General features: G+C 49.0%; 1 protein-coding gene and 1 pseudogene across 1 annotated transcript; both read right to left on the reverse strand.

Annotated features, from left to right (window-relative positions):
• Positions 1 to 5,593: 5,593 nt before the first annotated feature.
• Positions 5,594 to 22,029, reverse strand: LOC138847549 (thyroid hormone receptor-associated protein 3 pseudogene; annotated as a pseudogene).
• Positions 22,030 to 24,624: 2,595 nt separating this feature from the next.
• Positions 24,625 to 26,409, reverse strand: SOWAHD (sosondowah ankyrin repeat domain family member D). The gene has a single exon (XM_017350015.3). It carries the CDS (start codon positions 26,106 to 26,108, stop codon positions 25,134 to 25,136), a length of 975 nt encoding a protein of 324 aa, XP_017205504.2. The 5' UTR covers positions 26,109 to 26,409; the 3' UTR covers positions 24,625 to 25,133.
• Positions 26,410 to 71,045: the final 44,636 nt, after the last annotated feature.

The raw sequence follows: 71,045 nt of genomic DNA on the forward strand, positions 1-71,045 counted from the left end.
AAATTAAAGAAGTCTAAGACAGTCCCAGTTTTACGTCTCCACCTAAACTGCCACTAACAAACCACATCTGCTTTTGGAACTTCAGTTTTCTTCCATTTAAAATGAAGAAATCGGATTTGATCTCTGAATCCTAAAAGCATGAGCCTCTAATGCCACATTTTTACGTCTATTAATGTACATCTAACGTGGTGTTCATTAGTTTCCACAAGATACTACAAAGTGGGAAGGACACTGGAAGGGAAGGCAAATGAGCTACAAAGAAACAACGGTGGTTGAATCCTAAAGCCTGCAGATATAAATTCAAAGTCGGCTGCCTCCAACTCCACTTGTTCATTCCACAAACACCGATTACAGACTATGAGGCACAAACCCAGTGCTGGCTGCTGGTGCAAGGTACTGGCTGCAGCAGTGAGCCACAGGGACAGGCCCACATGTTCCTGGGCTCAGTCTTTGGGGGCAGATGAAAGGGCAGACAGTCAGAGCCACCAGCGCCCAGGTGAGGAAGGCACTAGGTGTTTGGAAGTCTGTCCTGGACATGGGAGGAGCAAGCTGAGCCCAGCCCTGATGGCTGAGGCAGAGTGAGGTTTGGGGGCAGGGTGGCAGGGTGGACTGAGTGTGGAGTGTTCATGCCCTAAGCAGAGGAAACACTGTGAGAAGGCCCAGTCCAGACAAAGCTGGGGACTTTGGGGAACTGAAAGTCACTCAGTATGCAGGAGTGCAGAAAGGGGATGTACTGTGGATGCCACAAGGAAGTAGTGATAAATTGTGCGGCTGGAGAGGTAAGCAGGGGCCAGATCACGTGGAGCCGTTGTCTTAGGAGGGAGCTCGAATTCCATCCTGGAGCCAAGAAAAACATTCAAGGGTTCAGAACTGCACAGCAATATCAAGTTTGGGTTTAAGAAGTCCTTGAAGGGAGAGGTTGGATAAATGTTTGAGGTGATGGGTATACTAATTACTTGATTTGATCAGTACACGTAGCATACATGTGTTGAAGTAGTACACTCCATCCCATAAATATATGATTAATATGTGTCAGTTGAAATAAGCAGAGAGGGATAACAAATAAATCATATGGTTAGGATGTGGACTGCTATAAACAGACTGGGGATCATGGAGCAGGCTGGGAGTAAAGAGACTGCTAATGTGAGGAGTCAGGTGCGTTAATAGGCAGTCAGGTGGATACTGAGGGTGCAAAATGCATGCTTCCCCCAAAAATCATCTTTAGCAAGATCAAAGTGCTAAATCCCACTGCGTGTTTCTCCCCAAAAGCTGCCTTTAGCAAAACAAAAGTGCCTGCCCCCATCCTTGGGAGCTTCCAATCTTATCAGAAGAGCCAGGGTGTGGTGGTTTCCACCCTCCTGGATGGCCCTTTTATTTTATCAGGAACAAGCCCTACCGGGCAAATAAGATCACAAATCAGGTCTTTTTTTTTTTTTTTTTTTTTTGGCAGGCAGAGTGGATAGTGTGAGAGAGAGACAAAGAGAAAGGTCTTCCTTTTGCCGTTGGTTCACCCTCTAATGGCTGCCACGGCCGGCGCGCTGCGGCCGGCGCACCGAGCTGATCCGATGGCAGGAGCCAGGTGCTTCTCCTGGTCTCCCAGGAGGGAGACAGGGCCATCCTCCACTGCACTCCCTGGCCCCAGCAGAGGGCTGGCCTGGAAGAGGGGCTACCAGGACAGAATCCGGCGCCCTGACCGGGACTAGAACCCGATGTGCCAGTGCTGCAGGCGGAGGATTAGCCTATTGAGCCGAAGCGCTGGCCTGTTCTTTTTTTTTTTTTTTAATTAATTTATTTATTTATTATGTGAAAGAGTCACAGAGAGAGGTTGAGACAGAGAGAGAGGTCTTCCGTGGGTTCACTCCCCAGTTGGCTGCAACAGCCGGGGCTGCACTGATCTGAAGCCAGGAGCCAGGAGCTTCTTCCTGGTCTCCCACGTGGGTGCAGGGGCCCAAGGACTTGGGCCATCTTCTACTGCTTTCCCAGGCCATAGCAGAGAGCTGGATCAGAAATGGAGCAGCCAGAACTAGAACCGGTGCCCATATGTGATGCTGGTGCTTCAGGCCAGGGCCTTAACCCGCTGTACCACAGCGCCAGCCCCCGCCCCCCCGTAGGGTTTTTTGCCTCTCTTGGAGCCCCCCTCCAGGCCACTGTAGCTGGAGGTCTCTAACTTAAATACACCTTTTCTCTCTGCCTTGTTCGCTTGGAAACTTTTCCATGTGAGATAAAGAATCGAGGCAATCTTTTCTCTGCTGCTGCTTCACCCAGAACACTAAGAAACTGTAGTTCGTTGTGTAAATGGGACACATGATGGCAACCAGAACTAAGGCAGAGACAGTGGAGGTGGCGTGAGATGAACAGATAAGAGAGGTAGATCAAGAAGACTGGGGGGGCCGGCTCCGTGGCTCCCTTGGTTAATCCTCCGCCTGCAGCGCCAACATCCCATATGGGCGCTGGGTTCTAGTCCCGGTTGCGCCTCTTCCAGTCCAGCTCTCTGCTGTGGCCCGGGAGGGCGGTGGAGGATGGCCCAGGTGCTTGGGCCCTGCACCTGCATGGGAGACCAGGAGGAAGCACCTGGCTCCTGGCTTCAGATCGGCGTAGCTCCGGCTGTAGTGGCCATTTAAGGGATGAACCAACGGAAGGAAGACCTTTCTTTCTCTCTGTCTCTCTCTCTTACTGTCTAACTCTATCTGTCAAATAAATAAAAAAAAAAAAAGAAGAAGAAGAAGACTGTGATTGACTGGAGGGGAGGACAAGAGCGATGGCAAGGATGACATTCAGGGGGCCAGCATTGTGGCTAGGAGGTAAAGTCACTGCCTGCAATGCTGGCATCTCATATGGACACTGGTTTGTGTCCCAGCTGCTCCACTGCTGATCCAGCTCCCAGCTAATGAGCCTGGGAAGGCAGCAGAAGATGGCCCAAGTGCTTGGGCCCCTATACATATGTGGGAGACAAAAAAGGGCATTTTCTTAAAATGTAATTATTTTTATGCATTTTAAGGTAGAGAAACAAACTCATATACAGAGAGAGAGAGAGAGAGAGCACGTGCTAGCTCCCATCTGGTTCACTTTCCAAATGTCCACAAGTGCTGGAACTGGGCAGGCTGAAGCCAGGGGCCAGGAACACAATCTGGGTTTCCCATGTGGGTGGAAGGGACCCACTACTTCAGCCATAATCTGTTGCCTTTCAGAGTGTATATTAGCAGGAAGCTGGAATCAGGAGCCAGGACTTAAATCCAGGTATTCCAGCACGGGATTCCAGCATCCCAAATGGCATCCTTAACTGATGCACTGGACGCTTGCCTAAAAAATAGGGTTATATTTGGCAGATGGTCGAAGGGACTGAGACTTTAGTTTTGCATACATTTAGTTTGAGATTGGCCAAGGGACTGGCACTGTGGCATAGCGGGTTAAAACTGCCTGCAGTGCCAGAATCCCATATGGGCACCAGTTCGAGTCCTGGCTGCTCCACTTTCCATCCAGCTCTCTGCTATGGCCTGGGAAAGCAGTGGAAGATGTCCCAAGCCCTTGGGCCCCTGCTCCCACGTGGGAGACCCGGAGGAAACTCCTGGCTCCTGGCTTCAGATCAGCAGTGCTCCGTCCATTGTGGCTATCTGGGGAGTGAACCAACAGATGGAAGACCTCTCTCTCTCTCTCTTCCTCTCTCTGTAACTCTGCCTTTCAAATAAATAAATCTTTACAAAAAAAGAGAGAGAGAGAGAGAGAGAGAGAGACTGGCTGTAAGACAGCCTGATGAAGATATCTGGTGGACAGTGGGAGATGCAGATGTGGAACTCAAGGGAAAGCTAGAGGGGACTGTGAACTAGAGGAGGGGTTTTGTTTTGACTTGGGAGTGACAGCTTGTATGCCTAATGACATAAGAGACACAAAAGAGGACAAATAGGAAGACAGAAGGGTAAATCCAGTCGATGGATCGAAGCTCCTGCGTGCTGGGAAGGTATGAGTCAGAGCGAAGAACTAGAGATTTGTCTCACAGAGGAGGAAAGCCTAGGAGTTAAGAGCCCAGATTCTGGCTAAAGCCACCATCTGCAGCACTGGCATCCCACATGGGCGCTGGTCGAGTCCCAGCTGCTCTACTTCTCATCCAGTTTCCTGCTGATGGCCTGGGAAAGCAGCAGAGGATGGCCCAAGTGCTTGGGCTCCTGAACTCTTGTGGGAGACCTAGATGAAGCTCCTGGCTCCTGACTTCAGACTGGCCCAAGTCCAGCCATCGTGACTATTTGGGGAGTAAACTAACAGATGCAAGATCTCTCTCTCTCTCTCTACAACTCTTTCAAATAGATCTAAAAAAAAAAAAAAGACTATCTGGTTAGAATTTGGTTCTACCACCGTCTAGCTGTGAGACCTTGGGCAAGGGACTCACTCTCCCTGAGTCTCAGTTCAGTTTCCCAGGCTGTAAAATGGGAAAATTATTAGTAGCTACCTCATAAGTGTGCTCTGAAAATTAAAGGAGACAATAATATGCTCATAGTTTTACTTGGCACATAGTAACACTGCATACATTTTTTTTTAAAAAAAGATGTATCTATTTATCTGAAAGGCAGAGTTACAGAGAAAGAGGAGAGACGGAGAGCTTCCATCTGCTGGTTCACTCTCCAGGTGGCCACAATGGCCAGGGATGAGCCAAGAGGAAGCCAGGAGCTTCATCCGGGTCTCCCATGTGGATGCAGGGCCCCAAGGACTTGAGCCATCTTCTATTGCTTCCCAGGCACATTAGCAGGGAGCTGGAGCCAAAGCAGAGTAGCAGAGACTCAAATCCAGCACTTGGTATGGGGCATAGCCATCAAGCTTGACTTGCTATGCCACAACAGTCTGCCCCATAGATTTCCTTAGTTTTTTTTTTTTTTTTAACCTAATTTCCTTTTTCTATTCTAGGAATCCATCTACATTACATTCAGTTGTCGTGCCTCCTTAGGCTCCCCTTGGTTGTGTTAGTTTCTCAGACTTCCTTTGTTTTTGATGACCTTGTTTTGATGACTTTGAAAGTTTTGAGGAGCACTGGTCAAGTATTTTATAGGAGGCTTCTCTTCTGGAATGTCTGATAGTTTTCTAATGATTAGATGCGGGTCATGAGTTTGGGGGAGGGAGAGAAGATCACAGAAGTAAAGCGGCATTCTTATATCATGTCAAGGGTATATACTATCAGCATGATTTATCAGTGTTGATGTTGACCTTGATCAGCTGGCTGAGGTAGCACCTGTCAGGTTGCTGCATTGTAAAGTTACTCTTTTTTCCAACCCTTCTGACTGTACTGTTTGGAAATAAGTCACTTAAGGAGCAGGGCTTAAGGAATAGCTCCATAAATTATTTGGAATTTTTCTGCATGGGAGGTTTGTCTCTTCTTCCCCATTTATTTACCATTTCTTTCTATAAGTATAAAGTAGAATATGAATACAATCATTTCTTTATATCAGTGTAAATTAGAAACTCACTTCTGGGTGGTAGGTATGCTCCACCTCAATACTTTTTTAAAAAAATTAATTTATTTATTTGAAAGGCAGAGTTACAAAGAGGCAGAAGCAGAGAGAGAGAGAGAGAGAGAGAGAGAGAGAACTTGGGCCATCTTCTACTGCTTTCCCAGGCCACAGCAGAGACCTGGATCGGAAGTGAAGCAACCAGGACTCGAACCAGCACCTATATGGGATGCCGGCACTGCAGGCGGCGGCTTTACCCGCTGCACCACAGTGAGCTGGCTCCCCTCAATACATTTTTTAAAAAATATTTATTTATGAACATAGTGAATCACTATGTTCCTAAATTTGTATATATGAAATGCATTAAGTTTGTATACCTCAAATAAAAGGCTTCTGGGTAAAAATAAATAAATAAATGAAAAATTTAAAAAAATATTTATTTGAATGTCCGAGTTACAGACAGAGGGAGAGACAGAGAGAGGGAGGGAGGGAGAGAGAGGGAGAGAAATCTTCCATCTGCTGGCTCACTCCTCAAATGGTTGTAACTACCAGGCAGGGCTGGGCCAGGCAGAGGCCAGGAGACAGGAGCCTCTTCCGGGTCTCCCACGTGAGTGTAGGGGCCCAAGCACTTGACCCATCTTTTGCCGCATTCCCCGACCACCAGCAGGGAGCTGGACTGGAAGTGAAGCAGCCTGGACACGAACCGGCACCCATATGGGATGCCAGCTTTACCCACTACACCACAGTGCTGGCCCCAATACATGTACTGAAGTAAACATTTTGATGTTTATTCACATGCTTTGTTTTCTCTTTTAAGAATCAAAGTTGTCCAAATTAAGTCTTTCAGCTAATACTACCGAATATACTCAAAAGAAAAGAAGGGGCTTTTAAAATTAGAACAGGGGATAGCAGCAGTCTGGTGGCTGATGGCGTTAGGGCGGGATTTTTCAGGCTCTTTCTAAGGCTCCTGTCTAGCTCCTCACCAGCTGTCTTCCCACCAGGATCAGTTGTGGGCTGTACATTGTCTTTCTCTTCTCGGTCCTCTGTCCCACTCTTCTCATCTTCAGTCTCCCCTCCCTGCTCACTGAGCTTGTGGACGCATTCGGGGCTGGTCCTGGGCTTCTGGAACATGAACAGGCCTCCACCCCAGGGAAGTCTCCTCAGCACTGACCCTAGCTGCACCCATTTGTCATTGCCTTCGCTTTCACAGTCATCATCATGTTTTTGGGTGCATCCTCAGTTTCTCTTTCGGAAATCGCTGTTGGGGGTGGTGTTACTGCTACCAGATTGTTGCTTCTGCCCCAGCCTCTCCCTCTGGCACAAAAGCGCAAGGTTCCTGGAGCTCTGCTGCCTCCTCTTTCATCGGACACACACAGTCTTTTGTCCCCAGTCTGGATTTGTCAAAGCCGGAAGTATTCTCTTGTTTGGTATACTCTTCCTCTTGGTAGGAGTGAGAGAAGTGAGAGGAGGAGGAGGAGGGGCGGGGGAAGTAGAGGGGGCGGGGAGAGAAGGAAGGGGGGGAGGAGGAGGTTCAAGTTCTGTGTGGTCCTCTGCTTCTTGTGCTCTGTCATCCTCTGTGAGTGTTCTATTTTCTTGGTTGACTTTGCCTTTGAGTGGTTTGAGTCACAGAAATTCAGTTTCTCTTGAATTACCTCATTTAACATCTCTCTTCTTAGGTGTTTTTATGATGTTCAATATCAAGGCAGAGATCAACAGGATCAACTTCGTGTCTTTGTTCAGCTTCACAGTCAGGTGGAGTGTCTGCCCCCCACCATGCATATTTGGGTTTGGCTTGTTTTTAGATGCCTCCTGCTCAGTTTTTCTCTTTTTAAAAAATTATTTATTTAGAGGCCAGCACTGTGGTGCAGCGGGTTAAAGCCCCAGCCTGCAGCGCCGGCATTCCACATGGGTACCGGTTCAAGACCCGCCTGCTTCTCTTCCAATCCAGCTCTCTGCTATGGCCTGGGATAGCAGTAGAAGATTATCCAAGTCCTTGGGCCCCCGCACCCACGTGGGAGACCCAGAGGAAGCTCCTGACTTCTGGCTTCAGATCGGCACAGCTCTGGCCGTTGTGGCCATCTGGAGAGTGAATCAGCTCATGGAAGACCTCTCTCTGAAACTCTGTTTTTCAAATACATAAAATAAATCTTTTAAAAAATTATTTATTTAATGAATGGGTGGGAAGGAGGGTGGGAAGAATCACGATGTCCCTAAATTTGTATATATGAAATGCATGGGGTTTGTATACCTTAAATAAAATTTAAAAAAATAAAAGAAATTAAAAAATTATTTATTTGAAAAGCAGGGGGAGGGGAAGAGATCTCCCGCCCACTGGCTCATTCCTTTTTTTTTTTTTTTTGAAGATTTATATATTTATTTGAGAGGCAGAGTTGCAGACAGACAGAGAGAAAGGTCCTCCATCACTGGTTCCCTCCCCAAATGGCTGGAACAGCCAGAGTCAGCCAATCTGGCTAGCGCTCATATGGGATACAAGTGCTGCACACAGAAGCTTAACCTTACTAAGCCACAGCACCAGCCCCCTCACTCCTTTTAATACATACATTGAAAGGCAGAGTTACAAAGAGAGAGGAAAGGACAGAGAAAGAGGTCTTCCATCTGCTGATTCACTTCCCACATGGCTGCAATGGCCAGGGCTGATCAGGCTGAAGCCATGAGCTTCCTCCAGGTCTCCCACGTGGGTGCAGGGGCCCAAGCACTTGGGCCATCTTCCACTGCTTTCCCAGACTATTAGCAGAGAGCTGGATTGGAGGTGGAGCAGCCAGGATACAAACTTGCAGCCATATGGGTACTGGCACCGCAGGCAGAGACTTAACCTACTAAGCCACAGCGCTGGCCCCCTCACTCCTTCTATCCGATGGTTTACTCCTCAATTGGCCACAATGGCCAGAGCTGCGCTGATCCGAAGCCAGGAGCCAGCTTCTTCCAGGTGTCCCACGTGGGTGCAGGGGCCCAAGGACTTCTACTGCTATCCCAGGCCATAGCAGAGAGCTGGATTGGAAGCAGAGCAGCTGGGACTTGAACCGGCTTCCATATGGGATGCAGGCATTGTAGGCAGCGACTTCACCTGCTATGCCACAGCGCCAGCCTCCCCACCCCCACACTCCTTTTTTTTTTTTTAATTTTTATGGGGCCTGGTATTGTGGCTTAGTGGGTGAAGCTGCTGCCTGCAGTGCCGGCATCCCATATGGGTGCTGGTTCGAGTCCTGGTTGCTCCACTTCCCATCCAGCTCTCTGGTGTGGCCTGGGAAAGCAGCAGAAGATGGCTCAAGTCCTTGGGCTCCTGCACCCACATGGGAGGCCTGGAGGAGGCTCCTGGCTCCTGGCTTCAGATCATTGCAGCTCTGGCCATTGCGACCATCTGGGGAGTGAACCAGCAGATGGAAGACCTTTCTCTCTCTCTTCCAATCCTTCTCTCTCTGTGTAACTCTGACTTTCAAATAAATAAATAAATATTTTTGAAAAAAGTATAGAGAATATTTGAAAAAAAATTACTTTTTGAAAGGCAGAGTTACAAAGAGAGAGAGGGGAGAACAAAGAAAGAGGTCTTCCATCTGCTGGTTTACTCCCCACATGGCTGAAGTGGCCAGGGCTGATCAGGCCAAAGCCAGGAACTTTATCCAGGTCTCCCACATGGGTGGCAGGGGAGTAAGCACTTGGGCCATCTTCTGCTGCTTTCCCAGGCGCATTAGCGGGGAGCTGGATCCGAAGTGGAGCAGCTGGGACTCCTATGGAATGCCAGCGTTGCTTGCAGGGGCTTAATTCCCTGAGAGAAAATGCTGGCCCCTGGCTCACTCTTTAAATACCTGCAACAGCTGGCAGTGGGCCAGGCTGATGCCAGGAGCCAGGGAGTTCATCCAGATTCCCACACTTGTGGCAGGGACACAAGGACTTGGACCACCACGACTGCTTCCCAGGATGCACATTAGCCGGAAAATGGAAAAGGGAGCAGAGGCGGGACTTGAACCCAGGCCCTCTAATATGGAATACAAGTATCCCAATTGGCATCTTAACTATTTCAATAAATGCCTGCCCCTCAACGCCTCTCTAGATGTTTAAGGAAGCATTCACACACTGTCATTCCAGAGGACCCAAAGTGATGCTCTTGAGCATGGAGAACGATGTCACTGTATGCTGGGCACACAGGTCTGAGGGGCTGTGCTGAATCTGAGCTGCCTGTAAGGGCTGGTGAACGGAATGACATTCCTGTTCCTTTGTGTTGCTACACATTAGGTCCTGACAAAGTTTGCATTCCGGAGTCAGTAAGCCACCAGGTCATGCCAGGTCCTCATCAGCACATTCACCAGGGCCTCTCACATGTGCAAGAGGAAGACTGCCTTGAGGAAAAGTCTCCTTTGGCTCCCAGATTGTCCCAGCTCTCAGAAGTCTTTCTCAGGGAAGATAGTGAACTTTTCTCCTGCACGTTTTGTAAGTGGTCACTCGGAAGTTCTTTTCATGCACAAATTCCCTGTGCCCGTTTTCTGTTCTCTTGATTCCTCCCTGGGATTCCTTCCTTTTTGGATCTCTGTTTTCCCTTGCATTTCCTTCTCTGGAGGTCTGTGCACCATACCCTGCTATTTGCCTGATTTATCTTCTTGGTTTTTGTTTGCACCTGTTATGACTTTAGACATAAATGTGCGTTCATCATTACATTCAGATTTCCTCTGTCCCTTAGCTGTGTTCTTATTTTGATCATTTGTCTCCTCCTAATGGAAGTCAGCCATCTTCTTCTCAAAGTCATTGCAGAGCTTGTACCTTCTGGGAGACTGGCTGCCTTGGAAAGGGTTCTCAGTTATCAGTTTTGGGAGCAAATGGATCAGATTTAATTTTTCCATCACCCAAACCTGTGTCAGAGACGCTCCCTTTTCTCTTTCATTTTCTATTTATTTATTTATTTATTTTCATTTTATATGAAAGAGAGACAGAAGACAGAAGAGAGATCTTCTTTATGCTTGTTCACTTCTCAAATGCACAGGACAGCCAGGCTGGACCAGACACAAGCCAGGAACCATGAACTTCGTCCAGGTCTCCCATGTGGGTGGCAGGGAAACAATTACTTGGGCTATCACCTACTGCCTCCCAGGGTACACATAAGTAGGATGCTGCATCAGAAGTGGAGTATGGACTAGCACTGTGGCACAGCAGGTTAAAGCCCTGGCCTGAAGCACTGGCATCCCATGTGGGCACTGCTCCACTTCTGATCCAGCTCTCTGCTGTGGCCTGGGAAAGCAGTAGAAGATGGCCCAAGTGCTGGGGCCCCTGCACCCGCGTGGGAAACCCAGAAGAAGCTCCTGGCTCTTGGCTTCAGATTGGCTCAGCTCCAGCCATTGCAGCCATTTGAGGGGTGAACCAGCAGATGGAAGACCTCTTTCTCTGTCTCTACCTCTTTCTGTAACTCTGTCTTTCAAATAAATAAAATAAACCTTTAAAAAAAAAGTGGAGTAGCCAGGACTCAAACTCAGCACTCAGATATAGGATATGGGCATCCGATTGGTGACTTAACCACTGAACCAAATGTCTGCCCCCATTTTCTCTTAAAAATTTTTTTTTTAATGGGGCTGGTATTGTGATGCAGCAGGTTAAGTGGCTGACTGCAACACCAGCATCCCATTTGAGTGCCAGTTCCAGTTCCAACTGCTTCACTTCCCATGCTGTTCCCTGCTAATGCACTTGGGAAAGCAGCAGAGGGTGGCCCAAGTACTTGGGCCCCTGCCACCCACATGGGAGACCTGGATGGAGTTCCAGGCTCCTGGATTCAGGTTGGCCCAGCCCTGGTCATTGCAGACATTAGTGAACCAAAGAATGGAAGATCTCTCATGCTCTCTCTCTCTGGAACTCTGCCTTTCAAATAAAAATAAATCTATAAATCTTTAGGGCCTGGCGCTGAGGCAAAGTAGGCGAGGCCTCCGTCTGGAGCACCAGCATCCCATATGGGTGCTGGTTCGTGTTCCAGCTGCTCCTCTTGCAATCCAGCTCTCTCATGGTCTGGGAAACCAGTGCAAGATGACCCAAATTCTTGGGCCCCTGCACCCACATGGGAGACCCCAAAGAAGCTCCTGGTTCCTGGTCCAGCTATGGCCATTACAGCCATTTGGGGAGTGAGCCATCAGATGGAAGATTCTCTCTCTCTCTACCTTTTCTGTCATTCTACCTCTCAAATAAAATTTTAAAAAATCTTTAAAAAACAAATTTTAAATTAAAAAAAATTATTTAGGGGCCAGTGCTGTGGCATAGTGGGTAAAGCCTCTGCCTATGTTGCTGGTATCCCATGTGGGCACTGGTTCAAGTCCCGGCTGCTCTACTTCTGATCCAGCTCTCTGCTAATGTGCCTGGGAAAGCAGTAGAAGATGGCCCAAGTGCTTGGGCCCCTGAACCCATGTGGGAGACCCAGAAGAAGCTCTTGGCTCCTGGCTTCAGATGGGCCCAGCTCTGGCCATTGCAGCCATGTGGGGAGTGAACCAGTGATGGAAGACCTCTCTCTCTGCCTCTGCCTCTCTGTAACTCTGCCTTGCAAATAAATAAATAAATAATTGTATTTAAAAGAGATCAGGCAGAGAGCGCTCCTATCTGCTGATTTGCTCCCCAAATGCCCACAACAGCTGGTAGCTCAGGACCCAATCCAGGTCTCTCACATGTGTGTCAGGGACCCAAGTAACTGAGCCCTCACCATTGCTTCCTAGGACGCACATTAGTAGGAAGCTGGAAAACAGAACTGGGACTCAAAGCTATACACTCTGATATGTCCCAAGGGGCATCTTGACTGCTATGCAAAACATCCGCCCCTTTTATTTCCTCTTTATCGGTATCTGTTTCTGTTCCTTATCTTCTCCACTCCTCGTCTGCTCTTCTGGTGCCTCTTTGTAACAGCTGCTCAAGGAGGAGCAGCGTTCTTCCTGCTCCTTCTGAGATGGGTCACCTACAGCTGTGGCTTGTGGATTCTTACCCGCTGGGCTCTTTTTGGATGGATTCAAAGACCCGGAGCCAAGGTTGAATCGGCCAGCCTGGTATCAGACACCAGTCGGCAGAGTTCACCCGGTTGCATTTTACCCTGATCACAAACCTACTGTATAGGAATGTAACATGGGTGTTTTTCTCTTTCTCTCTCTCTCTCTCTCTCTCTCTCTCTCTCTCTCTCTGACAGGCAGAGTGGACAGTGAGAGAGAGAGACAGAGAGAAAGGTTTTCCTTTTGCCATTGGTTCACCCTCCAATGGCTGCCACAGCCGGCTCATCGCGCTGATCCGAAGGCAGGAGCCAGGTGCTTCTCCTGGTCTCCCATGCGGGTGCAGGGCCCAAGCACCTGGGACATCCTCCACTGCCTTCCCGGGCCACAGCAGAGAGCTGGCCTGGAAGAGGGGCAACCGGGACAGAATCTGGTGCCCCGACCGGGACTAGAACCCAGTGTGCCGGCGCCGCAAGGCGGAGGATTAGCCTAGTGAGCTGCAGCGCCGGCCTTCTCTTTTAAATCAGTTAGGGTTCAATCAGAGAAGCAGAAGCTATAGGAGATACACATGAAGAGTTACTGCAGGAAAGAGGATTCTATGGGGGTGCAAACTAGGTACATGGGAAACACAGAGAAGGCCTTTCGGAAGGGCAGATTGGGCCTCCCTTGAGTGGGCTGTGCATGGGAGGAGGTTTTTGTCCACCGGCAGAATTCCTTTTCTCAGGTAAGCCTCAATCCTGCTGTTAATGCTTTTCAAGTGATTAAATAACGCCCCCCAAGGTTATCCAGGATAATCTTCCATATTTAGAGTGAACTAGTTGTGGACTTTTATTACACCCACCAAATCCCTTGATCAGCACACCTAGATTAGTGTTTGCCTGAGTGCCTGTGACCCTGAGCCTGGCCGCGGTGACAGGAGAAAGCACATCACCGCTTTAAAGAGCTCTAATCTCAGGGCTTTTGGACTGTTCGTCTTTTTTTTTTTTTTTTTTTTTTTGGAGAAAAAAATACTTCTTTTTGATAGGGAAAGGGAAGAGAGCATCAGATAGCAAGAGATAGAGCCCCCATTTGCTGGTTCACATCTCAAATGCCCAAATACTCACAATGGCCAGGACTGGGCCAGGCCAATGCCGGGAACTGCCAGTGCAACCCAATCTCCCACATGAGTGGCAAGACCACAAATACTTGATCCATCACTACTGCCTCCTAGGGTCTGCAATTAGTCAGGAGCAGAGCCAGGAATCAAACCCAGGCATTCTAACGTGGGAGGTGGGTGTCTTAACCGCTAGGTGAAACAGCCTAGGACGAAAAACTCTACATAAACCACTACCCTGCCTTCTTCAACTGCAAGACTAAACACTTTGATCTGTTTCTAATAACTCAGGATCCCCAGTGTGAACATCATTTATTACACTCAACTACCAGGGATACTTCTGGGCCTCCAAGGCTTGGAAGGCTCCGTATCGTATCTCAATCAAGGGACATCACTGCTCCAGTCATTTTAGTGTCCTTATCAACTGTTTTCATGCTTCCTCCCTGTTCGCTTTCTGAAGGCTGCCACTCCTCAGTGCCATCAGCTGGACTCTCCTCCACACTACGTGCAATCAACTTTCTCGGGCAACAGGAACACTAAGAAGCGCTCATGGACACTGTGGGAAGAAGCTTTGGCCACCTAGGTCTCTTTCTGTCCTTGAGGCTGAGACAAGTGTCAGATACAGAGTAGAGTGACTGATATGAGCCTGCAGGATGAATGGTCATATTTCTGTGCTGGGTACCAGAGCTGCAATGCTAAATGAATTGATCCTTTCCTTTCATTAATTAACTCAATGACTGTATGTATACGTGTCCCCACTGCTTTGGAGTGTAAGAGGCATTTGTCCCTCTTTCTTTCTTTTTAAATAACAGCTTCATTAAGGTATAATTCATGGGGCCAGCGCTGTGGCGCCAGAGGGTAGGGCCTCCACCTACAGTGCCGGCATCCCAGCTGCTCTTCTTCTGATCCAGCTCTCTGCTATGGCCTGGGAAAGCAGTAGAAGATGGCCCAGGTCCTTGGGCCCCTTCACCCACATGGAAGACCCAGAGGAAGCTCCTGGCTCCTGGCTTCAGATCAGCGCAGCTCCAGCTGTTGCTGCCAATTGGGAGTGAACCAGTGGATGGAAGACCTCTCTCTCTCTCTGCCTCTCCTTCTCTCTGTGCGTAACTCTGACTTTCGAATAAATAAATAAATCTTCTAAAAAAAGACAATTCACATAACATACAATTCACTCACTTAAAGTGTGCAATTCAATGCTTTTTAGTGTGTTCACAGATAAACACAGCCATTAGCAGTTTTAGAACATGTTTCTCACCTCAAAATCCCAGAAATCTCCTGTCCTTCAGCTATCATCTTCTTAATTCCTCATTCTCCCCAGCCCTAGGAAACCATTCATCTCCCTTCTGCTCATACAGCTTTGCCTGCTGTGGACATTTCGTATAGACTGAATGCTATGACATGTGATCTTTGGTGACTGACTTCTTTTACTTGGTATAATGTTTTCAAGTTTCACCCATGTTGCAGCATGGATCAACACTTTGTTCTTTTTCAAGGCTGAGTAGTATGCCATTGGATGGCCGGATGATCTTCCTGTATAGCCATTCTTTCATTACTGGACACTTGAGTTGTTTACACATTTTGGCTATTGTTGCTAAAGCTGTCAGGATCACTCGTGTACAAGTTTGTGGGTGAACATACGTTTTCATTTCTCTGGAGTAGATACCTAAAAGTACAATTGCTGAGTCTATGGAAACCCTGTGTTTAACTTTTTGAGAAATGGTCAGACTGCTTTCCACAGTGGCTACACCATTCTACTTTCTACTAGAAATGAATGAGAGTTCTAAACTCTCCACATCCTTACCAACAGCTGTAATTACGTGACTTTTTTTTTAAAAAAAAGGTTATTTATTTATTTGAAAGGCAGAGCTTCATAGAGACAGGAGAGAGAGAGAGAGAGAGAGAGAGAGAGAGAGAGAGAGAATCTTCCATCCACTGGTTCACTCCCCAGATGGCTGCAATGGCCAGGGATGGGCCAGGCTGAAGCCAGGAGCCAGGAGCCTCCTCTGGATCTTCCCACGTGGGTGCAGGGGCCCAAGGACTTGGGCCATCTTCTGCTGCTTTCCCAGGCCACAGCAGAGAGCTGGATCAGAAGTGGAGCAGCCGGGACTTGGAACCGGCGCCCATATGGAATGCTGGCATTGCAGGCAGCAGCTTTACCAGCTACACCACAGCACCAGTTCCTGACTTTTTGATTATAGCTATCCCAGTGGGCATGAAGTAGTATCTCATTCTGGTTTTGATTTGCGCTTCCTTAATGATTATTGATGCTAAGCATATTTTTTTAACTTTTTTTTTAATAAATATAAATTTCCAAAGTACAGCTTTTGGATTACACTGGCTTTCCCCCCCTATAACTTTCCTCCCAACCGCAACCCTCCCATCTCCCACTCCCTCTCCCATTCCATTCACATCAAGATTCATTTTCAATTCTCTTTATATACAGAAGATCAACTTAGTATATATTAAGTAAAGATTTCAACAGTTTGCACCCACACAGAAACATAAAGTGTAAAGTACTGTTTGAGTACTAGTTATAGCATTAATTCACATTGTACAACACATTCAGGACAGAGATCCTACATGGGGAGTAAGTGCACATTGACTCCTGTTGTTGACTTAACAAATTGACACTCTTGTTTATGGCGTCAGTAATCACCCTAGGCTCTTGTCAGGAGTTGCCAAGGCTATGGAAGCCTTTTGAGTTTGCCAACTCTGATCTTATTTAGACAAGGTCATAGTCAAAGTGGAAGTTCTCTCCTCCTTTCAGAGAAAGGTACCTCCTTCTTTGATGGCCCATTCTTTCCACTGGGATCTCACTCACAGAGATCTTTCATTTAGGTGTTTTGTTTTGTTTTGTTTTGCTTTGCCAGAGTGTCTTGGCTTTCCATGCCTAAAATACTCTCATGGGCTCTTCAGCCAGATCCGAATGCCTTAAGGGCCAATTCTGAGGCCAGAGTGCTGTTTAGGACATCTGCCATTCTTTGAGTCTGCTGTGTATCCTGCTTCCCATGTTGGATTGTTCTCTCCTTTTTAATTCTATCGGTTAGTATTAGCAGACACTAGTCTTATTTATGTGATCCCTTTGACTCTTAATCCTATCATTATGATCAATTGTGAACTGAAGTTGATCGCTTGGACTAGTGAGATGGCATTGGTACATGCCACCTTGATGGGATTGAATTGGAATCCCCTGGCACGTTTCTAACTCTACCATTTGGGGCAAGTCAGCTTGAGCATGTCCCAAACTGTACATCTCCTCCCTCTCTTATTCCCACTCTTATATTTAACAGGGATCACTTTTCAGTTAAATTTAAACACCTAAGAATACTTGTGTGTTAATTAACGAGTTCAACCAATAGTATTAAGTAGATAAAAAAATACTAAAAGGGATAAAGTAGTAAGTTGTTCCTCGACAGTCAGAACAAGGGCTGATAAAGTCACTGTTTCTCATAGTGTCCATTTCACTTCAACAGTTTTCCTTTTTGGTGCTCGGTTAGTTGTCACTGATCAGGGAGAACATATGATATTTGTCCCTTTGGGACTGGCTTATTTCACTCAGCATGGTGTTTTCCAGATTCCTCCATTTTGTTGCAAATTTCATTGTTTTTGACTACTGCATAGTATTCTATAGAGTACATGTCCCATAATTTCTTTATCCAGTCTACTGTTGATGGGCATTTGGGTTGGTTCCAGGTCTTAGCTATTGTGAATTGAGCTGCAATAAACATTAAGGTGCAGACAGCTTTTTTGTTTGCCAATTTCATTTCCTTTGGGTAAATTCCAAGGAGTGAGATGGCTGGGTTGTATGGTAGGGTTATATTCAGGTTTCTGAGGAATCTCCAAACTGACTTCCATAGTGGCTTTACCAGTTTGCATTCCCACCAACCATGGGTTAATGTCCCTTTTTCCCCACATCCTCGCCAGCATCTATTGTTGGTAGATTTCTGTATGTGAGCCATTCTAACCAGGGTGAGGTGAAACCTCATTGTGGTTTTGATTTGCATTTCCCTGATTGCTAGTGATCCTGAACATTTTTTCATGTGCCTGTTGGCCATTTGGATTTCCTCTTTTGAAAAATGTCTATTGAGGTCCTTGGCCCATCTGCTAAGCATATTTTTAAGATTTATTTATTTATTTGAAAGTCAGAGTTACACAGAGAGAGGAGAGGCAGAGAGAGAGAGAGAGAGAGGTCTTCCATCCAATGGTTTACTCCCCAGTTGGCCGCAATGGCCGGAGTTAGGCCGATCCAAAGCCAGGAGCCAGGATCTTCTTTAGGGTATCCCACGCAGGTGCAGGGGCCCAAGGACTTGGGTCATCCTCTACTGCTTTCCCAGGCCATAGCAGAGAGCTGGATTGGAGGTGGAGCAGCAGGTCTTGAACCAGCGCCCATATGGGATGCCGGCACTTCAGGCCAGGGCATTAACCCGCTGCGCCACAGCACTGGCCCCAATGCTAAGCATATTTTCATATGCTGCTTAGTCATTTGTATATTTTTCTTGGAGAAATGTCCATTCAAGTCCTTTGTGCATTTTAAAATCAGATTGTGTTTTTCTTGTGGAGTTGTATGAGTTCCCAATACATTTTGGATACTAGACCCTTAACAGACATATATTTGCAAGTATTTTCTCTCATTCTATGTGTTGTCTTTTCAATTCTTGATAGTTTCCTCTGAGGCTCAAAAGTTGTTAATTTTTCCAAAATCCAATTTATCTACTTCCATGTTTGTTTCCTGTGCTTTTGGTGTCAAATTAAGATTCCATTGCCAATCACTGACTGCTATTTATTGAGCATGTTCCAAGTATCAGGAATGAGAGATTCCATGGCAAATAAAACAGACTTGGACCCTGTGTTCATGGAATTCAAGTCTAGTGAGGGTAGGAGAGATATAACCGAACAACGGCAAGAATGACTTATCAGTTGTGATTAGTACCACAAAGGAGAGGCACAGGGTCTTATGAATGCATAAAATGGTTGGGGCCAGGGCAGGCAAGGCTTCCCCAAGGAGATAACATTTAATGTGACATCTGAAGGATAAGTGGGAGTGGACCTGGTGAAGGATGAGAGGAAAGAGTATTCCTGGGGGCCAGTGCTGTGGTGTAGCAGATTAAGCTTCCACTTGCAGCACCGACATCCCACATGGGCACCGGTTCCAATCCAGCTCCACTTCCAATCCAGCTCTCTGCTAATGGCCTGTGGAAGCAGTGCAAGATGGTCCAAGTCGTTGGGCCCCTGCACCTGCATGAGAGACCTGGAGAAAGCTCCTGGCTTCAGCCTTGACCAGCACTGGCCATTGTGGCCCTATGGGGAGTGAAGCAGTGGATGGAAGACCTTGCTCTCTGTTTCTCCCTCTCTCTGTAACTGTGCCTCTCAAATAATTTTTTTCTTTAAAAAAAAAAAGTATTTCTGGAGAGGGAGAGCATGTAGGAATCCCAGGGTTCAGAAGAACATGGCTGGAGCAGAGCAAGTGAGGATGAGCAGGGAGAGGATGCAGCATGAAGAGAAAGGTTTCTGGGACCTCATCTTGGTGAGCACTGGCAATTAAAGCCAGAGGATGTCATGGGTGACTAAAGAGAATTTGAAGGAGGAGGAAGTAGCCAGCATTGTGCAGTGTGGCCAAGAAGTGAACTTTGGGTTTGGCAGATGGGAAGTGTTAAGGCTTGAATGCAAGTCTTCTTCCAAAATCCAAGTGTTGGCATTTAACCCCCAAGGTGATGGTATTAACAGAGGAGGTTGTTTGGGAAATGCTGTATCATGAGGGATGAGGCCTCGTGAATGGATCAGTGCCTTTATAAAGAAGCTTCAGAGAACTGCCTGGCCCTGCCATCTCTTCCACTTTGTGAGGACAGAGTGGCACCATAAATGAGCAAGACACTGAAATTGCTGGCACCTTCATCTTGAGCCTCCCAGCCTCCAAAACTGTAAACAATAAATTTATATTCTTCATAAATTCTCCAGTATAACATATTTTCTTCTAGCAGCAGGAATGGACTAAGACAGGAAGAGCATCATGGGGGCACTTCCTGGAAGCAATTGCTCTGGGCTGGTAGAAACAAAATCCAGAAAGTTGAGGAGTGAATAGACATAAGGAAATAGTCTGTGAGGAGAAGAGACCTCTCTTTAGAGAGGCTTGGCTATGATGAGAGAGAGAGAGAGAGAGAGAGAGAGAGAACCATAAACCTGGGGTAAGCGTGAGCCTGATTCTCAGCCAAAATGACACTCCTAGTAGCCACTTAATAAGGGTTATGTTGCATTGAACTAAACAAGGGTGGGCTTGAAGATATAGGAGAAGGACAAGCGATGGCAGTAGACTGTGGGAGGAGAGGGGTTGAGAGCATGAGTTAAATCTTGCAGGAGGACAGGCAGATGAACAGAACACTCAGTGAATGTAAAAATGAACAGAGGAGGAAGATGGGAACGCTGAGTGTGGAATAGATGACGTTTGCTGGAGCCGGGGAGGCACACTGTAGATAACAAATGGGCTCAGGAGAGAAAGGGCTTCCAACCTTTTATTCTCTTCAAAGCAGTTTGGAGTTAGCCCTGATTCTAGTTTATGACTTTATCTGGCAACAATGGCTACCATATTTAGTATTTCATAGGCACTTATTAAGTTATTGATTTTATTTCTTTTTTTTAATATTTATTTATTTGAAAGGCAGAGTTACAGAAAGAGGAAGAGGGAGAGAAACAGAGAGAGATCTTCCATCTGCTGGCTCACTCTGCAAATGGCTGAAACAGCCAGGGATGGGCCAGGCCGATATCAGGAGCCAGGAACTCCATCAGGGTCTCCCACCTGGGTGGGCAGGGGCCCAAGCACTTGGGCCTTCTTCCGCTGTTTTCCCAGGCACATCAGCAGGGAGCTGGATCAGAAGTGGAACAGCTAGAACTCGAACTGGTGCCCATATTAGATGCCAGTGTCACAGTAATTCACTGCACCACAACACTAGCTAGCTCCTATTGCTTTTACTTCCGTGGTGGAGAACAAGGTAAGTTAGTGACAATTATGTCTAAAGTGAAAGCATAAAACATTGAGAAGAATCAGCAGAGGTGGGACCAGCACTGTGGTGTAGCGGGTAAAGCCACCGCCTGCAGTGCGAGCATCACATATGGGTGCCGGTTTGAGTCCCGGCTGCTCCACTTCTGATCCAGCTCTCTGCTATGGCCTGGGAAAGCAGTAGAAGATGGCCCAAGTCCTTGGGCCCCTGCACCCATGAGGGAGACACAGAGGAAGCTCCTGGCTTCAGATCAGCTCAGCTCTGGCCATTGCAGTCATTTTGGGAGTGACCCAGCAGATGGAAGACCTCTCTCTCTACCTCTCCTTCTCTGTGTGTGTGTAACTCTAACTTTCAAATAAATAAATAAATCTTAAAAAAAAAAGAAGAAGAAGAATCAGCAGAGGAACCAATGTGTCATTTAGGGAATGAACACTGCTCTGGCTCAGATGGCAAATCACTGGCAATCCATGTGAGCCCGTTTGAAAGCTGGGATTATTGGGAGCCGGCATTGTGGTACAGTGGGTAAAGCAACGCCTGTGATGCCAGCATTCCATGTGGTCAACAGTTCTAGTCCTGGCTTTTCCACTTCTGATCCAGCTCCCTGATAATGGCCTGGGAAAAGCATCAGAAGATGACCCAAGTGCTTGGACCCCTGCACCCACATAGGAGACTCGGATGAAGCTCCTGGCTCCTGCCTTCAGTCTTGTCCAATAATGGCTGTTGCGGCCATCTGGGGAGTGAACCAGTGGATGGAAGGTCATTCTCTTTCTCTCGCCCGTTCTCTCTGTAACTCTGTCTTTCAAATAAACAAATAAATCTTTACAAAAATAAAAGCTGGGATTATGCAGGTAAACCACCAGATCCCTGGAGATGATATGAGTATGGGTTCACCACAAGAGCCTGCTGAGCCCCTTGGGGTTCTTTCGAAGTGCTGTCCCTTGCTATTTCCTACGCGTCGTGCAGTGTGCTGTTACACATCTGGACTCTCAAAGCCTCAGAATAGCCCTGCAAAGGAGATTGTATGAATAGCCCTGCAAAGGAGATTGTATGATCCCCATTTTACTGATGATGAAACTGAAGAGAAGCAGGTGATTTGTTTCAAAGTTACTAATCAGGAGTCAGGATTTGAACCCAGGGTAGGCTGCCCACTTTCCAATCCCAGTGGTTTTGAATTTTGCTCGGGGTGGGGGGCACTGCCTTTGATTGCCTGTGTCAGTCCAGAGTAGAGGGAGAAGGGTCGAGAGGGGAGATCCTAACCCAGCTCAACCTGGGAAGCTCCATACTTGTCCATTGTACCCCAGGGCTTCTGGGTAAGCTTCAATAGGGCAAAGGCTTTGGAGGAAGAAAAAAGGAAGAAAGTTTGCATCACAGGGTTTTTGAAACTGTCAGGCTGACGCGTGACTGTTCTTGGAGTGTTGCTCCAGAAACACTTGGTGTGTGGGACGCATTTGCCCCCAGTTTTCACCCCTGGTGCAGCCATCCTCCACGTGACTGTCAGCATGATTTTCTAAAATGCCATCATCATGTTGCTCCTCTGCTTGGAAACCTTCCATGACGCAAAAATCCTTTTTTAGCATGGCTTAGGAGACTCTCGTTGATCTGGACCCCCATCCACTTCTCCAGCCTTGCCATTAACCGCTCCCCACCCAGCAGCCTCCTGCCAACCGCTGACTTACAGTTCCTGGTACTGGCAACACCCATGGGCCAACTCCCACTCAGCCCTCCAGCCTCCCTGTCTGGGAAGGCTTTGCTGCACCTGGGGCCTGGGCTCCCTCTGCACCCTTCCCCCTAACCCCCATGCTTACCTGTCACAGCCCTGCCTCTGTCCACTTTTCTTGCCAGTATCCCCCGCTAGAATGCAATTTTGCATTATCTGCTTAGCTCTGCTTTGCTCCCCTGGAACGGTTTCTCAGGGAAGTTGCTCTTTTTCTTAGGATAAGCATACCAGTCTTGCCTGGAAAAGCATACCAGAAATGCCAATGGCTTGATGCTAGGCATGGGGAGTTTTCAGCATGGGAGTGTGGCCCCTGCAGCGCAGCCAAAGCTCAATTTTACATGGAGGAGGTAGGCTAGGCAATATCACATGATGAGAAAAATCTGTGGGGGAAGAACAGCTGACTACAGGAAAAACTACAGACAGCTGCTTGCTTTCGAATCTTCCAGCTGAGTCGGTTTTCATTCTGGACAGAGCAGGGTGGTGCATGCTTGTCTCAGGTCCCTAAATCCGCGAATAGTGAAGATGCTTAGGTTCAAACTTTCCCCGGAAAGAGGCTACTGAAGGCTCAGCACACGCCAATCTTCCCTCCAAGCCCTGAAGGCTCAGCACACGCCAATCTTCCCTCCAAGCCCTGAAGGCTCAGCACACACCAATCTTCCCTCCAAGCCGGACACCCGCACACTCAGCCAGGTGGCAGGAAGGTGCTGCCCTGACAGCTTTCACCACGCCCAACCCACCTTGGCAGCTGTCAAAGGGGAGGCTGTGGTGCAGGAACCGCAGTCCTGCATCAGTTAGCCAGTTTGTATCTATAAAATGGGCACACAGATGAAGGGGGCTTCACACCATATGCTGTTGCCAAGTGCCAGAATCTACAGACCAACTGCTCACCCTTCCCCCTGCAATCGCCCAAGCAAAGAAGTTCAGTTAGAAGAAAAAGGAAATGCTATATCACACTGTGTAAATATGCTTAAGGTGTAGTTCCTAGGGACAAGGGACTGGCTGAAAAGAGCAACAGCAAGGCTTTGGGTCATTTCATGGATGAGAAGAAACTAATGGATTATTCAGGGAAGGTAGGAGTCTCCAGCACAGAGGAAGCAAGCAAGGAGACCCCCGGGCAGAGATGGAAACAGTGCTGGCCCCATTTCTTCCTGGTATTCAAGGACTGAGGAACACAGCAGTCTGAGTGTTCAGGGCTATGAGGGTCATTAAAATGTTTGTGGCAAAATAGAATGAAAAGGTAAGCTTGTCTGGGTGGGAAAAGCTTTCAGCTCCATTGCCTAGTTTTTTCAAAACATGCATTTTTAGTGAACTTTTTGAACGCCCCTGCTATGCACGGATTCCAAAATGTTTTGCACCAACATAAGCTTCTCTTTTCATTCTATTTTGCCAGTTTTTCTTTCCAAAGTATCCTCTTACGGCGCTATTTAAAAAAAAAAAATGTTGTTCTCTAACGCAGCATGGATCCCTGGCCACCAACTGCTTTCTCTCCTTTCAGGCTGAGTCAAGCCTCCTGTATTTAATTCATGCCATTTCTGAATGGAAGCAATTTCCCAAACTACAACTTATGTGTTAAACTTAATTTAAAAAAAAAAATGCCTTTGGGAGCAGGCGTTGTGGTGCAGTGGGTAAAGCCACTGCCTGTGACACCGGCATCCGATAGTCCTGGCTGTTCCACTTCCAATCCAGCTCTCTGCTGTGGCCTGGGAAAGCAGTGGAGGATGGCCCAAGTCCTTGGGCCCCTGCAGCCACATGGGGGGACCTGGAGAAAGTTCCTGGTTCCTGGCTCCTGGCTCCGGATCAGCCTGGCTCAGCCCTTGTGGCTATGTGGATGAAGATCTCTATCTCTGCCTCTCTTTCTCTGTAACTCTATGTTTTAAATAAATAAATAAATCTTTTCAAAAAACACCTTTGGGGAAAGCCCTATCTTGGAGTGGAAAATAGGGTCAGTGGGGGTGTCTCCCTGGAGGGTACAACTCAAGATCAATTACATGACTCACCACAAAATGTCAGAAATATAACTGCGCCTTTTCCCTTTCACTGTCCCAGGCCCCTTACATGATAACTCTTCCACGATGAGGCTGGTGCCAGAAGCCAGACTTAGAATTCCAGAGACGGGCAAGCTGTGTGTCTAACTCAGAGCCAATGAAAAGTACTAGGGAACTTCAAAAACTTCCAGGTAAGTTTACCTCCATGGCTTGAAATGCATGCGAGGTTATCCCACAATGGGTATTTTCCTGAACTTTTTGAAGACACCCCCCCCCCAACATAGCTCCTCCCTGCGCAAAGCTCTGGCCATTTGCCTGCCCTGGGTCACTAGCTCGTGGTCATGGTTGGTGACCTCTTCCTACCTCTTCCTTGAAAACATATGTGGCCTTTCCCTCTGCGGCTAGTCAAAAAAAAAAAAAGGCACTCAAAGGACAGCTCTGTCATGTGACTGGAAAAAAACATTTCGCTTTAATATACTAGAGAAGTCATCCTTGATACATTAGGACAGGTAGCATGGTGTAAGGCCTGGTAGCCTCAGGGGGAGGTAGCCTGGGGCTGACTCTGCCCTCACAGGGGGACCCTTTAATGGCCTCCTTCCGCTGCATCCACGGTTTAGTCTTAACTCATTCTTGCTAATAAATCCAGCGCTTCTGCCTGCCCAGAAATGGCTGCTGGCAGCTTGACTTTCCCTCTCCCAAGAAGGACCCGCTCCCTCTCCTGACTCCTTAGTCCTGAAGCTTTGGGCCTGGCCCGGCCGGCTTGGCTCTTGGCTCTCTTTCGGTTAGGGAGTGCCCTACCTCCCGGGTCCTCCTGGCCGGTGGCCGCAGGAACCTGGGGCAGGTACCTGAGACGGACCCCGACGTGCTGTCTCCTAGGGTGCGACCCTGGAGAACCCAGGGCGGAGTCCTCGCCGCAGCTTCGTGTCACCTCTGAGCTCTCCAGTTTTCATTGCCCTCAACGGTCCTGGAAGAAGGGGAACAGATGGCGGAAAAGGCCATGAATTTGCGCCACCCGGCTGGCCACGGTGTTCTTCTCCCTGGTCCGCGTCGCCGCCGCTCTCCTGTTTGTCCCCACAGCCGTCACGCCCGCTGCGCTCGGGGTCCGTCTCAGCGTCCACGCAGCGGCGGCGCTGCTGTTATTGTTGGCGTTGCCCCACTGGTGGCCGCCTGTCGCCTCGCAGTCCTCGGCCCCCGACAGCTCCCGCAGCCTCTGTGGCGCGTCGGGCCGCAGGTAGTGGCACGCTCGGTGGCCGCTGTGGTCGCGGCGCGTGGGGTCGGCGCCCAGGGCACCCACCAGCACCTTGATGACCATGTCGTGGCCTTGCAGCGCGGCCAGATGGAGGGGCGTGAGGCCGCCGCTGCCCGGGACGCTCACGTCGAGCGGCAGTCCCCGGCGCAGGGCGAAGTCGTGCAACAGAATGAGCTCCTCGTGGCGTCCGTGTTTGGCCAGCCAGTGCAGCACCGTGTAGCCCGAGATCGGATCGCACCGCAGCAGCAGTCCCGGCTCAGCTTCCAGCAGCTCCTGCAGCACTTCAAAGCGGCCCTCGGCGGCCGCCAGGATCCACGCGTGTTCCCGCGGCTCCAGGCACAGTCCGCTGCCTCCCTGCCCATTGAGTCCGCCGGGCCCTCCCGAGGACGGCTCCTCCGCGCGCTCCTCGGACAGCTTCCCGGCGGGAACCGCCCCCTGCAGCCCCAATAGCTCCCGCAGGGCTCCCCGTCGGCGTCCTGAGCCCGCTCCCGAGAGCGTCAGCGAGCCTTGGGAGGGGCACTCCCGGGGGGCGGCGGCGACGGCGACATTGCCCCGGTACCTGCCCAGGCTACCTGTGTCCACTCTCGAGAGGCGGGGCTGTGGGGCGCCCCGCAGGCTCTGCGCGGTTGGCGCGCGAGAGGCCTTGGGCTCCGGATCTGCGGTCCCTCGGGGCTGGGCCATGGTCTCGCAGCTGCCGCCGCAGTTCTTCCAGTGTCTAGCGTTCGCTGCCCCGTTCCCGGGCCCCACCGGGAGGGGAACTGGCGCTGGCGTTGGGGAAGGAAGCGGCTTGAGCAACTGGGTTCTGAGGGAGGGAGGGAGGGAGGGAGGGAGTGAAAGGGAGGAGGAGGGAGGGGGGGAGCGAGCTAGGGAGGGCTCCGCAAGGCGGTGGGGGGCGTGGAGGGGTGAGAGCTGCCACCAAGTCCCCAGGGCGGGCCCAGCTCTAGTACCCAGGGTACCACCGCAACGGCAGCTCCCCAGGGTCACGGACGGCCCCGCCTCAAACGGCCAGGTGAGCTCACGGCCCCGCCTCCGGCACGGCGCGAGCCACCGAGGCGTGGGGGCGGGGGCGGGCAGCTGACCTTGCAGCCCCGGTTCTCAGCATCCTAGCAGCTGCAAGCGTCAAGGGGCTCTAGGGCGCCTCTCCCCGGCGGGCTGAGCTCAGCTTTTAGCTGCGGCCTGCGGGAGGGGAGCTTGATCTTTGAGCTCCAGGGCTCTCGCTCCCCGCCCCCTTCCTTTGCCCTTCCCTCTTATCTCAGCAGGAATCTCCCTGCACTTTGTCCCGAGCCGCCTTAGTCCTGGGCCTAGCTTTCACGGACGCCGCTTGGCTACCCCATGTGACTCTGGCTCGTCTGCCCTGCCCTTCGTGTGGCCTTGATCCTCTCCGCAGCGCCAGGGGCTGCCGGAGAAACCCGACACACTGGGGTCTAGGCAAAAGCCCTTCCATGGAACAGATGCAGAGACGGGGTATCCCCTGCTACCCCGCGGCTCCCTGCTCTGCTCTCCGCCCTCTTTTCTCCTCGTTGACCTTCCAGGTTAGCTCGTAGAAGCAGCTCCAGGTAAAGTGGAGCCAGCGCCACGGGAACACTCGACCTTATTTTTTTTTATTTTTTTATTTTTTATTTTTGACAGGCAGAGTGGACAGTGAGAGAGAGACAGAGAGAAAGGTCTTCCTTTTGCCGTTGGTTCACCCTCCAATGGCCGCCGCCGCGGGTGCGCTGCGGCCGGCGCATCCCGCTGATTTGAAGCCAGGAGCCAGGTGCTTTTCCTGGTCTCCCATGGGGTGCAGGGCCCAAGCACTTGGGCCATCCTCCACTGCCTTCCCGGGCCACAGCAGAGAGCTGGCCTGGAAGAGGGGCAACCGGGACAGAATCCGGCGCCCCGACCGGGACTAGAAGCTGGTGTGCCGGCGCCGCAAGGCGGAGGATTAGCCTATTGAGCCTTCTGCAGAGGTGCAACCCAGCTCTCTCCCGGAGGGAATTGCTGCTTTCTGCAAAGCCAGAGCTTTCTCCGGGCTTTCGAGAAACGAGGATGTTTTATCTTTTTCACTCCTCACACCAGCTTCTTCTTTGCTCTTCCCTTCCTTCAAGAAATGATCATTCTTGCCTCCTGTCCTCCACCATGTTGAGGAGTTCGTGCACGGAGCAACAGGGAGCCATAGAAGGTTTTTGAGCCAGGGAGGGACGTGTCTATGATTAAGGTTGTCTTAGGAGGATGATTGTAGCAGAGGCAGAGGTGGAAAGCCAGGAGACTGTTCCAGCAGATTAAGCCAGAAAGAGTGGGGACTGAGACTAAGCCAGTTCACTCCTTTTGGCCCAAAGGTGGCACCAGGGATGGGAGGTGACAGAGGCTTTTCCTCCTTAGCTGTCAAATGCTTGGAACCGCTGCTAAACATCTTAAGCTTTCCTTCACACCAGCTTACACGTTTGAAATCCATTCTTGGACTTTTACTATGGGCTAGACACTGTGCCAGATGCTCTATGTATGTTAACTCTTGTAATCCTTCCCATGGCCTTAAGAGCTAAGCATCATTCCTATCTTCAGTTTGCAGAGAGATTAGACCACTTGCCCAAGGTCACTCAGCAGGAAGTGGCAGAGCCGATCTGAATCTGTGTGGCACCATGGGGCTTTTTTTCCTGGCACCCAAGGGACTGGCATTCAAGCCAGACTTATCAACAGCAACTCACTCACACAAGCCCGAAATTCCAGCCACACAGAGGGACTTTCCCCAACCTCAGCCTTTCCTTGACTTGTGCTCCCCTGCAGGTAATGGCCCCCCTCACAGCTTCTATCTAGTGGCTCCTGTTCTCCCTGACTTTCGGGGTTGGCCTCAGTTTCCCCCTACCCCAGCCCAGAAATCCCCCTCCTTCCCCAACCCTCTGTTGCAGCCAGATAGACTGCCTTTTGATATTTTTTTTTCCCACTTGCTCTGACATGCTGCTTAAACTCTATTCTTGTAAGTCTAGTAGGTAGGCAAGAAATATTGTTACCTTGTTCTGGTCTGGTGGCCTGGGAAAAATGGGATCGGGCCCCAGTGTGTCAGGAAGGGAGATGCAGAGCCAGTGCCTTGGGGCCCACTCTCACATCCCTGCCTCTGATGGAATCTGCAGGACACGAAAAGCAACTCAGAGATTTGACCAATTCATAAAAAGAACGAAAGTAGTGATTAAGCGGTTTTTCCCTTGAGCTGACTGGCCAAAGCCACCTCCTGGCCTTTGCTGAGTCCTCAGAGGCCAGCCCAGGTCCAGAGTAAGTCCCAAGCTTTCAGGCTTTCATTTTCAAAATGAACCCTGACTGACAAGCAGCTACTTCCGTTGCTCTGGAAACTCCCCTTCAAAACCCCAAATCTGTAAACACCAAACCACACATATGCACGCGCGCTTCCAGAATATGCAAACAGCTGCAGCTATATTTTTTAGAATCAGAATGCCAGCGTGGAGAGTGCAGGATGGAAGAATGCTTGCACTATTAATTTTCCTTGCCACTAAGCAGGCAACCCCCTTCCCTATCAGCACTAATAATATCTCTGGTTCCAGTTCAAAGACTGCAAAGGCAGCCGCCTGAGCAGCACCACAGACCCATGACGCATGTGACCTTGATTAGCTCTGTTGCCAGAGACCAAAGTCACGGTGCCTCCCTAGCAACTTGTTTCATCTTGACTTAGCAAGCGCTATCTACCTTGGGTCACCAGCTGCACACAAGGTTCCCCAGATCCATCCCTTTCAGTAGAAAGGGCTTTGGAATTTGATACCAGGAAGTGGGGTTAGAGGGAACGGAAAGCACAAGGGATACTACCTACGAATGCACCCAGTCACCCGAAGCATCTGCCACCTGTCCAAGGGAGGGGGATGAAGACTCTTGCTGCCCTTGGAAATGGCCTCCCCCAAAACTGGATGTAGAGTGGGTATTTGCATTGCAAATAGTCTGTGCCTGGCCTCTTCCCAGTAGCAGCCTCTCTAATATATTCACAGGCTGATTTACAGATCCTGCACTATTAGAACTAGAAGAGGGGGCCGGAGTTGTGGCATAGCTGGTAAAGCCATTTGAGCACTGGTTCATGTCCCAGCCGCTCCACTTCCAATCCAGCTGCCTGCTAATGGTCTGGGAAAAGCAGAGGAAAATGGCCCAAGTGTTTGGGCCCCTATCACTCACATGGGAGACCCAGATGAAGCTCTTGACTCCCGAGTTTTGCCTGGCTCAACCCTGGCCTTTGCAGCCATTTGGGGAGTGAACCAGTAGATAGAAGACTTCTCAGTCTCTTTGTGTGTGTCTCTCTCTCCCTGTAACTCTTTCAAATAAATCAAGGAAGGAAGGAAGGAAGGAAGGGGAAAAGGAAAAGGAAGGGAAGGAAGGAAGACAGAGAGAGAGAGAACTAGAAGAGGGCTTAACATTTCCTTGCTCTTCATTTCCCGGATGAAGTTTAATCATCAGAGAGGATGTTATGAGGCAAAGAAACTTAAACCTGATATGTTAAGCGTACACCAGTCTTGATTAAGAGAGCAGGTTGGAAATCTTACATTAAGGGGCCAGCATTAGAGTGTAACAGATTAAACCTCCACCTGCAGTGCTGGTGTCCCACATGGGCGCCGGTTCAAGTCTCAGCTGCTCCACTTCCCATCCAGCTCTCTGCTGTAGCCTGGGAAAGCAGTAGAAGATGGCCCACGTGCTTGGGCCCCTGCACCCACGTGGGAGACCCAGAGGAAGCTCCTGGCTCCTGGCTTCAGCCAGGCCCAGCCCCAAACTGGGGAAGAGCCCCACCCCACCCCCTGTGACTCTGCCTTTCAAATAAATAAATAAATCTTTTTTTAAAAAAGAAATCTTACAGGGAGGCTCATAATTGATATGCGAGATTTAACTTACACATAACTTTTCAGGACTTGCCAGTGGGATTTGGGAAATTCAGAAAAACCCCCAGGTGCAAGAGGAATGTGTGAAAGGTAGCATGTCAGGTTTCTGAGGCTCTCACAGCCCTGGGTCAACAAGAGACTGAGGAACGTTCCTGATGTTCCAGATAGGAAATGTACCTTTTCATTCCTCCAAAGACCAGTGCTGATAGCATAGCACAATTCTCAGCCTGAGCAAAAGCTCCCCTCCCCCGATCGTGTGGGGCAGGGGCGTGACTGAGTCTGGGGAGTGTGTGCACACTGCCAGGCATCACCGTCTCTGGTTGCCATTGTAACGTCCCCAAGTGTCACAGCTTTACGCCAGATCTCCTTTTGGATACCTCTTCCTTACATGAGGGAACAAGTCATGTTTAGTAAGTACTCGTAAAATGCTTTCCCAGTACTTTGGAATTGCTTTACCCCCTGGTCCCTCAGCAGAGTCTGATGTACCTATTAGGGAGAAAAGATTGCCATTTTTTTTTTAAGATTTATTTATTTTATTTGAAAGGCAGAGTTACAGAGACTGAGAGATCTTCCATCTGCTGGTTCACTCCCCATACAGCTGCAATGGCCGGAGCTGGGCCGGTTCGAAGCCAGGAGCCAGGAGCTTCTTCCAGGTCTCCAGTGTAGGTGCAGGGGCCCAAGCACTTGGGCCGTCCTCCTCTACTTTCCCAGGCCATCCACAGGGAGCTGGATTGGAAGTGAAACAGCCAGGATTCAAACCGGCCCCCATATGGGATGCTGGTGCTGCAAGTGGAGGCTTAACCTACTACGCCATAGTACCGGCCCTAGATTGCCATCTTCCTTTGAAAGCTTGATGAGCTCGGAATAGTAGAAGGTGGGAGAATGAAGCTGACCCATACGTGAACCTTGAGACCAGGGCTTCTCCCACTGATTGAGAAAGGGGTAGGCAGGGAGCAGAAAGAAATCTGCAGTCCTGAGTGGAGGCGGGAAACTTGCCTAAGACTTGAGCTACAGTAGCTTAACTGGTGCCTAACAGTCAAGTACGGACCCTGAAGTGTGACAAAAACAAAATTTCCATTATGCACTTTTGATACTGCCATTAAAAGAATGCCACGTACTTAAAAAGACCTGGTGTATTACCCTGTGGAGACACATGGAGGAGCTCTAACCAACTAGTAGCTGAGAAAACCAGAAAAATCACACAGGTTTCCCACTGAGAAGAAAGGGGCTTTGCAGGCTCTTTGGGGGTGAACTCAGCCTTAGATCCTAGGTCAGGCCCTCAAGTAGCTCTGAGGAAGGGGATACTAGCGCCAGGGGCTGTGGTGAGACAGCCGGGATGTCATCTTGAAGAGAATGCGAACAATGTGGAGAGAGAGGGACGATCGTGAGCTGTATGAAGTGGTTCCTTCCTCTCGTCAAGAGCAGTTGGCTTCTATGACATGCGAGTCTCAGAGGAATCCTTATGGTTTTCAGAGTGCTTTCATTTTGGGGTGGGGGCAGGGACAAGGAAGGTAACTGAGCTAGCTTGGGTTTTCACAAGGTGATTGTTTTAAAACCATTTAAAAAAGTTTATTTACTTATTTGAAAGGGAGAAAGGGGAGAGAGATGTGTGTGTGTGTGTGTGTGTGTGTGTGTGTGTCTGGAGAGAGAGAGAGACTGATTTTTCATCAACAGATTCACTGTCTAAATACAAACAACAGACAGGACTGGGCTAGGTTTGAAGCCAGGAGCATCTAGGTCTCTCTTATGGATGGCAGAGACTCAGTCCTTAAGCCATCACCTGCTGCCTCAGGATCAAATTAGCAGGAAAATGAACAGGAAGCAGAGGAACTGGGACTTGAACCTGGCACTCTGATATGGGATGCAGGTGTCTTGAGTCAGCTTAGGGGGGCCAGTGCTGTGACGTAGTGGGTAAGGCCACTGCCTGCAGTGCCGGCATCCCATATGGGTGCCAGTTCAAGTCTCAGCTGCTCCACTTCCAACCCAGCTCTCTGCTATGGCCTGGGAAAGCAGTAGAAGATGGCCCAAGTGCTTGGACCCCTACACCTGCGTGGGAAACTGGGAAGAAGCTCCTGGCTCCTGGCTTCAGATTGGTGCAGCTCCAGCTGTTGTGGCCAATTGGAGAGTGAATCCTTGAATGGAAGATCTCTCTCTCTCTCTCTCTCTGCCTCTCCTTTTCTCTCTGTGTAACTCTGACTTTCAAATAAATAAATAAATCTTTTTTTTAAAAAAAGTCAGTTTATCATGTTGCACCACCACACATGCCCTCCTGCTTTTATTTTTTTTTTCAAAAAAGATTTAGTTATTTATTTGAAAGGCAGAGTTACAAGGAGAAAGAAATAGAGATCAATCTTCCATCTGCTGGTTCACTCCTCAGATGCACACAACAGCCAGAGCTGGGCCAAGCTGAAGCCAAGAGCCTATAACTTTATCTGGGTCTCCTGTATGGGTGGCAGCAGCCCAACTACTTGCTGCAGCAGCCCAACTACTTGCTGCTTTCTCAGGTGCATTAGCGGGGAGCTGGATGGGAAGCAGAGCAGGTGGGACTACAACTGTTTCCCATATGGGATGCTGGCATTGCAGGCAGGGGCTTAACCCGCTGCGCCACAACGTTGGCCCCTGCTTCATATTTTCTAATGATCTCTTTGAGCCAGGCAACAATCCTGTGAGGTATGTAGGAAAAGACAGTGTTTATGTCCAATTCACACGCTAGGTTGAAGGTGGTTAAATGAGCAGCCCAGAGTCACGTGGTGGGCAGGGGCTGCTCTCAGCAACATTGGCAGCAAGTGAACATTGTCCTTGGTGCCCTCATTGCTGTCTCGGACATGCGGGCATCCTGCATTGCCCCGTCTAGCATTCTCGAATAGCAATGATACCAGCTACCCACTGCTTATTGAGCACTTAGGGGACTGACGGACATTATCATACATAAATGCTTGCAGCAGTGCTATTCTCGCTCCCAAAAGGCGGCAACAATTCCAGTGTCTGTTGTAACCATCTCAGTGTGCATCGATGGGTAAAAGGAAATGTATATCCGTGTATTGGATTATTTGGCCGTAGACAGGAATGACGCATGCTACAACATGGATGAACCTTGAAAACATTACACTAAGTGAAAGAAGCCAGACACACATGAAAACCTCTTCTGATTCCCTTTCTATGAGACGTCCAGAGGAGGCAAACGCACAGACAGAAGGCAGGTCAGTGACTGTCAGGGTGGGCGTGGGAGGCTGGGGTAACAGAAGGTGCTAGCTCATGGGTGTGAGTTTCTCTTGGGGTGTTGAAAGTGTTCTGGCAATTGATAGTGGTGGTGGATGCATAACCTTGTGAGTGTGCTAAAAAACCTCTGAAGTGTACACTTTAAAGTGGGGAATTATGTGGTACATGAGTTATATCTCAACAAATCTGTTACCAAAAGAGTGCAGGAGAAGCTGCGACTTGAACTGGTACTCTGATATGGGATGCTGGTGTTGCAAGTGGCAGCTTCACATGCTGCGCCACAGTGCCAGCCCCAGTCTTCTGCTTTTAGCCATTAAACGGCCTCTAATGTACCACTCACGCAGAGGATGGCGTAAAGCCAACACTCACTGAGCGCTGATTGTGCCCCAAGCACTGTGCTAAGCACATTACACTCCGGATGATGCTGACCACAAGGTGGAAACTATTATAACAATAGACTCTTTTTTGTGATTGTAGACTTGTATTATAAAAATGTTTTGAATAGGTAATTCTCAATGTTTCAGTGTCTTGCAAGTTCAAAATAATGTATGTATATTACTCAAGAAGAAATTTTAAAAGGATGAGGCAAAGATGCAATTTTAAATAATTAAGCATTTTTATAATGCTTATAGTGTAAAAACCATTTGGATATTCACTAAAGCATGTCATTTTTTAAAATATTTATTTATTTATCATTTGAGTCAGAGTTACAGAGAAAGGGAGAGAGAAAGATCTTCCATCTACTGGTTCACTCCCCAAATGGCTGCAATGACCTGTACTGGACCAGGCTGAAGCCAATAGCCAGGAACTCCATCCGGGTATCCCATGTGGGTGGCAGGGACCCAAGCACTTGGGCCATCTTCCACTGCCTTCCCAGACTATTAGCAGGCAGCTGGTTTGGAAGCAGAGTAACCAGGTCTTGAGGTACTACTCTGCACCACAGCACCAGCCCCCAGCTCCCTTTTGGAAAAAAAAATCTTTTCAGAGCAGTGCTTTATGAGTGTAAAACTCTGTATTTCCAATTTTTCTATCAAGTAATTTTAAAAAAGGCATCCTCCAATCGTGATGTATCTTATTTATGTCTTTCTTTTAGTAGCTACCAAAAAGTAGGTCTTTGTAGATTTTTTTATTGAAATGGAATCTAGCAAGTATAAAGCTGAAAACGTTAACAATGCTTTGTCCCTTTTGACAGGAACTCTCCTATGGTATATCATTTATTCTAAAACTGTTGGCTCAAGTCCTCAGCAGTGCTTTCTATATGCCTTCCAACAGTATTCACTGACAAAAGAATCCCTTTTGGGTTGTCACCACATTGTTTCACATGGATTATTTTGACCATTTTTAGCATGATAGGAAAAACAAGTATTTCCTCCAAAGAATCTGTGAATGTTGTCCTTTGTTATTAAGTAAGAAACTTCAAATGAAGTTTCTAACACTGTATCTTTACATTGGATCTAATAAAGCACTATTTGGAGAATCACATGATTTTAAACATTGCCCCCAAATAGTCGATATTTGCCTTTATGTTCTGAGTACCCATGTTTTTAAAATTTAAACTGCAGGTGGTCATTTAGCACAGAGGTTAAGACAGCATTTGGAATGCCTGTTTCCCACATCAGGATGCCTGGCACTGCTTCGGAATCCAGCTTCTTGCTAATGTACACCCTGGGAGGTAGCCGGTGACGGCTCAAGTACTTGGGTCCCTGCCATACATGTGGGAGAACCAGATAGTGTTCCAGATTCTTAGCTTTGGTCTAGCCCAGCCCTGGGTATTGTGAACATTTGGGGAATGGACCAGGTCTCTTTTTCTACGTCATGTAAATAAATAATTTTTTTTAAAAATGAAAACCTTAAAAAATATGACATAGATTCAGAAAAGTACACAGACAGTATACACCTTCACAAATTTTTCCCAAATGAACACACCAGTGTAACCACTACCCAGATCAGGAAATAAACTCTCACAGTGCTCCAAGCCTCCTCTGTGTTCCCTGCCTGTCATTATCCCTGCAATTCCTGTTCCTGTATAACAAATCATCCTAAAACTCAATGACAGAAAAGAACCATTATATTACGCTCATGGGTTCTGGAGTTCAGGGATGCAAACAGAACACATAGGGATGGCTTGTATTTGCTCCATGCTGTGTGGCACATTGGCTGGGGGTCACTGGACACCTGAGGGTGGAATGCTCTGGAGATGTCTTTTCTCTCATGTCTGTCATCTGATGGCTGGGGCCTCAACAAGATCTGCAGGCCAGAACACCTCTAGGTGGCTTCTCCCTGGGGTTGAGGATGTAGCTTTGGGCTATGTAGCATCACTTCAACCACACTCTGTTGGCTGCCCATATTCAAAGGAAGGGGGCATGAGTTCCTCCTCGCAAAAGGAAAAGGGTCAAAGAATTTGCAGACATGTTGCAAAACTTCCATAAAAAGTACCCATCACATTCATGGACATTCATGCCTACCACCAAAGATTAGTTAAGCATCCAGTTTGTGAATGCTTACATTTGAGGGCTCTTGCTAAGCCTGCAGGCTTCATATTATTATTATTATTATCATTATCATTATCATTATCATTAGCTAAAAGCTCACAGCAAAATACATACTTAAAGTGAATTCATTATTAACAGTGTGATGCGACTCATACTTTAAGTAGCTGTCTTGATATTTTCTTGCTTCTTTTGGCTGATTTCTTATCAGAACTAATTTCTTAATTGTTTTAACTTTTAAACAGGGTTGATGAAGAGCTCAGACTAGGAATGGGAGATGAATCAGTTCTGTAATTATCCTGTTGCCCACTTGTACTCATATTCTCATTATCTGCATTCAAACTGTGGTTTATTTGTAGAAACCTTTTCAAGCCACTTTTCCATTTGGGGAGGATTGGTTTAGTGAAAACCAGATGATATAATTTGTAAATCCATAACCCAACCCAGAACTTGCAGAACTTTTGAATAGGCTAAGAATAAAATGAAAGAGGGCAAGTGCCACTATCAGCTATCACACTTTTCTGAGTGTGGGATTCCTGTTCCTCCTGGATATCCATCAGAGAGCCTCTTAAAAGTGGAACAAACAAGGGTCTCCATGTCAACTCATGCATTGTGTACATTATGGTTGAATTTCTTTTATATTTTTGTTACCAAATATTTTTAAGATCTATTTATTTATTTGAAAGACAGTTACAGAGAGAGGTAGAAACAGAGAGAGAGAGAGAGGTCTTCAATTCATTTGTTCACTCCCCAAATGACTGCAACGGCCAGAGCTGGGCCAATCAGAAGCCAGGAGCCAGAAGCTTCTTTCAGGTCTCTTACGTAAGTGCAGGGGCTCAAGTCCTTGGGCCACCTTCTTCTTCCTCTCCTCCTCCTCCTCCTTCATCTTCATATTCATCTTTCTTCTTTCTTCTTTTTCTTTTTTAATTTGGGCCATCTTCTACTGCTTTCCCAGGTCATAGCAGAGAGCTGGATTGGAAGTGGAGCAGCCGGGTCTTAAACCAGCCCCCATATGGGATGCTGGCACTGCAGGCAGAGGTTTTACCTGCTATGCCACAGCGCCGGCCCCACCAAATACATTTTTAACAGAAGTTCTAGTATCTTGTTTTGTTTTGTTTTGTTTATTTACTTGGGGCCAGTGATGTGCACAGCAGGTTAAAGCCCAGGCTTGCAGCACCAGCATCCCATATCAGCACCTGTTTGAGTCCCCACTCCTCCATTTCCAATCCAGCTCCCTACTAATGCACCTGGGAAAGCAACAGAGGATGGCCCAAGTCCTTGGGCCCCTGCAACCACGTGGGAGACCCGGAAGAAGCTCCTTGTTCCTGGCTTCGGATAGGCGCAGCTCCAGCCATTGCGGCCATTTGGGGAGTGAACCAGCAGATGGACGACCTCTCTCTCTCTCTTCATCTCTATCTCTCTCTCTTTCTCTCCCCCTCTCTCTGTCATTCTGCCTTTCAAATAAATAAGTAAATATTGTATTTATTTGAAAGGCAGAGTGACAGAGAAAGACAACCGAGAGAGAGAGAGAGAGATTCCATCTGCTGGTTCACTCCTCAAATGCCTACAACCGAACCTGAACCAGGCTGAAGCCAGGAACCAGAACTCAATCCAGGTCTCCCACGTCGGTGGCAGGGACTCAAGGACTTGAACCATCATTTGCTGCCTTCCAGGGTGCACATTATCAGGAAACTGGAATTCAAAGCAAAGCTGGATCTTGAATCCAGGCAATCTAACATGGGATGTGGGCATCCCAAGCAGTGTCTTAACTGCCACTTGAAATATCTACCTCTGGCTGGCGCCGTGGCTCACTAGGCTAATCCTTCACCTGCAGCACCAGCATTCTGAGTTCTAGTCCCAGTTGGGGCACTGGTTCTGTCCTGGTTGCTCCTCTTCCAGTCCAGCTCTCTGCTGTGGCCCAGGAAGGCAGTGGAGAATGGCCCATGTGCTTGGGCCCTGCACCCACATGGGAGACCAGGAGGAAGCACCTGGCTCCTGGCTTCAGATCGGCGCAGCGCCGGCCATGGCAGCCATTTGGGGGGTGAACCAACGGAAGGAAGACCTTTCTCTCTGTCTCTCTCTCTCACTGTCTAACTCTGCCTGTCAAAAAAGAAATACCTACCCCTGCTGGATCTTATTCTCCCAGCTGGGGTTACCTTCCTGAATGGTGTCTGATAGAATAAGGGTTAGGATGAGAGGGCGGATGCAGACATAATTACAATCTAATTATCAAACCCTTACTGTGTGCAAGACATGGAGCTAACCATTGGATTTCCACAGAGCCCTGAGAGAGCTCCTAATGCTATCTCTATTTTATAGATGAGTAGAGCCTCTGGGAAGTAACTTACCCAACATCACACACAGAGTAGGCGGCCATGCTGGAATTCCAAGCCAAGAATGGAATGACTCTGAAACCTGGGCTCTTAACCAATACATGGCACTGCCCCATGTATGTATTTTTAAGATTCATTTTACTAATTTGAAAGGCAGAGCTACAGAGAGAGAAAGATAGAGATCTTCCATCCACTGGTTCACTCCCCCCAGAAGACTGCAAAGGCCAGGGCTGGGCCAGGCAGAAGCTAGGAGCCAGGAGCTTCTTCTGAGTCTCCCACGTTGGTGGCAGGGACTCAAAGACTTAAGCCATCTTCCACTGCTTTTCCAAGCTCATTAGCAAGGAGCTGAATTGGAAGTGGAAAAGCTTGGATTTGAATTGGCACCCATAATGGGATGCTGGCACTTTAGGGAAATGTTTAACCCATTATGCCACAGCGCTGGCCCCAAAGATTTTTTTTTAAGATTTATTTTATTATTTTTAAAAGATTTATTTATTTATTTGAAAGGCAGAGAGAGATCGATCTTACATCTGCTGATTCACTCCCGAAATGGCTGCAATGGCTGGTGCTGGGCCCAGTCAAAGCCAGAAGCCAGGAGCTTCCTCTGGGGCTCCCACGCGGGTGCAGGGGCCCAAGGACTTGGCCATTTTCCACTGCTTTCCCATGCCATAGCAGAGAGCTGGATCAGAAGAGAAGCAGCCAGGACTCGAACCAGTGCCCATATGGGATACCGGCGCTGCTGGCGGTGGCTTTTACCTGCTATACTACAGCACTGGCTCCAAGATTTATTTTATTTATTTGAAAGGCAGAGTGCTAGAGGGGGTGGGGGGAGAGGGGTTGGGATAGGGATAGGGATAGGGATAGGGATAGGGATAGGGATAGGGATAGGGATGGGGTGGTGGGGAGAGAGATATGAAGAGAGAGATCTTCCATCTGCTGGAAGTGGTTTAACCTACAACGCCAGCCCTGACAGTATTGTTACAGTGAGTACCCAGGGAGAGCAATATGCCAGACACTCTGTTAACTGCTTCCCATGTATTATATCTCATTGAGTCCTCACAACAGCCTTGTGAGAAAGGTGCTATTGGACATTATCCTCCTTTTATAGATGCAGAAACTGAGGCTCCGAGAAGTTAGGTGACTTGTTCAAGGCCACGTGGCCACTAACAAGTGGCAGATGTCCTACCAGCTTGGCATCCCCTCTTTTGTTGCTTTAGGCAGAGAGTGGACAGAATCTCAACCAGGCTGGCCTTCCTTAGGCAGCCCACTGTCCATGCTGTCAGCATCCCCTCTTGAGTAGATGGAGGCCAGAGAGGCTTAGAACAGTGTGGGCTGTGGACTGGTGCCAATCCAGAGATTAAAAAAAAAAGAAATTGAGAGTTTAGAAATGCTTAAGGAAGTTTGATACTGCTGTGGCATCCAAGAACTCGGGCAATTTCTTTTGTGATTCTTTTTATTATAAAAAATTGCCAAAGTATCTGTTAATTACAGTATGGAAATTTAAAAACTGGGAAAAAATGGGTAATTGGTTTTTCACTGCAGATGGTTTGAGAAGCATTGCTATAGACAAATTCTGTCCACACTCCATGTCTGTCATTTGGAGTGCAGGAGCAGTCAACACCAAGCCAGAAAGGTAGTGATCAGTGATCTTCCCATGAATGGTGGCCAAAGGACTGTGGGAGCGATTTGATTCACCCCGAGTTGAACCTGAACCTGAGGGTTTGTGAAATGCACTTATTGCCTGAGCTTGTTCCTCTTGGCAGGTTTCCAAGGAGATCAAAGCAATTGGTTTTCAGTGATAATGATTCTGGCTTTAAAGATCCAGAGTCATTTCCATTTCAAGGGCTCCCTCAGTAGTGCTCCCCTTGACTGTCCATCAACCGAGGACATCCACGTGCCGTCTTCCAGGTCCAGTGAGGCCACTGTTGTCCTTCATTTCAGCAGGCATGGCTAGCTCTCCAGATACACCCAGACACGACACTGTTAACCTCTGCAAAGTGAGTTTTAGGGGTCTAGGAAGGTAACCAGATTCTAGTTTTTCCCTTCCACCTTCTACTGCGCAAGTACTACCCACACCAGTTCTGTTCCTCCAGGCAACTCGGCCTGACTACTCGAGTCCTAATGGCTTTCCCCTTCCAGCATCCCTAGAGTCCAACACTTTATCATACACCATCCTGAAAGGTTCTCCCATTACCTAGGTCTCATTTCCCCCTGTAGATGAAAGGTCTTCAAAGTGAGCACAGAGGAGAAGGCAATGATTTGGCAACCAGAACTGAGGCCTGACAGGTAGGAGGTGGGGGCGAGGCCTCAGGGGCAAAGCCAGAGGCCTGAAGTGAGAGTTAGCTAGCAGTAAGGGTGACCTGGGGCAGAGTCCCAGGCTGCTGGGATACAGCTTCTGATGTGCCCCTGGCCTAGAGCCTGAGACAGAGCTGAACTGCAGCTAAGCGCTGGTCGATTCTCCCAAAAGTGGCTCCAGTGTAAAAGAGAGAGAAGCAGAGTCAAGGAACCAAGCAGGGCCTGAGCCCACCTTGTCCCTCAATTGGGCATTCAATGCCTTCACAATCCGACCCCATTACAGTGATAACTGCTCTCATCTGATGAGCAATTCCTACATGTCAGCCATGACTCCAAGACTGCATGTGTTAATTTATTGAATCCTCAAAATAGCCTAAAAGTAGTTTCAATGATTAACCCCCATTTTACAGATGAGGAAATTGGGGCAGAGAGAAGTTAAGAGGTTAAGTGATTTGCCCAAGATTGCACAGTGGAGTTAGGATTGAACCCAAGCAGTGTGGTTCAATGGTCAGGGGTTTGGTCAATACCACATACTCTGAAGTAGTTGCCTTGTGATGGGGGGGGGGGGTTCAATGCCTTAACACAAAGGAAAGGTCCTGATGCTATGAGTCTCAGACATGGGGCAGCCTGATTGACAGGGGAATGAATTCTGGCCTTTCCCAGTGGCACACTCAACTCCACCATCTGCCTTACGTTTCATGGAGGCTCCTCTGTGAGACCACACACACCTCCTACATGAAATAAATGAGCGAAGGCAATCCTGTAACTGGACTTGTGGTGGTATCTTTCTAAGTGATTCGAGGCCTCTGGTCTGGTACTAGTTGTCAACTGTTGCCTCCATATTTGAATGGCCTTTGTATGGGCTGAGCTGACTTAAAATGGGCAGAATCTAGTGAGATCTCAACCTGAAGCTTGGTGAGTTGTATTTTGTGTTGCGCTTCATTGTCATTTGGAGATGAAGAAATAGCACCAGTGCTTTCACTGGCTCTGAGTCTGGCATTGTCACCTGGGCATTCTTGGGAAAGCCACTCCTGGTTTCTGTTTCACCTGTCTGTTACAGCAGGTGTTGGCAGTCCCTCACAGGCACTTTGCTAAGACACGATCCCTTTCATGTGCTGGGGATTTGGTGCAGGTTGGTAGAGGGGACAAGGAGGACCTCCAGCTGGACACAGGCTTTCAAGAGATGACAATGTCCATGGGTCAGATTTTGTGGTGGCTACAAACAGCAGGGAGAGGGAGAGAGCTGTTGCAGCTGGTTCTGGTGCCATTGTGAACAAATTTGCATGGCATCCCTAGGGTGTATGCCATTGGCTGCCTACCCCTTGAAGCAAAACAGTCCTGTCTGGCCTCATCAGGATGATTGAAGAGTCAAAGTCAACTGTCTACTGAGTGCTCTAAGACCTTGAAGCCACAGCTCAACATTAGCTATCATGGGGGTGGTTCCTGCTGTTTTGGAAGTTTTAATGCTTCTCCCCTTTTTGGCTCAAGGAAGAAACTATCCCAGCTCAGTCACCAGTTCCAGCTGGCCAGCTGGCATCATCAGGACTTCAGCTCCTAGGGTCCCCTTGGCAGCCAGTTTGGCAAGAGCAGCCTGGGAAGAATAGTCACTTGATTTGTTTCCTGTCTGCCAGACGCTCAGAGCGGCTGGAAATCCATGCGGATGCAATAACTCAACATGGTTTCATTCACTGAGATCCAGGGGGAGGACGCACTCCTTCTAAAGACAGCTAGGGCCCACACGCCTGATCAGGCAAGCCGGCTAGGTTTCGCACTTCACACATTTGAAAGTATAATGAAATGTCAGGGGTGCCTCCTGCCTCTCCTTCTGTGCTCACATAACACTTTTGTCTCAGGGCTCCTGAGGACTGAAGATTTTGCAGAGGGAAAAAAAAAACAGACCAAACACACGAATTATTCATATTTATGAGTGAAAAATGAGTAACTCACCAGATTGATGAAGCTTCGTTATTGAGATAAGAGTTGATTCCAGGCTGCAGGAATGGCAATGCATAGTCCGGCGCCAGGAGGCTGGGGCCACAGGAAGCCTGCTCCGTGTGATCCTGCTCAGACTCCACTTGAAGTCTGGGGTTCGGGGTTTCCAGACCATCTGGAGAAGTGACCCGGAGCGAAGAGAAATCCTTGTGAAAGCCCTGAGAGTGTTTCACTGGAGGAGGAGAAGACTTACGGGAAACATGACAGCTGCCTTTAAAAAGCTGACAAGCTGGCGGAGGGGAGAGAGGGAGGGGAGCCGAGGCAGCGTGGAGGCGTGGAAGGAGTGTGGGCTCTGCATTCAGGAGCTCCCAGCTGGATTCACAGCGCTGCAGCTCACCAGGCCGGCCACCTTTGCTAGGTCACAGACTCTCCCTGACCTTGTTCTGGCGCAACAGGTGGGCTAATAACTTCCTCCACAGCGCTGTTGCGAGGTCCCAGCAAGAGGGTAGAGGGGACTGTCTGAGAGGGCTTGAAACTGCAAAACACTTGACAGTTTTTATTACTAGGAGGCTCTGTGGTTCCAGAGCCCAGAACCTGGTCCTTGGGGTGAAATTGACAGAGTGGCGGATTTGCTGCGCTACCATTGGGAAGAGCCATTTGTGATAGGGGTCTTAAAGTGCACGTGGGTGCTTTGGGGAGTGCTAAGTTCATCATCACTAGAGAGGTCCAAGCAGAGACTGGGCTAGTGCTTCCTGGGAGGCTGTGTGTGTGTGGAGGGAGATTGCCGCAGATGGAAGAAAGTCATCATATACTGCTTCTAAAGATCTTCCTGACCTTTTGAGTTGAAGATTCTGTAACTGAGTTTTGCAAATTTCTCTAGCGAACTGTCTGTGTGTCCACTTCTGCAAGTGATCGCATTCCTTCTCTCTATCCCCAAATCCTGCTTCAGTTCCTTGCTATGGTCCAAATGTGCTCCCCTCCCACCCCCATTCCTGTCCTGAAATCAAATCAACAATGCAATCCTATCAACAGGTAGGGTATTTAGGAGGGGATTAAGGCCTGTAGGCAGGGCCCTCATGAATGAAATTAGTGCCCTTTAAAAAAAGGTTGAAGGGGCCGGTGCTGCAGCTCAATAGGCTAATCTTCCGCCTGTGGCGCCGGCACACCGGGTTCTAGTCCTGGTCGGGGCACCGGATTCTGTCCCGGTTGCTCCTCTTCCAGTCCAGCTCTCTGCTGTGGCCAGGGAGTGCAGTGGAGGATGGCCCAAGTGCTTGGGCCCTGCACCCCATGGGAGACCAGGAAAAGCACCTGGCTCCTGGCTTCGGGTCAGCTCGGTGCACCGGCCACAGCAGCCATTGAGGGGTGAACCAACGGCAAAGGAAAACCTTTCTCTCTGTCTCTCTCTCTTACTGTCCACTCTGCCTGTCAAAAAAAAAAAAAAAAAGGTTGAAGGGAGCGCTGTAGCCCCTTACCCCTTCTAGCACGGGGTGAGGGTGGGCGGGTAGGGGTGGGGTGAGGTGTTGGGGGGACAGAGAAGTTGTGAGAAATATATTTCTGCTCTTTATAAATTAGCCAGTCTAAGACGGAGGATTAGCCTATTGAGCCGTGGCGCCGGCCTTTAAGATGTTTTATTATAGCAACTTAAATGGACTAAGACAGCCCCTCTTTCCTGTATCATTGTCTTTTCTCTCTCTTCTTGGTCTTTTTTATTAAGCATACAAATATGCTGTTTATGCTCCAACTGAAGAAAAAGAAAAATGTCTTCCTCTGGCTATTGCTCCATCTCTCTCCTTCCCTTTTTCTGAACTGTTTGAAGGAGTTACCGGCCCTCGCTGCCTCCTGCCTGTCTCTCCCAGCCTTTTGCCCACTGCTTTGCCAAGGTTGTTCTGAAGATCATCAGCGACTCACCTGCTGCAAAATCCAGCAGTCAACTTTCCCTGTCCTCTCCTGACTTGTTCCATCTGTATGACTGAGAAAGTTGACTTTTTGTTTTTAAGACTTATTTCATTTATAAGTCAGAATTACAGGGGCCAATGCTGTGGCACAGCGGGTTAAAGCCCTGGCCTGACGCACCAGAATCCCATATGGGTGCCAGTTCTAGTCCCGGCTGCTCCTCTTCCAATCCAGCGTTAAGGGGAAAAGAAGCAAATATAAAATGACACACAGGCCCTGCCAACTGCAGGTTCTTGTAGCGTTTGACAAATTTTCTCTCATTTATAAGTCAGAATTACAGAGAGAGGGAGACAGAGAGAGAGAGATATCTTCCATCCACTGGTTCATTCCCCAAATGGCCACAATGCCCAAGGCTGGACCAGACTGAAGCCAGGAGCTTCTTCTGGGTCTCCCACATGGGTGTAGGGGCTCAAGCACTTGGGCCATCCTCTGCTGCTTTCTCAGGCACATTGCCAGGAAGCTGGATCAGAAATGGAGCAGCCAGAACTCAAACTGACGCCCTTATGGGATGCCGACATTGCAGATGGTGGCTTAACCCACTGCACCACAGCGCTGCTTTTAAGTTGACTTCTTTCTGCTTCTCCAAGGCACCCCACTCTCCTGTCATCCATTTTACCTCACTGGCTCTGGGTCTCCTGGGTGGGTTCCTCCTTACCACTTCTAAGTGGTGGTGTGCCCTTAGACCGGTTTTCTTTTCTAGTGTTTCTTAGTGGTCTCATCCAGGTCCATGTTTTTAATTTAAATGGTATTTGTTTGTATTTGAAAGGCAGAGAGAGAGAGAGAGAGAGAGAGAGAGCGCTCTTCTAACTGCTGGCTTGCTCTCCAAATACCCACAATATCCAGGGCTGGGCCACACTGAAGCCAGGAGCCCAGAACTCAATCCAGGTCTCCAATGTGGGTGGTGGCAGGGACCCAAGCAATTCAAGCATCACCCTGTCTTCCAGGATGCGCATTAGCAGGAAGCTAGAATTGGAAGTGAAGGAAGGACCCAAAGCGAAGCACTCTGTCTGGTAGGGGGTCCCAGACAGCATCTTTTTTTAAAAATATTTATTTATTTATTTATTTGAAAGTCAGAGTTACACAGAGAAGGAGAGGCAGAGAGAGAGAGAGAGGTCTTCCATCCACTGGTTCACTCCCCAATTGGCCACAACGGCTGGAGCTACGCCAATCCAAAGCCAGGAGCCAGGAGTTTCCTCTGGGTCTCCCACGCTGGTGCAGGGACCCAAGGACTTGGGCCATCTTCTACTGCTTTCCCAGGCCATAGCAGAGAGCTGGATCAGTAGTGGAGCAGCCAGGACTTGAACCGGCACCCATATGGGATGCCGGCATTACAGGCGGCAGCTTTACCAGCTACGCCACAGCACCTGTCTCTCCCCCCCCCCCCAGCATCTTAACCATTGCCCCAAATGTTCACCACAGGCTCATAGTTTTAAATATAGACTGCACATGGTTCTTGCCTCTATATACAGAACAACTGTTATATTCATATTTCCAGGCCCGCTATGGGCCATTAGCTCAGTGCCGAGAGTTGCCCATGCAGTGGGCCACAGGCCTCTCCTGAGCAAAGCTGGTTTAGGAGCCTGGGCCCCTGTACCACCCTCTGTCTGGGAAACCTTGTATCCCAGGCTTGCTGTTCCTCATTTCCTGCTACTGCTAAGAGAATCTGCAGGATGGGGCCTAGTGGTTACAAACACACTCTGGAGACACCTGCTTGGATTCAGTTTTCAACTTTACTCAGACTGGCTGATCCTGGGCAATTTGTAAAACCTGTGCTCTCTGCCTCACTTATTATTATTATTATTATTAAAGATTTATTTATTTATTTGAAAAGTAGAGCTATAGAGAGAGGGAGAGACAGAGAGAAAACTTCCATTTGCTGATTCACTTCCCAGATGGCTACAGCAGAAAGAGCTGGGCCAATCCAAAGCCCGGAGCTTCTTCTGGGTCTCCCATGTGGGTGCAGGGGCCCATGCACTTGGACTATCATCCACTGCTTTCCCAGGCCATAGCAGAGAGCTGGATCAGAAGTGGAGCAGCCAGGGCTAGAACTTGTGTCCATATGGAATAATAGCATTTTGGACTACTGCTTAACCCACTGTGCCACAACACCGGCCCTTCTCTGCCCCAATTCTACACACATGAAATTTCTCATTTGTAGAAGGGAGTGATAATAATACCTAATTCACAGGGTTGTAGTGACAATTACATGGGTTAGTGATAGCTGTAGAAGCTCTCAGAACATGTCTGACACTTAGCATGTGCTGAGCACAAGGAAGCTATTATTTTCATTACTGTTAATATCCTATCTTATCTTACTTAATGATTATACTAGTCCTGCAGGGGAGAACTAACAGACTGGACTTTGGAGTCAGACCTGGTTTGAATGTCATCAGCTGGGAGACTTAACTATGTGGCACTTAACTATAAGGCACTTCACTTCACAGTGGAGCTCAAACTAATTACACCTGCTGGAAGGGGAGCAGCTTCTCCAAAGACAGCCCGGAACACACGCCTGGCACTTGCCAAGCCTCGGTTCATGGGAGCTGGGTTTGGTTTTGCTTCCTGCTTCTGACTGGGCTGTGACGTCCGTGGCTAGCCTTGGGCTCATCTGTCTCTCTCTCTGGAGCTAGCTTTCTCCAGCTGTCATTCCAAGAGCAGTCTCCAGCCCTCCCCTCCTACAAATAGGGCCAGGTGGCCTCCCGGCTCCTCTTGGCTCCTGAGGGGCTGCCTCAGGTGTCCCACAGGGCAGGGCGGGCCCTGCCCACCATCTGGCCTCCGTTCTAGAATCTGTCCAGTCTTGACTTCATTTTATCTTTTTTGGTTTGCCTTAAAACTCCTATGTGCTGGACTGTGGTGTGAGGTATTTTTATTCCCTTTTGTTAGTACTTAAAACCATATGGTACAGCTAATAAGGCAAACGATGACCAGGTCTCTAGCTCCTTGTGGCTGTGTAAGTCATACACACCAGCACAGCTCCAGGACGGCGGTGTGTGGTGCTCCTCAGGTGCCGAGAGGGCCACTGCACCTCCACTGGATTGTTTAAGATTCATGTTAGAAAGCGCTTGGGGGCCAGCACTCTGGTGCAGTAGCTAAACCAACCGTCTGCTACACTTCTGACCCAGCTCCCTGCTAATGTACCTGGAAAAGTAGTGGAAGATGGCCCAAGTCCTTGGGCCCCTGCACCCACATGGGAGACCTGGAAGAAGTTCCTGGCTCCTGACTTCAGATTGGCCTAGCTCTGAGCATTGCAGCCATTTGGGAAGTGAACCAGCTGATGGAAGACTTCTCTCTCTCTTTGTAACTCTGCCTCTCAAATAAATAAATCTGGAAGGAAGGAAGGAAGGAAGGAAGGAAGCAAGGAAGGAAGGAAGGGGGGGGGAGGGCGAGGGGGGAGGACGGACGGACGGGCTTGGGGACACTAAGCGAAGAGCAGCCACTGCTCACCGTGGAGAAGAGGCGAGGGTTTTCACTGGTGGGTCCCAGCTGTCATTGGAAACCACACCCCCTTCCTAGTCTGTCAGGGAGGTAGAGCATCCACTGCTGACCCCCCCATGCCCGGGGTGATGCGTATAAAGGAGTAAAGAATGTTGTTGTTGTTGTTGTTTTAAAGATTTATTTATTTGAAAGTCACAGTTACTCAGAAAGAGAAGGAGAGGAAGACAGAGAGGTCTTCCATCTGCTGGTTCACTCCCCAATCAGCTGCAATGGCCAGAGGTGTGCTGATCCGAAGCCAGGAGCCAGGAGCTTCCTCCGAGTCTCCCAGGTGGATGCAGGGGCCCAAGGACTTGGGCCATCTTCTACTGCTTTCTCAGGCCATAGCAGAGAGCTGGATGGGAAGTGGAGTAGCCAGGACTTGAACCAGCGTCCATATGGGATGCCGGCACCGCAGGCGGCGGCTTTACCCACTATGCCACAGTGCCAGCCTCAAGAATGTTGTTTTTGAAGACAGGCACAATAGATACTACTAGAGAATGTGCAGTTTTTAGCCTTGGCAGCTCATGACAAGAGCCTCGGGTGATCACTGACGTCGTAAATAAGAGTGTCAATTGTTAAGTCAACAACAGGAGTCACTGTGCACTTGCTCCCCATGTAGGACCTCTGTCCTTAATGTGTTGTGAATTAATGGTACAACTAGTCTTCAAACGGCACTTTATACTTTGTGTGTGTGTGTGGGTGCAAACCGTTGAAATCTTTACTTAATATAGAGTTAATCTTCTGTATATAAAGATAATTAAGCCGGTGCCGCGGCTCACTAGGGCTAATCCTCCGCGTGCAGAGGGTTCTAGTCCCAGTTGGGGTGCTGGATTCTGTCCTGGTTGCTCCTCTTCCAGTCCAGCTCTCTGCTGTGGCCTGGGAAGGCAGTGGAGGATGGCCCAAGTGCTTGGGCCCTGCACCCCATGGGAGACCAGGAGGAAGCACCTGGCTCCTGGCTTCAGATCCGCACAGGGCACTGGCTGTAGTGGCCATTTGGGGGGTGAACCAACGGAAGGAAGACCTTTCTCTCTGTCTCTCTCTCTCTCACTGTCTAACTCTGCCTGTCCAAAAAAAAAAAAAAAGATAATTAAAAAGTAATCTTAATGAAGAATGGGATGGGAAAGGGAGTAGAAGGTGGGATGGTTTGGGGGTGGGAGGGCGGGTATGTGGGGAAGAGCCACTATAATCCAAAAGTTGTACTTATGAAATTTATATTTATTAAATAAAAGCTTTCTATATATAAAAAAGAGAACGTGCAGTTTCAAACCCTGGTTGCAGTCAATCTAGGCACAGCCACAGGTATGCGGAACTGTACACCAGTCCTGGGCGGTGCTTCTGCACTCGCAGAAGCTCACAAACCTCCCTAGAGCGATGCACAGCACACACAACCCTGCTTAATGACATACAGGCCTTCATGGTTGTGACGTAGACAGCACAACACCCTGGCTGAGTATCTTCCCACTCACCCCACAGCAAAGGTTCACACAGGGCACTGCACTGTTGCTGTTTGAATAGCAAACAACCTCACTCTGGTCTGAACTCAGTAACCACTGAAACAGATTTGATCAGGACGGAGGTGTGGTGGCAGGTGTCTCACTGGAGCAGGAAACACGCCCCCACCACCACCACGTGGAACATGCAGTGTGCTGCAGATTGCTTATTAATCAAAGAAGTGATGCTTACTAGCCCCTATTATTATAAAAGTAGGCTGACAAAGGCTCTCATCTGCTTAGGACTACTCCCTGTGTATTGCACACTGGAAAGTCCATTCTTCGAAGCAGCAGCCCATAGATGAGGTGACAGAGGTTGAAGACAAAGCAGAGCACCTGCCCCGTCTTCTGGCTGAATGGATGCGGCCTCACTTGGAGGACGGTGCGTCGACACTGTATGGAGGCACTCTGTTGGCAACAACGGTGTAATACTGGTGCGAGCTGCACAACGATCCTGCACGGGACTGGGGAAGAGACACTGTTCGGATGAGAAAAATGTTTTAAAGATTTATTTATTTTATTTGAAAGGCAGAATTACAGAGAGACAGAGAGATCTTCCATCCTCTGGTTCACTCCCCAAGTGGCCGCAACAGCCAGGGCTGGGTCAGACCAAAGCCAGGAGCCAGGAGCTTCTTCCGGATCTCCCACACGGGTGGCAGGGGCCCAAGCACTTGGGGCATGCTCCACTGCCTTCCCAGACACATTAGTAGGGAGCTGGATAGGAAGTGGAGCAGCTGGGAATCGAACCAGCACCTACAGGGAATGCTGGCATTACAGGAAATGGCTTAACCAGCTACACCACAGCGCCGGCCCTTCGACTGAGGGACAGCTAAAAAGATGAGATTAGGAAACGCTTCTGCAAAGGGACACACACGGCAGTGGTTGGTGACACCAGGCTTGTTTCTTAGGCAGGTGTGCTCTGAGCGCGTTGTCTATCTGCTTCCGAGTTGCTGAGACAGCACAAGCCCGGCTCCCTTGCCCTGCGGTCCCAGTTCCCCAGTGAGCAGGAGGCCGCAGCAGGAATCACTCTTGTGCCTCTCTGGCCATTTCAACGCCGAAAAGTGACCTTTCTGCTTAGCCCATTGGAACCCCTTGCCCCTGCCATGCCCTTCACAGGGCTCTCAGCTCCAAGTGGGTCCTCTGTCTGAACCTAGCTGGCTACCAGCTGGCCAGCTCTAGGAAGGGGGTCACTGCCAAGGGCTGGCCTGCATCTCTGCTGCTGGAGGAGTGGCCACCGCAGCTGCAGAGACCGGTTGCCCTGCTCACGAGAGGATACCTCTCAGAAATCGACTGTCCCCACTACTTGCATGGTGAAAGCTGGTGACAACAGGCAGCTAAGGAGAAGGGAGGGCGGTTTTTATTGTGACATCCGTCTTAAGTCTGTGGGTCACTAGCTGGGTGACCTGGATGATCATCCCATCTCTCTGAGCCTTCATCTTCTCACGTGAAAAAAAAAATGGACATAAAAAGAATGTCTGTATTACCTCCCAGGCCTTCTGTGAGGGTCAGATGAGGTCACTGATCGGGGCTCTCTTGATAGGCACACTCATGCCAAGGGCTGCACTGCAGCCGCTGTGTGGCACCGTGTGGGTACAGCGTTTCAACTAAGACTCGGAATGCTGATGGCTCTTGTGGGAGCAGATGCAACGTGTCATTGGTTCCCCTCGCAAGTGCCCAGGATCTTGCTTGAACAAGTGTCCCCTCCTGTTCCTGCATCATCCGTCCCGCCCCCCTCCCCAGCCCACGGAGCCCTGCCATCCACATGGAAGCATATTGCAAAGTTTCTTCTCTTTAAAATCACAAGCTTCCGGGCTCCATCTGCCCACGACCCCACCTCTGCACCCTCCTTTGCAGTTAGGACTCCCTGGGAGGCAAGTTGTCTAATTTGGCAGTCTCTGCTTCCTCACCTCCCATTGCCTCTGGAACACATTCCTCTAATGGCCACGCCCCCACCAAGCCTCAGAATCCACCGGTGGCTACATAATTTGCAGAGCCTAGCAAAGTGAGAATGCCGCAGCCCTTGTTCAGAAGTGTGCGCCTTTCTTAGGTTAATTGTATCAAATTACCTTCCACCAGGTGGATTAAAACAGCAGCAGTGGGTTTACTCTCACAGCTCTGGAGTCCCAAATCTAAAATCCAGACAGCAGCAAGGGTGGGTTCCTTCCAGCGTCTCTCCCAGCCTCTGATAGCCGCAGACACTGGTGATGCCCCCTGGCTTCTACCTGCATCGCTCCAGTCTCTGCCTCTGTCTTCACATCATCTTCTCTGTGCGTCGTTGTCCCTCCTCTTATTGAGACAACTGTCATTGGGGGCCGGTGCTGTGGTGTAGTGCGTAAAGCCACTGCCTGCAGTGCTGGCATCCCATATGGGTGCCGGTTCAAGTCCTGGCTGCTCCTCTTCTGATCCAGCTCTCTGCTGTGGCCTGGGAAAGCAGTAGAAGATGGCCCAAGTCCTTGGCCCCTGTACCCGCGTGGGAGACTTGGAGGGGGCTCTTGGCTCCTGGCTTTGGATCGGTGCAGTTCTGGCCATTGCGGCCAATGGGGAGTGAACCAGCGGATGGAAGACTTCTCTCTCTCTCTCTGCCTCTCCTTCTCTCTCAGTGTAACTCTGACTTTCAAATAAACGAATAAATCTTTAAAAAAATAAAAGACAGCTGTCATTGGATTTAGGGCCCACCTTAATCCCTTATGATCTCATTCCAAAATCTTTACCTTAGTAGCATCTGCAAAGACCCTCTTTTTTTTTAAAGGATGGTTTTATTTATTCATTCATTCAAAAGGCAGTGACAGAGGTGGGGAAGTGGGGTGGAGAGAGAGATGGATCTTCCACCTGCTGGTTCATTCCCAAAATGCCCACAACCACCAGGGTTGGGCAAGGCCAAAGCCAGGAGACAAGAACTCCACCTGGGTCTCCCATGTGGTTAGCAGGGTCCCAGGTACTTGGACCATCTTCTGCTGCCTTTCCAGATCACATTCACAGGAAGCTAGATCATAATCGTAGTAGCTGAGACTTAACCCGCACTCTGATACAGGGTATGGGCGTTCTAAGTGGCAGCTTAACTCATTGCACCACAATGCCTGTGCTTGTGTATATATCTATTGGGTGAGAGTCTATATTAAACTCACTGCCAAAAGTTATTAGAATTTCAAGACGGTCACCAAAGTACAGTAGCCAATCGCAGGAGCCTGTTGAGAATGGGGCCCTGTCTGACCTCGCAGGTAACATACCCATGAGGCTAGGGTGTACCAAGGTCATCCATGTCCTCCCTCCTGCTGCTCAAATCCTAAGGTGGTGGGGGTGGGGCTGAGTCCTCATCTTACTGAATCTCCTCAGCATTTGACACGGTCACTCTATCCCCCTTGCAACTCTTTTTTTTTTTTTTTTGCAAGATTCAGTTATTTAAAAGACTTATAGGGGCCAGTGCTGTGATGTAGCAGGTAAAGCCGCAGCCTGCACTGCCGGCATCCCATATGGGTGCCGGTTCAAGTCCCGGCTACTCCACTTCCGATCCAGCTCTCTGCTGTGGCCTGGGAAAGCAGTAGAAGATGGCCCAAGTGCTTGGGCCCCTGCAGCCACTTGGGAGACCCAGAAGAAGCTCTTGGCTCCTGGCTTTGGATCAGCTCAGCTTCGGCCGTTGTGGCCATCTGGGGAGTGAACCAGCAAATGGAAGACCTCTTTCTCTCTCTCTTTCTCTCTCTCTCTCTCGCTCTCTCTCTGTCTCTGCCTCTCTGTAATTCCACCCTCAAATAAATAAATAAATCTTTTTTTTTTAAAAGGCTTATGGCAGCCATTAGGGGAGTGAACCAATGTAAGGAAGACCTTTGTCTCTCTCTCACTGTCTATAATTCTCTCTGTCTCTCTCTCTCACTGTCTAACTCTGCCTGTCCAAAAAAAAAAAAGGCTTAGAGAGAGAGAGAGAGAGAGAGGTCTTCCACCTGCTGGTTTGTTGGTTCATGCCCTGTAGGGCTGGGCCAGGTGAAAGCCAGGAGCTAGAAACTCCATCCGGGTCTCCCACATGGGTGGCAGGGATTCAAGCACTGAGGCCATTTCCTGCTGCTGTCCCAGGCTCATTAGCAGGGAGGTGGAATGAAAGTGGAGCAATGGGACTCGCATTGGCATTCCGATAGGGGATGGCAGCATCACAGCAACGGCTTAACCCCTGCACCACCATGCCAGCCCCCCACCACTTGCAACCCTTGCTGCCCCTGGCTGCTGGGACCCCCAGCTCTCCTGGCTTTCCTTTGATCTCCCCCTCCAGTCCTCAGTGCTGGATTCCGGCTCATGCTGTCTCCATGAGTACGAAGCTTGGAGAACCATGGGGCTCCAGTCTTACACTGCTTTTCTCTGTGCGTGTGCTCCCTGAGGGTCTCATCTGGTGTCAGGCCTTTAAATGGCACCTCTGTCCTTACACCTGCCACTTTGGCCCCTTCTCAGTTCCAGATACACACATCCAGCTGCCTGCTTCACAGCTCCCTATGGAGGTCTTAGAGGTTTCTCAAAATTAGCACAACCCGGGGTGGGCATTTGACACAGTTCTTTGAGAAATTGCTGTACTGTTTTCTTTCTTTCTTTTTTTTTTAAATAAGTTTTTTAAAAAATATATTTATTTATTTATTTGAAAGAGGCAGAGAGAGAGGTCTTCCATCTGCTGGTTCACTCCCCAACTCTGCAATGCCCGGAGCTGTGCTGATCCAAAGCCAGGAGCCAGGAGCTTCTTCTGGGTCTCCCACGCAGGTGCAGGGGCCCAAGGGCTTGGGTCATCTTCTACTGCTTTCCCAGGCCACAGCAGAGAGCTGGATCAGAAGTGGAGCAGCTGGGACTTGAACCAGCGCGCATATGGGATGCCGGCACTGCAGGCAGTGGCTGCACTCGCTACGACACAGCACTGGCACCACCACACTGTTTTCTAGTGTCTGAACTAATAATTTACAGTCCCACCAACAGTATGTAAGAGTTCCCCTTTCTCCATATCCTCATCAGCATTTGTTACTTTCTGTCTTTTGGGTAATAGCAGTTCTGACAGGGCTGAGGTCTTGATTTGCATTTCCCTGATGGCTAGTGATGTTGAGCATTTCTTCATATATTTGTAGGCCATTTCTATTCTTTTCAGAACTGTCCATTGAAGTCCTTCGCCCATTTCTTAAATAGATTGCTTTTGTTGTTGTGCATTTTTGAAGTTGCTGACATATTCAGGGTGTTACTCCTTTGGCGGACAGGTAGCTCGCAAATGTTTTTCCCATTCTGTTGGCTGTCTCTCTACTCTATTGATCGTTTTCCTTTGCTGTGCAGAAGCTGCCAAGTTTTTTTTTTTAATATATATATATATAATCCCGTTTGTTTAGTTTTGCTTTTGTTGCCTGTGCTTTGGGGGGTCTTGTCCAAGAAATCTTCACCTCCACCAATGTCTTGGCGTGTTTCCCTTGCATTTTCTTCCAGCAACTTCATAGTCTCAGGTCTTAAATTTAGGCCTGTGATCCAGCTTGAGTTGATTTTTGATTTTCTCAGGGCCTTTGCACTTGCGGTTCCCTCAGTCTGGCGCGATCAGTTCCCATTCACTCACAAGCCTTGCTCCCTCTCTTCACTCAGCCCCACCCGAATGTCCTCTAGTCAGGGACACCTTCCGTCACCACCTTGTCTCAAATGGCAGTCTCTGGTCCCTCTCTATTCCCACCCCCTGCTTTATTTTCTTGCCCACAAGCATATTGTGTGTTCATTTACTCTATGTCTCTCTAACTAGAATGAAAGCTCCATGACTGTAGGGACTTGATTTTCTCACTGCTGTCACCCTCACCACCTAGAACCGTGCATGACACATATATGTGGAACTGAACTATCTGATCCTGTTGCTTTCCAAGCTTAAAATTTGACAGAGTTGAAGGGCTGGCCCTGTGGTGCAATGGGCTAAAGCCCCAGCCTGTAGTGCCGGCATCCCATATGGGTGCCGGTTCGAGACCCAGCTGCTCCACTCCTGATGCCGCTCTCTGCTATGGTCTGGGAAAGCAGTGGAAGATGGCCCAACTCCTTGAGCCCCTGCATCCATGTGGAAGACTCAGAAGAAGCTCCTGCCTCCTGGCTTTGGATCAGTTCAGCTCTGGCCATTGCAGTTATTTTTGGGGAGTGAACCAGCAGATGAAAGACCTCTCTCTCTCTGGCTCCACTTCTCTCTATAACTGTCTTTCAAATAAATAAAATAAATCTCAAAAAAAAAAAAAAAAGCCCACAGTGCTCCATCACATCTCTGTGCCTTTGCCCACACTGTTTCCTCTGCTCACAATGCCCTGACTGATGCCAATCTGCCTGAGAAAGTCTTACTCATCTCTCAAGATCCGACCCAGCTATTGTCACTTTTGTGAAGCCTGTGCTTGTTGTAAAATGCACCTGTGTTTTTGTCCTCCATATGGAAAAAGAACACCCAGATGAAAACAAAAAAAAGTCAACCCAGATAATTTATTTTCCTATCTTCTCTGAAGATAATACTCTTCCTGGAGGGAAAGTATTGAAACAGAAAAGACAGTTCATTTAAAAAAAAAAAAAAAAAAAAAAAAAAGGAAGTAAAACTTAGAAGTAGGAACTTAGTGAGCCACAAGGGGGCAGCAGAGTGTTCCTACTGAGAAGTGACCTAGGCCATACCAGCAGCAGCAAGAATGGGTCTTAAGCCATACAGCAGTAAGGGATCAGCCACTGGATTCACAAACAACTGGTCATCACCCATTCCAGTGTCAATATTTGGAAAAGAAATACAAGTTTAAATCTCGGTTCAACCATTGCGCTTGCGTCAGTTACAATCTCATTTGCAAATAAGGGTTACTTGCTTCCCGGTATCACAATTTCCTCATACTGAGGTTGTCTTTTTTTTTTTTTTTTAAAGATTTTTTAAATTTATTTTGAAAGTCAGAGTTACAGAGGGGGAGAGAGAGAGAAAGAGAAAGAGAGAGAGAGAGAGAGAGAGAGATCTTCCATCTTCTGGTTTACTCCCCAGATGGCCACAATGGCCAGTGCTGCAAGAAGCTGAAACCAGCAGCCAGGAGCTTCATTTGGGTTGCCCACATGGGTGGCAGGGACACAACTACTTGGGCCATCTTCCATTGCTTTTTCCAGGCGCACAAGCAGGGAGCTGCATAGAAAGTGGAGCAGCCAGGACACAAGCCGGCGCTCATATGGGATACTAGCATTGCATTTGTGGAACGCCACAAAGCCAACCCGATAAGGTGGTCTTGATGATTAACCGGGATAACGAATGAAACAGGGAAAATACCCAGCACAGAGTATGTGTGTACAGTGTTCATGTGCTATTATTGCTACATAAATGTGTTATTATCGCTACTGAGTACCTGTTGTGTGCCAGACACCTTGAATCCTTAGAGCTATCAGGTGAGGAACGGTGAGGGATTCAATGAGCGGGAGAATGGCAGCAGGGAGGTTACATGCTTGCGCACACCCGCATCCCTAGCAGCAATCCCAGCAGCACATGCGGAGCAATCACTATGCACAGGGCACCGGGCGTTCGAAGCACATTGCAGGAAGCCTCTCGCTCCTGACAATGATCCGAAGCCCAACAACTAACTGGCCCGCAGCCACAATGCGAACTGGAAGTGTGGAGCTGGGATAAGCGCTGAGACAGCGTAGCTCCTGAGCCTGAGCTCTAAGCCCCACAGCCTTTGGGAGAAAGGGGACTTATCTATTGACTTTATCAGAGTAATAGTATTGGCAGACAAAAGAAATGAGACTTCTACATCTCCACACAGAGCATCTTACATATTAAACAGCATAATCATTCCCTTCCAGAAGAACAGGATCTCTGTCAATCAATCCCCCTCTCCTCCACCAGGCTTCAATGCATCGGGAACTCATCCTCATCCACAAGCAGGTTCAATGATTCATGTGGAACAAGATCAAAGCACTTGCCCTAATTACAAAATACACGGTCTGGGGGCAGGAGTTGTGTAGCAGGGTGGGCCGCTGCCTGTCGTGCCGGCACCTTGTATGGGTGCCGGTTTGTATCCCAGCTGCTCCACTTGCAATCCAGCTCCCTGCTAGTGGCCTGGGAAAAGCAGTGGAACATGACCCAAGTGCTTGGGCCATGGCTACTCATGTGGGAGACCCAAATGAAGCTCCTGGCTTAGGCCTGGCCCAGCCCTGGCCATTGCAGCCATCTGGGGAGTGAACCAGCAGATGGAAGCGCACTCTCTGTGTGTGTCCTTTTCCCTCTGTAACTCTGACTTCAAAATTCATAAATAAATATTTACAAAAAAGTACACAGTATAAAGCAAGTCCCTAAAGTCATCAGCCTTAGTAAGAAGGAAGGAAGGAAGGGAGGGCGGGAGGGAGGAAGGAAGGAAGAGAAAGAAACGCAAGGCAAGGCAAGGCAAGGCAAGGCAAGGCAAGGCAAGGCAAGGCAAGGCAAGGCAAGGCAAGGCAAGGCAAGGCAAGGCAAGGCAAGGCAAGGCAAGGCAAGGCAAGGCAAGGCAAGGCAAGGCAAGGCAAGGCAAGGCAAGGCAAGGCAAGGCAAGGCAAGGCAAGGCAAGGCAAGGCAAGGCAAGGCAAGGCAAGGCAAGGCAAGGCAAGGCAAGGCAAGGCAAGGCAAGGCAAGGCAAGGCAAGGCAAGGCAAGGCAAGGCAAGGCAAGGCAAGGCAAGGCAAGGCAAGGCAAGGCAAGGCAAGGCAAGGCAAGGCAAGGCAAGGCAAGGCAAGGCAAGGCAAGGCAAGGCAAGGCAAGGCAAGGCAAGGCAAGGCAAGGCAAGGCAAGGCAAGGCAAGGCAAGGCAAGGCAAGGCAAGGCAAGGCAAGGCAAGGCAAGGCAAGGCAAGGCAAGGCAAGGCAAGGCAAGGCAAGGCAAGGCAAGGCAAGGCAAGGCAAGGCAAGGCAAGGCAAGGCAAGGCAAGGCAAGGCAAGGCAAGGCAAGGCAAGGCAAGGCAAGGCAAGGCAAGGCAAGGCAAGGCAAGGCAAGGCAAGGCAAGGCAAGGCAAGGCAAGGCAAGGCAAGGCAAGGCAAGGCAAGGCAAGGCAAGGCAAGGCAAGGCAAGGCAAGGCAAGGCAAGGCAAGGCAAGGCAAGGCAAGGCAAGGCAAGGCAAGGCAAGGCAAGGCAAGGCAAGGCAAGGCAAGGCAAGGCAAGGCAAGGCAAGGCAAGGCAAGGCAAGGCAAGGCAAGGCAAGGCAAGGCAAGGCAAGGCAAGGCAAGGCAAGGCAAGGCAAGGCAAGGCAAGGCAAGGCAAGGCAAGGCAAGGCAAGGCAAGGCAAGGCAAGGCAAGGCAAGGCAAGGCAAGGCAAGGCAAGGCAAGGCAAGGCAAGGCAAGGCAAGGCAAGGCAAGGCAAGGCAAGGCAAGGCAAGGCAAGGCAAGGCAAGGCAAGGCAAGGCAAGGCAAGGCAAGGCAAGGCAAGGCAAGGCAAGGCAAGGCAAGGCAAGGCAAGGCAAGGCAAGGCAAGGCAAGGCAAGGCAAGGCAAGGCAAGGCAAGGCAAGGCAAGGCAAGGCAAGGCAAGGCAAGGCAAGGCAAGGCAAGGCAAGGCAAGGCAAGGCAAGGCAAGGCAAGGCAAGGCAAGGCAAGGCAAGGCAAGGCAAGGCAAGGCAAGGCAAGGCAAGGCAAGGCAAGGCAAGGCAAGGCAAGGCAAGGCAAGGCAAGGCAAGGCAAGGCAAGGCAAGGCAAGGCAAGGCAAGGCAAGGCAAGGCAAGGCAAGGCAAGGCAAGGCAAGGCAAGGCAAGGCAAGGCAAGGCAAGGCAAGGCAAGGCAAGGCAAGGCAAGGCAAGGCAAGGCAAGGCAAGGCAAGGCAAGGCAAGGCAAGGCAAGGCAAGGCAAGGCAAGGCAAGGCAAGGCAAGGCAAGGCAAGGCAAGGCAAGGCAAGGCAAGGCAAGGCAAGGCAAGGCAAGGCAAGATATTTTTAGGGTGAATAGACAAGACTGACACCCTGACATTGTCTAGATTTGTAATCACAGTTATAAAGGAGACCAAAACAAGTAGCCAGTTAGAGATTGACGTGTCTGCAAACAGTCCTTTCTGAGAAACAGAAGCTATGCAGCCTCAGCACCTGAACCACAGCTTCCCAGGTGATTTGCATTGGGGGAGCAAGAGTTGTTTGGTGGTTCCAAGGCTCTTACTTTTTTTTTTACAGGCAGAGTGGACAGTGAGAGAGAGACAGGGAGAAAGGTCTTCCTTTTGCTGTTGGTTCACCCCTCAATGGCCGCCACGGCAGGCGCGCTGCGGCCGGCACACTGAGCTGATCCGAAGGCAGGAGCCAGGTGCTTCTCCTGGTCTCCCATGGGGTGCAGGGCCCAAGCACTTGGGCCATCCTCCACTGCACTCCCGGGCCACAGCAGAGAGCTGGCCTGGAAGGGGGGCAGCCGGGACAGAATCCGGCGCCCTGACCGGGACTAGAACCCGGTGTGCCAGCGCCACAGGCGGAGGATTAGCCTAGTGAGCCGCGGCGCCAGCCAGGCTCTTACTATTTTAGCAATGAGGCATGGTGTAAGGGAAGAGAACCTCCTCGAAATAAGTTTATTAAAGTCTCAGTTCAAGACCCCTTCTGGCTTAGGCTACTTATAAACACAGCATCTCTAATAAAGGCATTTAGTGTCCTTCTTTATCATCATTTTCTTTCTTTTTTTTAAGATTTATTCTATTTATTTGAAAGACAGAGTTACAGAGAGAGGTCTTCCATCCGCTGGTTCACTCTCCAATCGGCTGCAACAGCTGGAGCTGCACTGATCTGAAGCCAGGAGCCAGGAGCTTCTTCCAGTCCCCCACACAGGTACAGGGGCCCAAGGACCTGAGCCATCTTCCACTGCTTTCCCAGGCCATAGGGGAGAGCTGGATTGGAAGAGGAGTAGCCAGGGCTCGAATCAGCGCCCATATACACAGCACAGAATATACTATTCAGTATAATGCATATTTTACTTTCAGAAAGGGGGTTTAGATTGAGGGGAGCTGAGGAGGGGCTCATGCTCTTTCCACCCTGCCGTACTGCTTCCATCCTAACTCGCATCGAAGCCCGCTCAAAACTTGCATGAGGAGCAGGGCTGTGGTGCAGCAGCTTACACTAAAACTTGGGACACCTGCATCCCATATCCTAGTGCCTGGATTTGAGTCTTAGCTTCCTGCTGATGCAGACCCTGGGTTATAGCAGATAATGGCTCAAGTGCTTGGGTTCCCACCACCCACATGGGAGACCTGAATTGAGTACCCAACTCCTGCTTTGGCCTGGCCACTTGGGAACATTCAGGGAGTGAACCAAAAATGGGCGAGGTCTGTCTCTGTCTCTCCTCTCTCTCTCTGCCTTTCCAAATAATTAATTAATTTAAAAAACCCTGCAAAGACTTTCATGAGAATCAAGACCAACAACCCGGCTGGATCACACTGTAGGCCCTCTCCAGCCACTGCCATGTCTCTTCCTTTGCCGTCATAATTGCACTTCTGAAGTTGTCCATACTCACCAACTCTCTTCCTTCCACTCTTCCTCCCACCTCCACCCACTCCAGTCTGGCTCTGCTCACTGCTATGCTGTTCTCTCTTCCTTCCTCTCTCTGTCCTGTTCCCAGCTTCAGTGCCATCTACGTGTTAATGACTCCCAGATTTATATAGCAAGCCCAAACATGTCTGTGAGCTTCAACCCTCCGGCTCTAGCTGCTGCTGAGTTTCAAAGCCTTCCCGACTCAACAAGCTTAAAACCAACTGCAGCAGCACTTCCCTCCGTACCCCAGCGCTGTTCCAGTATCCTGCATCTCCATTTGCCTCTTCCATGTCTTCCATGGAACCCACCACCCACAGTCTGTTGCTAGGGATTTTCTCCAGGTCTCTAAACTTATCCGCCACCCCCGCCCCCGAGTCCCCACTGTGTCCACTGCCCTCATCTTCCTGACTGCAATCCTGGGGTGGTCGTTTGACTGCTTTCCCCGTTTACAATGACCCTTCTCTAAACTGCTTCTGTGGCTTCTCCTCATCTGAAATAAGGGCCATCATTCTTGGCATGGCCTCCAAGGCTCTGTGTGTGTGGACTGACTTTGCTTCTTCTCCAACCTCATCTACCCTTGGTTTCCCTTGCTCTCAGGATGGTTGTTTCACTCGCATGCTTTCAGTTTCCCATACATATCCCGCCCCCTCCTGCCACAGGGACTTCACACATACTGTTTCCTGTTTTCTGAAAGGAGTCTTTGCCCAGTTAAAACCCATTCCCCCTTGAGATCTCAGCTCGGTGATCACTGCCTCATAAAGCCCTGAGAGTTCCCCCTACGACTGCTCTCAGCCACTTCTCCTTCCCAGGCCTGGTATCCACGTGCCTTCTGGTGTGTGATGCTGGTCTATTGACTATTAGACTGCAAGCTTCCCTGAGGGTGGGATGGTGCCAGCCCTCCCCACAGCTGTGTCCCCAGTCCCTCCCACAGTTCTGGGGCCTAGCAGCTTCTCAGGGCATAGTTGTGGAGTAAAGCAATGTAAATGCATCCGTTTCTTTTTCCTGAACCTCTTCCATCTCCTCTGCCACCTCAGATTCAGGGAGCTCTCCGACTTCCTTTGAGTCTGTCCGGAACACAGGTGCTATTGGTAAATGCGGTTACATAAGGCGCTCAACCACTAACTATCAAATGTGTTCCCTTTCCCAGGAACGTTTGCTTTAGCGAAGTGGAAGCAGTCACGCTTTAGCCACAGTAGGAGATGGAAGCTGTTCTGGCGATGGGAGGCTCTTAAGTATCACTCAAATCACACCCCCAATGCACCCCAGTTCACCCTAATAAGAGGTAAGGCCGGTCCCAGGGGTAGACTACAACGGAAAGAAGAGCCAAATCGACACTGACCACGAGAGGCTGCAGCATCCAAGGAAATCCACACATCCCTCTGGGACTCCGCTTGCTTCGCTGTCACCAGGACAACTGTGTTTACTGAAAGATGCACTCACCCGTCGGTGTCCACCAGGGCTCACTTCCAGGCCTCCTCCACCATGGATGCCAAGATCTGCAGATGCTCAAGTGCCTTCTGTAAGACGGTGTAGCGTTTGCTTGTAAGCTGCTCACATCCTCACATCAATCCTAGATGACTTACAATACCCAATACAATGTAAACGCTAGGCAAATAGTTGTGGTATTGTATTGTTTAGGGAATCATGGCAAGAAAAATGTCCACCTTCAGTGCATGCCCAATTTTATTTTTCAAATATGTTTGGTCTATAGGTGGTTGAATTTGCAGATGGGGGAATCCGTAGACCTGGAGGACTGACTGTGTTTACTGAGCACACACTGTATGCCCAGCACTGAGCTAGGAACTCAGGGGACAGGGGTGACTAGAACTGCCATGGCCCCTACTCTTGAATAGGGGAGATGGACAAGCAGGAAATGACAAATCAACATAGGCGGGCATTTCAAAAGCTCATGAAAAAATGGAATCAAAAGATGCTTCTTTTAGTGTAAAAATTTTTGAAATGCATGCACACGCAAGGCCTTCAAACAGTTCATGGAAAACGCATTTTATGAAAATGCTACAAGGACTTCAGAATTTTGGGCACCAAAAACGAATTTATGTTGGTGTTCTATTTTCCACAAAGTATTGAAGTACCCTCATAAAGGATCTGAGAGGTAGAAGTATTGGGTTCCGTGGGAGCCCAGAGCAGGGACCATGGGCTCAGCCTGGGGTTGGGTATGGGCGACATGCCCCTGGAGCCAGTCTTAAAGAACAAGTAGGGCCTAAGCTGGTCTTTTGGGATAGGGCCTATAAAGGAAGGACTTTCAAAGTAGAAGGAGCAACATGAGCAAAGGCGCAGAGGCAAGAATGTGATGGGGTGTGGAAAAAGCAAGGGGAGTTCCGGTTTGCTGGGCACAGTTGGCATTGGCAGGAGAAGGGGCTATAGAGGTGAGCCATGGGCCTACTGCACAGGGGCTTGGGTGCCACGACCAGGAAGTGAGGAGGGCTGAGTGCAGGGTTGTTCACATGCAAGTGGCATTTTTTTTTAAAAAAAGGATTTATTTATTTATTTAAGAAGCAGACTTACAGAGAGAAAGGCAGAGAGAGAGACATCTTCCATCACTAGTTCACTCAATGGCCACAACAGCCAGAGCTGTGCCAGGAGCCAGGAGAACATTTTACGTAGTAAGCATGTCATTTTGAAACTTGTAGTGTCATGTTATGTATATGTTCGAGTGTGCGCATGCCTTGGGGTCATATGAAAAATGCCTATCTCAGTATAGGTCTCATTCAACAGTATTTCAGAAACACTGCGCTAACTACTACAGAGGCTGAGGAACATTACGGCCTCCTCTCTGTCCCAGGCCCGGAGGGTGTGCCTTCCAACTGACAAGCAGTGAGGCCTCTAGAGAACATATGAGATATCCCACCCCACCCCCCAGCAGCCCCTGGTCTGCCTGGGAGGTGACTCTGGCTCAACTCCCCATTGGGCTGAATGTGTCCAGAATATTCCTAAAGATGTACTTATGAAATGCATGAAGTTTGTATTCCTTAAATAAAAGGTTTCTGGGGGGCTGGGGCGGGGGGAGAATGTATCCAGAAACCCCAAGGAGGTGTATGAGTGGATTAGGCAAGACCTGCAATCGAGCCGGCTCCCAGCTAAGGTATACAGTTGACCTTTGACACCTTGACCCCAGTCCTTCCCTGGAGTCCTCCATCTGGCCTAGTTTTTTGTCTTGGCTGCTCAAGTTCCATGATGTCTGAAAACAGGGCCAGTGGTGCCCTTGACAAACTGTTTCAACTGGACTTACACAGGGATTCTATGTACAAACCTGACAACTTTTCTGGAAACTTGAAATAACTCCAAAAGGCAAAAAAAAAAAAAAAATGTGATTGCCTTCTGGAGATGTCTTCCCTCCCTGTAGGTGTTTCTGGTCACAAGGGGGAAGAGCAGCCTGTGACAGATGGCCAGGAGTGCTCCCTGGGGGCAGATGAGACCAGGGAAGTCTTCACTACTATAAGATATTTCCATTGCGTGGGGGAGGTTTTCAGATAAATGCCCTATGAACCCACCAAATCGCTGTAGGCCTTACTGCCAGGGTATGCGACAGTGGTTTATGGCCAGGGCAGTCATCTTCCCAATGTGTGTGACTCTCCCTGGAAGGGGGACCCTCTGGACTGGTTCCACCCCCAATGTCTGACCAAGGCATGCCTCCTTGTGCAGATCCAGCTCCAGTGCATCCCCAACACAGCAGCCAGGGCAGCTTTCCACATCAGGTGGAGGCTTAACCTACTACGCGACAGTATTGGCCCCAAGTGGCCCAGCCCCAGCCATTTTGGCTATTTGGGGAGTGAATCAGAAGATGTAAGATCTCTCTCTCTCTCTCTCTCTCTCTCTCTCTTTCTCTCATTCTGTGTGTGTGTCCCTCTCTCTCTGTAATTCTGCCTTCCAAATTAATATTAAAAAAAAAAAAAACCTTTCAGATTGCAGGTAGGAGAAACTTCTAAGAGCCAAACACACGTGCCTCTCTAAGGTGGTAAAGAAGACAGAGACCTGGTTGCCTTTGGGCAACATTGACTGGGAGGGCTGGCGATGTGGTGTAGTGTGTAAAGCCGCCACCTGCAGTGTCAGCATCCCATGTGGGCGCCGGTTCAAATCTCGGGTGCTCCACTTCTGATCCAGCTCTCTGCTATGGCCTGAGAAAGCAGTAGAAGATGGCCCAAGTCTTCGGGTCCCTGCACCCACGTGGGCAACCCAGAAGGATCTCCTGGCTCCTGGTTTTGGATGGGCGCAGCCCCTGCCATTGCTGCCATCTGGGGAGTGAACCAGCAGATGGAAGACCTCTCTCTCTCTGCCTCTGCCTCTCTCTAACTCTCTCTAACTCTTTGCCTTTCAAATAAATAAGTACATCTTAAAAAATAAAAAAAAAGGTTGACTGGGGGCATTAGTAGGGAGCTGTCTGTGGGCTTGATGAAGTCCTTCATTATGGCTTGTGCACACAGACACGGTTATGTGTAAAATAAGTAAATATTCAATTGACCTCTGCACCCAGCGTGTGTGAACTTTATTACAATGCCACCGGAATATCTCATGGACTTAAGAACAAGCGTGAATCCAGGTCTCTGCATGCGACTGGCAGCCAGGCAGCCATCCAGTATGATCACTGGGGTTGCAGGGCTGTGAATTCAGGTGAATTTGGAACCTGGCTTTGCCACCTGATAGCTGGGAGACTGTGGGAAGCAATGTAACCTGCCTGAGCCTCATGGTGCTCATCTTTATCCTGGAGGTGATGAAGGCTAACCCGGTGCGATGGGCTAATGGATAGTAAGCATTTGCTCAACACCTTCCACCTCTTCAGTGTCCAGTCAGTGCGGCGTGCATGACCTGTGAGTGCCCCCCTTCTCCATTTCTCTGCATGCACCTGCTTTCCTTCACAGGCTGGCTTTCTCGGCTTTTCTGGCCCACACAGTGCGAAACTGTGGGGTGCAGCTGACAGTCTTCACGCTACGGTTCCAGCCACACCTGGACACTATATGAGAGGGTTTCAGAGAGTTCATGGAGGGGCAGGCATTGGACCTAGCGGTTCACACTCCAGTTAAGACACTTGAGTGCCACATTGGAATGTTTGGATTCTGTGTCCAGCTCCTGGCTCATGACTCTAGCTTCCTGCTGGTGCAAACTGTGGGAGGCAGCAGATGATGGAAGGAGTTGGGTTACTACCACTAACTGGGAGATCTGGCTTGAGTTTTTGGGTCTTGGCTTCTGCCCCACCCAGGGATCATGGTGGGTATTCTCTCTCTCTATCTCTCTCTGTTTCTCTCTCCTTGCCATTCAATATTTTTTTTAAATGTATACTATAGAAAAACTATGTATGGATTTAAAAAACTTATCTTTTAAAAATATTTTATTTATTTGAAAGTCAGAGTTACAGAGAGGGACAGGCAGAGGCAGAGAGACAGAGAGAGAGAGAGAAAGAGAGAGAAAGAGAGAGAAAGGTCTTCCATCCCCTGGTTCACTCCCCAGATGGTCACAATGGCCAGGGCTGGGCCAGGCCGAAGCCAGGAGCCAGGAGCTTCTTCCAGGTCTCCCACATGGGTGCAGGGATCCAAGGACTTGGACTATCTTCTGCTGCTTTCCCAAGTGCATTAGCAGGGAGCTGGATTGGAAGCGGAGCAAGCAGATCTTGAACCATTGCCCATATGGGATGCCAGTGCTGCAGGTGGCAACTTTACCCACTACACCACAGCACTGGACCCATAAACTTATCTTTTAATTTTATTTTCCTATGAACTTTTGGAAATACCCTCACATGTCTCTCATTCCCAAATCTTAGTTCCTAAGAGCAAAAGCCTGACTGGTGCACCTTGGGCCAGGAGTTCACTACTAGTGTGAAGAGCCATGGTGGGAGAAGGGAAGAGGAGGGAGAGGAGCCCAGAAATGTAAACATAGTTGCTTGCTCTGCTCTGGGTTGAATTGTGCACCCCCACCCCCACCCTGAAAAGATATGCTAAAATCCTAACCCTCACTACCCCAGTACATGACCTTGTTTGGGAACAGGTAATCAAGTTAGCGTTAGGTCATCAGGGCAGGCCTTCCTCCCATGCAACTGGTGTCCTTATAAAAAGGGGACGTTTGGACGCAGAGAGAGACATACACAGGGGAAGCTGCTGTGAGGACACATGGGAGAAGATAGTCACGTGGGCACGGAGCATTGGAGCGAAGCCTCAACAAGCTAAGGGGTGCCCATGACTGCTGTCAAACCCCAAAACTCGTAAGAGGGAAGGGAGCATTTCAAGGAGTATGGGCCTGCTGTCACCTTGATTTTGGACTTTTAGCCCGCAGAACTGTCAGACAAGACTGCGTTTTCACTCACCTAGTTTGCAGCACTTTCCTACAGCGGCAGCACTTTCCTACAGCGGCAGCCCTGGGAAGCTAATGCAAGCACTGCCCTTGTGAATGGACAGGAGTGGTTCAAAGAGAGGGGAAGGGATGGCTCCAGGACAGAAAGATATTAACAAAGTGGCCATTATGTTCAGCAAGTCCCTGGTAGGTCAGAGCCCTCTGCAGTCACTCTCCTTGAAGAACAGCCCAGAAGGGCACAGCCAGCTTCTCACTGCTGCCCTATGTTTGGGAGTTGCAGACGACAGAGTGCCAGTGTTTGTGGACACGAGTCAAGATCAGGATTCAGAAATTAAAAACACTGCAATTCTAACACAAACTTGCCTCAGATAGGGCCTGCTTTCACATAAGGTGGTCTCTGTGTCATTGATCTCCAATTACTAAATATACCCTCATCAAATAGTTATCAACAAACCTTGATTATATGCCAGTGGTTGACAAGACACTGGGTTAGCCAGAGTGAAGATTTGTACTGTGACTGAGAGACATAAACGAAGACCTGTTTGGAGAAACACTCCAGGTTCAAGAATGGGAAGACTCAATATCATAAACATGTCACTTGGGGTGCACACAATTCATAGTTAGAGCAAGGGGGCTGGTGCTGTGGCATAACAGGTAAAGCCGCCGCCTGCAGTGCCGGCATCCCATATGGGCGCCACTTAGAGTCCCAGCTGCTCCACTTCCAATCCAACTCTCTGCCGTGGCCTGAGAAAGCAGTAGAAGATGGCCCAGATCCTTGGGCCCCTGCACCCACGTGGGAGACCCGGAAGAGGCTCCTGGCTCCTGGCTTCAGATCAGATCGGTGCAGCTCCAGTCGTTGTGGCCAGTTGGAGAGTGAACCAATGGATGGAAGACCTTTCTCTCTCTCTCTCTCTCTCTCTCTCTCTCTCTCTCTGCTTCTCCTTCTCTCTCTGTGTAACTCTGATTTTCAAATAAATAAATAAATAAATAAATCTTTTAAAAATATGCTAATGTTACAGGGGGCTGCCCAACCCCATAACGCTGGCCCCTATAACTTACATTAAAAAAAAAACAATATATCTGAGTTTACCCTGTCAATGCACATGTAAATATATATTTAGATAAAATATGTGTTAGAAGGATACATAGCAAGTGGTGGTTACCTCCAGGGAGGGATTAGGTTCAGAGATGGGGCTGATGAGAGGAAACTTTTACATTATTGATTTTTTTTTGTGAGGCTGGATTCATGTATTGTTTGTGCAATTGATAATAAATTTATATCTTAAGACTTGAACTTTAAAAGGCTGGTTCATTCAATACTCCCATTCAGTTAGCCACATATCCTTTATACCTGTATGAGAAATGTAAGATATGTTTTGGTTTCTGTTGCTTAGCAACTGTCAATCTGTGTAGCCACATTAACAGGGCAATCCTTCAAAGTAACAAGATTAGCCTATAATGGAGAAGATCAAACATAACAAAGAGAGAAAGAAAAGAAATTGATTGTAACTTAACTGTTATGTCTGGATCCTCAAGACCTGGCCCCACCCTGGAGTGGGACAAGGAGAGGCAGGACCCCTATGGAAGGGACTGTAGCTGAGAAGCATAGCAGGAAAAGTGAAGGAGCTGCAAAGGTGACCTTAGGAAGGCCAAGGGCAAGGCCAGGAAAGCTAAGTAGTGCACAAGCCAGGAGGGTCCAGAGCAATGGCAGCAAACAGTCCTGGGGTGGGTTCCTGGGGAGTTGGGTGGGTTGGGCTCTGTAACAGCAGGTGTCGGGGCAGGCAGTCTCTCACAGCAGTGGAGATGATGCTATCCGGCTATCGTTGCTTGCTGCCTTTCAACATTAGAGTCATCCAGCTAAGTCTCTGGCTCTGGTTCTGTGGTCACTAAGCAACCTCCTGATTCAAATGTGGCCCCACAGCGATCTGCCTATGGGGAGATAATAGGCTGGCTCACCAGCATGAGTAGTCCTTCTCTCTTGACCTTTCATTCTCACCATAATGCTTTTTCAAAATGAAATATATTTGATTATGTCCTCTTATTACAGAGAGTAATATATGCTAATTATAGAAAATGTAGGAAAGCAGAAATGGGAGCATAAAGCTCACCCGTACTCCTACAACCCAGAACAAGTACTGGATTTAAAACTTGTTGGATTATGGGGCTTGCTCCCATATGGGCACTGGTTCAAGTCTCGGCTGCTCCACTTCCAATCCAGCTCTCTGCTGTGGCCTGGGAAAGCTGTAGAGGATGGCCCAGGAGTTTGGGCCCCTGCACCCGCATGGGGGACCTAGAAGAAGCTCCTGGCTCCTGGCTTCGGATCAGTGCAGCTCAGGCTGTTGCGGCCATTTGGGAAGTGAACCAGCAGATGGAAGACCTGTCTTTCTCTCTCTCTGCCTCTGCCTCTCTATAACTCTGCCTTTCAAATCAATAAATATTTAAAAATAAAATAAAATGTTTGATTATGCAAATGATATGAGTAAATTTTTGTAAAAGATTTTAACACAATACAGAATTTTTTAAAAGATTTATTTATTTATTTGAAAAAGTTACACAGAGAGAGGAGAGGTAGAGAGAGAGAGAGAGAGAGAGTGTTCTTCCATCCGCTGGTTCACTCCCCAATTGGCTGCAACGGCAGGAGCTGCGCTGATCCAAAGCCAGGAGCCAGGAGCTTCTTCTGGGTCTCCTACGTGGGTGCAGGGGCCCAAGGACTTGGGCCATCTTTTACTGCAATCCCAGGCCACAGCAGAGAGCTGGATTGGGAGTGGAGCAGCTGGGACTAGAACCAGCACCCATATGGGATGCCAGGGCTTCCGGCCAGGGTGTTAACCCGCTGCACTGCCGGCCCCACAATACAGAATTATATAGAGTAAAATGTGAAGAGCCCCTGAGCAACTCATCATAAATCACTTTGTATTTATCCTTGCAGTTCTTCTTCTGTGTCCTCGGAGATCTATCTTGCTGCTATGAAAATAGAAGACTTGGGATTCTACCATCATACATTTTGATAACCTCTTGTTTGTTTTTTTTTTTTTTTTTAAGATTCTATCCCGCACATGTTCTGTCAATGAATACAATGAACAGTATCATTTTAATGATCATACGCTATCCTATTGTGTGAATGCACCATGATTTAGTCAACCAATATTCTCTTGCTGAACGTTTAGTTTCCAATCTTCTTTTATTACAAACAGCACTTCAATAAGCATCCTCCTGCATATACTGTCATGCCCATGAGTGATACCTTTCTTGGAATAAATTCTCCTGGGAAGCAGTTGAAGATCCAACTGACCTCCACAGCATATCAGTCTCCATCCCCACCACTCAGAGTATGGGGTGCTCATTTTCCTCAAGCCTCATCTACAGTGGGTGTTTTTAAAATCTTTGCCAATCTGCAAGCACATTGTTGCTTTAATTAGCATTTAAATTGTTCTGGAGGTTTATTCATTTGTTTAACAAATGTGATTCAGGACTTGTTGTGTGCCAAACACTGTGTTAGGCATCGAAGATGCAGTGATGAGCAAAAATGGCCATGGATGTTGGCCTTATGGGACTTACAGTATAATGAAAGGCACAGACAACAATCAAATGGTACCATAAATAAAGGTAAAGTGGCAACTATGATAAGGGCCATGAAGGAGAAGTACAAAGAGCTCCGGGAGGGGCCGGCAACATGGCTCACTTGGTTAATCCTCCACCTGTGGTGCCGGCACCCTGGGTTCTAGTCCCGGTTGGGGCACTGGATTCTGTCCCGGTTGCTCCTCTTCTAGTCCAGCTCTCTGCTGTGGCCCGGGAAGGCAGTGAAGGATGGCCCAAGTGCTTGGGTCCCTGCACCTGCCTGGGAGACCAGGA

This window comes from Oryctolagus cuniculus, chromosome X (assembly GCF_964237555.1).
Source record: "Oryctolagus cuniculus chromosome X, mOryCun1.1, whole genome shotgun sequence".
NCBI classification, from domain to species: domain Eukaryota; kingdom Metazoa; phylum Chordata; class Mammalia; order Lagomorpha; family Leporidae; genus Oryctolagus; species Oryctolagus cuniculus.

Coding starts and splice junctions, on each gene's coding strand:
- SOWAHD (XM_017350015.3), bottom strand. CDS start 26,108: ATGGCCCAGCCCCGAGGGACCGCAGATCCGGAGCCCAAGGCCTCTCGC.